Source organism: Eretmochelys imbricata, chromosome 27 (assembly GCF_965152235.1).
Source record: "Eretmochelys imbricata isolate rEreImb1 chromosome 27, rEreImb1.hap1, whole genome shotgun sequence".
Lineage (NCBI taxonomy): Eukaryota > Metazoa > Chordata > Testudines > Cheloniidae > Eretmochelys > Eretmochelys imbricata.
In genome coordinates this window covers 10,404,707-10,475,961 of record NC_135598.1, presented here as the reverse complement: position 1 = coordinate 10,475,961, position 71,255 = coordinate 10,404,707, and the positions used below count along the sequence as shown (strand labels likewise).

General features: G+C 39.3%; 5 protein-coding genes across 6 annotated transcripts; all 5 read right to left on the bottom strand.

Annotated features, from left to right (window-relative positions):
* Positions 1 to 15,403: 15,403 nt before the first annotated feature.
* HOXB5 (homeobox B5) lies at positions 15,404 to 17,028 on the bottom strand. Its single transcript, XM_077806349.1, has 2 exons — positions 16,429 to 17,028; positions 15,404 to 15,651 (listed from the first exon to the last, which is right to left on the bottom strand). Exons 1-2 carry the CDS (start codon positions 16,976 to 16,978, stop codon positions 15,404 to 15,406), a joined length of 798 nt encoding a protein of 265 aa, XP_077662475.1. The 5' UTR covers positions 16,979 to 17,028.
* A 2,782-nt stretch (positions 17,029 to 19,810) lies between these two features.
* On the bottom strand, positions 19,811 to 23,003 carry HOXB6 (homeobox B6). Its single transcript, XM_077806487.1, has 2 exons — positions 21,446 to 23,003; positions 19,811 to 20,110 (listed from the first exon to the last, which is right to left on the bottom strand). The coding sequence occupies exons 1-2, from the start codon at positions 21,855 to 21,857 to the stop codon at positions 19,851 to 19,853; spliced, it is 672 nt and encodes a 223-aa protein (XP_077662613.1). The 5' UTR covers positions 21,858 to 23,003; the 3' UTR covers positions 19,811 to 19,850.
* An 8,257-nt stretch (positions 23,004 to 31,260) lies between these two features.
* On the bottom strand, positions 31,261 to 34,946 carry HOXB7 (homeobox B7). Its single transcript, XM_077806350.1, has 2 exons — positions 34,547 to 34,946; positions 31,261 to 31,514 (listed from the first exon to the last, which is right to left on the bottom strand). Exons 1-2 carry the CDS (start codon positions 34,944 to 34,946, stop codon positions 31,261 to 31,263), a joined length of 654 nt encoding a protein of 217 aa, XP_077662476.1.
* Positions 34,947 to 37,286: 2,340 nt separating this feature from the next.
* On the bottom strand, positions 37,287 to 38,637 carry HOXB8 (homeobox B8). Of its 2 annotated transcripts, none has more exons than XM_077806344.1 (2): positions 38,217 to 38,637; positions 37,287 to 37,594 (listed from the first exon to the last, which is right to left on the bottom strand). In XM_077806344.1, the coding sequence occupies exons 1-2, from the start codon at positions 38,635 to 38,637 to the stop codon at positions 37,287 to 37,289; spliced, it is 729 nt and encodes a 242-aa protein (XP_077662470.1). The 2 variants fall into 2 exon arrangements, with proteins under 2 accessions (XP_077662470.1, XP_077662471.1); XM_077806345.1 differs by having other exon boundaries at positions 37,287 to 37,591.
* An 8,310-nt stretch (positions 38,638 to 46,947) lies between these two features.
* HOXB9 (homeobox B9) lies at positions 46,948 to 50,752 on the bottom strand. Its single transcript, XM_077806353.1, has 2 exons — positions 50,245 to 50,752; positions 46,948 to 47,183 (listed from the first exon to the last, which is right to left on the bottom strand). Exons 1-2 carry the CDS (start codon positions 50,750 to 50,752, stop codon positions 46,948 to 46,950), a joined length of 744 nt encoding a protein of 247 aa, XP_077662479.1.
* Between the last annotated feature and the right edge of the window lie 20,503 nt (positions 50,753 to 71,255).

Below are 71,255 nucleotides of genomic sequence, written 5' to 3'. Positions count from 1 at the left end.
ACAAAGTTAGGAATCCATGTGACACCGGCGGCCAATGGCGAGGTTCCCTGCGATTCCCGGATAAGGAAATATGCTCACACAGGGGCATTCTTACTCCTGTAGGATTTTTTTTTTTTAATCACCAATATTTACATATTTTCAGCCAGGGTGAAATGTCTTGCTCCTGCACAATGTTACTTACCCGAATTAGCATCTCAGGCTCTAAACCCCTAATGTCACCACTTAATCCCTCGGGATAACAAAACCCCACTCCCTCCAGTAGGTGTGTCTTGGGTTAGTTGTGTGTTACAGAAAAAAAAAAAAAAAAGATTATTTTCAGTAATATGGGGGAGGATGGGGAGGGAAGTCCGCTCCGGATCAAAATGAATGCCCTGGCAGATGATACATTGAGGTCCCTCTGGCTGGTGTTTAAATTTCGGTCTTAATGGCGGTGATATGAAGCGGGTTGAGTAGCGACTATGCGCTGCGATACTGGCAGAGATAAATAGGACTTGTTCTGGGTCGATAGAAAATCCATCAGCTAATTCGGGGTACCGGGGCTCCTAAATCACATTTAGCTTCGGGATCCGATTGACCATTTTCCAGCCATGGGTGGAAGAGAGCCCTTCCCCTGAACACGAAATAAAGGGCTTTATGGACAATTAAAGATAAAATTAACTAGCCTCGGTGCTGTTCCCTTCTCCCACATTGTAATAAACATGATTAAAAAAGCAACATTTGGACGGGTCTTTAAAATCGAAGCACCTAATAATCCCTTCATAAAAATCAGGAAACAGGGCAGCGTTTGGCTGGATTATTTATACCTAGTGTATTTTAAGCAATTATACAGATTAAAGCAACAGAGTTTTCCCTCCTGAGTTTCAGTGATGTAAGACTTCTGACACCCCTAGCAGCTCAGATTTTTATTACAACGAGGTGATAAAGTTTGCCACAGGAGTACTAGAGTTGGGAGTTTAGGTAAATCCCCCAATATTTCTTTTCAGTTATAAAACGATCTTCTGGCCAAAGCTTCTTTTCATCCTGTTATTTAGGTTTTTTTTTTTCTTCAGGGAGAATGACTGTAGTGTTTGTGTCAACTACATATTCCCCTAGATACGAATTTGTGACACAACTTCCTTTACACAAATTCGGATCTACAGGGTACATATAGAAGACAGATGCATCTTTCTTGGTCAGAAATCTTCTAACTTCACTTAACTGTAATCATTCTCTTCGATTTAATTTATTATTAGTATTATTGTTTTTAATACAATAGATTTGTCACTAAAAGAATTAATCTATGGATAAATATGGTTAAAATTTCCACTTTCCAAAGGAAACACAAATAATGAAATTCACCCATTCGAAATACAGAGCTAGTAATTGTTAGGCTACCAAAGTAATACAGTACGTTCCTCCCTATTCATGGATACACTGAACATTAGTTTAGCATTATGTCGTCCCCTCCCCCCAAAAAAATGAGTCCTGGACTATATCTAAAAACATAAGTAGAGTCCCAAATTATCATTCATTTCAAATGTAAATGTAATAGTTAATGTTCACTCCAAATGTGGTTGTTTCAATATCATCCACTGATCAACAGAGACAAACATTTCAAAATTTTTGTTGTTGTTGAGTTTCTGAAGGTCATCCAAAGTTTTTTTGTTATAAAAGTAAATTACGGGGGGGGGGGGGAAGAGAGAAACAGAGGAAAATAAATACAGAATGTGAAGGCAGATGGGACGATATTCTTTTTCTTTCTTTTTTTTTTATGACAGGCAATTCTTTTTATAACCCGAGAAAAAGATCAAAGGAGTTTCATTTCCGAAAGCAATAAAATATTCATACTGTCTAGCTAATGAACCTTGATTCGGAGCGAATGAGAATAACATCGTGTTGACACTTCGTTTAAAATTCCAGTAGCTCCAGAGATTAAAAGTATAACAGTCTCCTCCACCCCAACCCCACCCAAAAAAGATCAGAAGGGAGCAACACACGTTTCTGTTCGAATATTTCCGATTTAATCATATTTTAACAGCACCCAGTCACAGACGATGCCATAAAGATGCTACATTTCCCCCTTCATTGGCTGGAAATACTGTTTTCCCCCTCCCCTCAAATCGAAACGTATTTCAAATAGCACTGCTTTAAAAAAAAAAAAGAAAGAAAAAGACCTTGTAATGGCAGAGAATGAATGAACACCGCTTGCTTGGGACACATCAGGCGTTAAGATTTTCCGGCTGCTTAAAGGTAAGTCGACTGTATCGCTCGCAAGGTAATGCAATCGAGAGCCCTTCTCAACGAGAACTGGCAAAATCTACCCTTTGCAATCTCCCCAGCGTCTAACACTCACAAAAAGTTTCTTGCACACCAAGCAGATCTCGCGGGTTGCTTTATAATGCCTTTCACACCGGACAAGGAGGTCCCAAGCCTGCATAAATGCCTCAGACCCCTCAAGTGTACTGGGGAACAGACAGTGATTCTGAAATAGACCGCCTTCTAGAAAGTGTGCTCTAAGTACATAAGAATCCAAATGAAATCTGCTAGAACCAGGTAAAGACTGAAACGATAATAAACCAATTCTGCCAAACCAGTCCAGTCGGACTACACTTTTATATTTCGGTTCCATCTGCCCCCGTCCTTTTGTTAATTTCCCCAACAGCAGTAATATCCTCACCAACACCGGTACACCCTACACCTTAAACATACACAGCTAGGTAGGGCCTATTCTGGATTGATACCCGGCTCCCTTACCGCCCCCTCCCCAAAACATGCCGTTTTAATTTTCCTTTGCAATGACAGACAAAGGGGTTTTAGCAGCACCAGCACCCCTAGTGTTTGCCAGAAATCTTTTTTTTTTCCAGAAGTCTCACACAACAGATCCCGAATTAAAAAGCCAAGGATACTGCCCCGCACTCCCCCCAACACACACACACACGCCTGCAGTTTTTTTCACACTTTCTATTCCGCTCATAAAAACGTCTAACGTTTCGGAAGTTTAGAAAGATAGATCTAGCCAATGTTCTCTCTCCATTTCAAAGGGGGGAAGCCGCTTAGCCGCCATCCAAACCTACCTCTCTCCCTTTCGACGGTCGGCCTGCCGCCTCACTGTTTATTTATATTGTACAATAAAAGGAAAGCAGGAGGGAGGGAGGGCTGGAACCATTAAGACCATAAAAAAGGCTCAGAGAGAAGGAGCTTAAAAGGAGAGGATCGCTGAAGTGGTGAGACACCTGCCAAGGCAAAATCCCCCCTCAGTTGCATCCTTAATTCCCTGCCTAAACAGCCCCTTTTCTGCCCCACCCCATCAATAGCCTCCTACCTTGGGGGAAAAATGATAAAGAAGACATCTAGACTGGTACACGATCTCTCCTCCCCCCACCCCCACACCTCTTGTCCCCCTGATTGCACCCGAGGCTTTTCTTACCTTTCAGTTCTACAGGTTGAGTGTCTGACCTCTGAAAGCCACCCCTTTTCCTGCCCGTTCCCACTCTCTCTCTAGGTGCAACGCCAAAAAAAAAAAAAAAAAAAAAAGCAAAAAGAAAGCGCAACAACACGTACCTTTAAAAAAATAAAATAAAAGCCCCCCTCCTCCTCTTCCCCAGCTGAAAACAGTCTCCTATACCGTTTGTGGAAGCTCCCACAAAAGTTCGTAACGCTTTCCCGGGCACAAAAGAAACAAATAAAAGAACCCCCAACCCCGAGAGCCGAGTTCCTCTCTGCTATCTTCCCCCTGGACAGGGATTATTTCTCGATAAGAACCCCTCTTTCGCACCCCCCCCCCCCGCCTCCCCCAGCATTGTCTTTAAAGGCAAACAAAACCCTGCTACTGGCAGGGAGCAAACGATAGGCCCTTCTGAGTATTTTGGGTTTGGAAACCCGCAAGTTTTCGTATTAATCGCATACTTTGTCAGTCTTTGTTAAACAGCTAGGCGTGTCCCGAGTCTCTCGAACATTTTAATATTTGTTAGACGCTCTGACCTGAGTTTCACCCCACTCCGGGGGCCGCTCCCACTGGTCTATAATACGCTTGCATAGTTCTCTCGGTCATATTGAATTTTACCCAGGTCATTACTTTGGAGAAAAATGGCAGGGCAAAGAATTTTATTCAGACCTTTCCTCGATTGCTTGAAATTCCAAGAGAGCTGAGCGCACACCATTGTGTTTGTAAATTTCCCTTTGAAGATTTTTTTTTTTGAAGGAGTCCTAGTCATCCAGTAATTATGACTGCCGCCCCTGCTTTCTTTGCTATCGAAAGCATCAACGTTTTGGTGTCTCGTAGTAAGCAGGGACTTCCTCCACATAACGCGAAGCCATGAAGGTCTGAGATGATTCTATAGGATGGGACTTTTAATAAAAGGAAACTTGATCTAGATCACAGTTAAATATTAATAATAAAAAAATCGAGTGAGTGTAAGTTTAGACGGAAAACAGCTCACCCCTGTTTTTCCTCTATAGGCAAACGATTCACTGAAGGTTTAAATCGTCTGTTTTCTGATCATTTTATTTTAAACGCTTTACAGCAATTTACAAAGATCTGTACTTGAAAGAAAGAAGTGCAATATTTCCCCCTATCCTTTAAATACCCAAATAGAAATGATGGCTGTAGTATGCATTACTAGGGGGATAAAGGTTAATAATCTCTAGGATACCTGAGTCATATAGGCTACATACATTTTTTTAAAGCCGCCTGCAGGGAGTTTACAGTCCTGTCTATCTATCTATCTATCTATCTATCTATCTATCTATCTATCTATCTATCTATCTATCTATCTATCTATCTATCCACACACACTCTAAATGTAGCATCCTGCTTGTTCCAATGACAGAACAAGTAATTTGAAAAGTAAATTGGGATTAGAAGCACCTTTAATCTATTGTTTTTGTAGAAATCACCTTCTTTAATTTTATTTCGACGTCTTTTATGTTATATACAAATTCACACACTCAGACACGGTGCAACGGGGGAAAACAAGGTAGATAAACTAGAAATATCCTTGCAAATAATATGTTCCTTTCCTCTCCTTGTTTTTTTGGTTTGGTTTGGCTTGTTTGTTTGTTTTTTTTAAAAAACTTGTTACTTCAAATGAATCTTCCAGAGAACAGTAGAGATTTGCATTCCTAAAATGAAAGTTAAACGTTGTTATGATTATTAGGATTGCCTTGAAATTATACCTGCTTGTGTTAATATCCCGACAACAACTGGCAGTTGTTATCCATTACCTGTTGTATAAACCTGGAGTTGAAATGACTGTTCTAGAGAGATAAGTATAATAATTACAAGAGCGAAAAGATGGATGGCCCAAGTTAGCACTAAACGGTAGCTCTTATATAGTGATATTTTATAAATACCAAGCAAATTCGTGGTAATTAATTAAACCCCGCCTTATCACGCGAAACAAAACGCTTTACATTCTCTCGAATTTCACCCACTGTATGAACATACTCAAATCGGCAAAGCAAATGGGTTATCCAAGATGCCTTTCCCAGGATTCTAACATTCTCTCTCCCTCTATTTTTCCAAGAAAAATGATGCTTGTAATAAGTATTTAGTCACTGCAGATTTTTAAAAACGAGAACAAAAGCGAATTTGCGATTTTTTTTAAGAGTCGGCATAGCTTCAAATGTTTGCTTTAGACGCTATTATTGAAAAGTAGCTTTCTGCACCCCCAGTCTTGATAAAAATAATATTTGAAGTTTGGAGATGCGAAGTACAGCAGTGAATGTTGAAATAACTGTGAAATGCCAAGGGAAATATTTATTAAATCAGTTCATTAAACTGTTGCAACTGGCCAGAATGGATTCACATTTCTAGCAATAAATATAACACATTTAATTCAAATTCAGAAGGAAAGTCTAGGGAAGAGCAAAATGAGATCGTTAAACTGGACTAAAGGGCATAATGGATACTTTTCCAAAAAGCCTTAATGTGCATTTAATATTTTGTTAACTATCACCCTATTTATTGTGTATAGCAGGCGGCATTGTGGATTATATACAATTGAGGTGTAAATGCCAACACTTATTGTATATACTATCAATAATGTTGATTTTGTCCTTTAGATCTTTTGTAAACAGTATTTTCATTAGTATATATTTAAAGTGTTAGAACATTCAGTCTGGAGGTTAAAATGATGAAAATGACTGTAAAATGAACATTCTTAATGTATTTGTTTCTATATAATATATACGTGACGATAGAATAAAAGTTTATAAATATATACAAGAATATTCATTCTCAAGTCATATATATACATTTATATATACGCATAACAGCTCATATATATATAAAAGAGTTTTCATTCTAAAGTAATATATATATGTATGCATAACAGCTCATGTTAATATCCTATAGGGACTTCCATGTAATTGGATTTAATACCTGTATTTTGCCCTTGTATTCTTTTAATTAGATTCTATATGGTGTTTCAAAGGTTATCTTTTTAAACAAAGTATTTAGAAGTCACTGCACATTTCCTCACTGGAGACCCAACCAAATAAATCCACCTTATTTTCTACCGGCTTCCATTCCGAATTGTTAAACCCCACACCCTCTCTCTCTCTCTAGGTTGGCAGCTTGTTACCCTTCTCTCTCTTACCTCGCTATCATTTTCTCTCATCTCTGCCCATAAGAAAGGGATCCTTCCTCTCTCCACCCTACCCGCTTCGCCAAACCACTACCCTTTTTTTTTAAACACTGACATCCAGTCTATCAGGCTATACACAAGACTGAGTCACGCACAGCGTAAACTTTTGACCCTCAACTTTTTGACCCCTTGAGCTATAATGCTGTACTAACAAGCCCCCCAAAGACCATAGTCACCTTCTACGTCCTCAGAAAGTAAAGCTGTACAGATTTCCCTGTTTTTAAAACCCTCTTAACATTTCTGGGTTCCTTCTTTGTCAAGGGGGGACAAAATGTCCAGGCTTTGCAAACATTAGACGTGTTTCTCCACATCAAGTCACCAGGTTCATAGGCTGTCCGTTTTTTTTTTTTTCCCCTTTACACTTTTCTTTTATCTCTGTGTGTTTAGAAGAACAAGAGGAAAAAAAAGTCCCTTAAACCACAGCTGGATTCATCTCATTTTGAATTATTTCTGTTTTATTTGCCTAATGGGATGTCAAATAGGTGAGTTGTTGACTAGGTGAGTTGTTGACTGCAGTAATTAGCCTGTTCTAATTTTTTTTTTTTTCCCCGCGCTGGAGGACTGGGTGATTAGAGGAGCTTTTGGTTATCTGTGGGGGACTGGAGGTCTGAGAGATACGTTTGTGTGGGGAGGTGTTGGGGCGGGGAGGAGGGGGGCTGTGGCACAAAAAAGAACCGACAGAGACCAAAAGCCAAGCTTTAGCTACTATAGCGAGCAACTCAGAGAGACCCTGTCATGACTGTGAACTTGGTCTGAAGCGAGCTCTGCTGGTTGCTTGGGGACGTTACAGGCTCAAAGATTTCCCAAATTTTCTTCCCAAATCATTTCCCCTCCGATTTCTACTGTTTTAAATTAAAGATCTTTTTTAAAAAATAATTTGCCACTAAGCTAACTACATCTTCCCTTTTTTAAAAAAAATGCTGTGATTTGTTTTGACATGAAGGGCTAATATATGTATGTATCTCTATATATGTTAAATTGACATACACCAAAAGAGAGGGAGAGAGAAAAGAAAACTCCTACAGTCTTACTCTTTCAACGCTTCCTGTCAAAATAGTTTCTTTTTTAAGCTAGTTAGGCTAAGCGAACATGGAAAAACTGCACAGGGTAGACACCTCTCTAGCTAAGTTTTCTGTGCCCCCTTTAAACTGCCATTTATTTAACACGAGGGGAGAAAAGATGATAGAGGGTCAGTCAGATATTCGAGATAAATAATCAGAACTTTCCAGTATTCTTAAGGAAAGTTTTATTCTTAAATTAAATCCATGAGTTGACAGAGACCCCCCGACGAAGATACAAACGGAAAGAAATCAAGAAATCAACTTCAACAATTCTTGGGTTTCCTAATTGCGGAACGATCTTTTATCACGTGAATTTAAAATAATTATGTTACTTAGCTCCGTTCAGTTCTAACTAATAATAATAATTAATTTTATTTTTAAATGGGGGGAGGACACGAGAAATTTTTCTGCAATTGAAATTCTATTGTTGCATTTTCTGGAGAGTGCTTTCACGAAAGGGGGTTGGTTTCCTGTGAAACAGTGATGTGAAACCCTCAGATATAGGGTTATTTGTGCGTAGGTTGGGATGATTCGCAAGACTATTACAAACAAACAGATAATCTTTTTTTTCAAAAAAAGAATCAGTAAATTACAGCTACTCATCCCTCTCCCTTCCAGATTATCTTTGCCCAGATAGATAGAAAACAATATTATTCCAACCTTCTCTTTTTTTTAATAAAGAGAGGGAGAATTTGGGGTCGTGTGTTGCAAAATGACCCGTTGGCTTGCCAAAAAATGCATTTGTCACATTTGTTACTGTTGCTCTTGCTAGATGGGAGCAATATGACCATCTCCAATTTGATGGCTCTTTTCAAAACCTTTTTGGTATTAACAACCAATAAATTTGATTCGCGAGTTCTTCTCGGGCTTTTATTTTTCTTTCAGAAAAGCAGTTTAGGTTGTTCTTAAACCTGTGACCTGCAGACCCCAGTGTACGTGGGAGATATAACTATTGTATTTTGATAGGGTGTCTTAGCGCTCCTAGATGGAAGCTAGTCTGCTGACCTCAGAATGATCCCGGGTTCCTATGAATTATTGATGAGATATGAGCTCTGATTTCTCTTTTCAGTATGCAAACCCCATTATACTGTTAAAATGGCGATTTAATCGTTTAGAATAGCTTTGCTTTTTTCCAACTCATTTGTGCCCCCTTCCTTTTCATTTAATTCTCTTAATTAAACCCTTTAACAGATTTTAATCACTTTTTGTTGAATAAAATAAGACCTCATACACATCTGTAACTAGGTTACCTTGGGTAAGTTTTGTTTGGTTTCTAAGTTTGTTGGCTTTTTTAAACAAGGGGTGAAATAAAATGGTTTCATCCCTATTATTTTCGTTTTACATCCAAATAAAAAACGTCCACAGGAAAATGCTAAAAAGCCATACCGAACTTTTAGTTTAGAATTTGCTTGGTTGTTGTTGTTGTTTTAAAGCAATCAAGCCTCCTATGCCATGATACTCTAGGTAGTCTGGAAAGGACACAGTGATATTGAATTGCCTTTTGTCTGAACGGTTTCTATTGCTATATCTATCTGTACATCTAATGAGTGCTGTTTCTACCAGGGTCTTCTGCTTATTGCTTAACCAAAGACAGAAGGTTAGCAGGATATTTTAATATTGAATTTTCACTTTATTGTCTATTTTTTCTTTGACATGTCTCTTTTAAATAGCTGATTGATCTGCTGAGTGGATAGAGCAGATACTTTCTGAGATAAGGGTTGTCTGACTGTCTATGTTGTTTATACAGAGAATGTAGAAGCATAGAATTCTGAACATCCCCTCTATGTCCAAAAAGTCACTTTTGAGAGGGTATGCATAGGGGGACGGCTATGTTAATTAAAATAGATGTTCAACATTGCCCTCTCAGAAGAGGGACACTGGTACAGATATATTATCATGTACTGGATCCTCCACTAGTCTCCCATATATGAGGAACAGTTTTATTTCAAGAGCAGGAAACACTTTTACTTTGTTTACCCAATTAAGTTGAGATCCTTCATGAGTGGAAAGAAATTCTAAAGCTGCCCATCAAAAAAACAAAATGTAGGCCCACCTGCCCATTTTTAGGTTAGCATTTCCAGTGGATGTGGTAAATTACTGGGCTCCTTATAGGCCCAACTGGATTCACTGAATCAGTGGGTTTTGGGTCTGATCCTGTATGTTGTTGGTGAAACAGACAAATATTTATTTCCTGGCAAGCCTACTACCTCCATATATAGTTTTTTAAACCAGATTCTAGATAGATAGATAGATAGATAGATAGATAGATAGATAGATAGATAGATAGATAGATAGATAGAAAGAACCTCAAGGGAAGTTTAAAAAAATAAATGTGCTGTTTTATTTTCAAATCAGTTGTCATTTCCATGAGAAATACACACACACACACGGAGAGAGAGAGAGAGTATTAAAATATCTCATATTTATTCTATCTTTTACAGCTGCTGAAGAACTAATTGTTCCACTGTCTGATGCATACCATTAAAGGGAGGGAAAGGATGAAAAATGCAATGGAAACCCTCACCAATCTGAACGGTCAGAGCTCTGTTTTCCTGTTTCCTCTCCTTATACTTCCTCAGTTCACCAGCAAAGGGAGGTGGTTTTTTTAAGGACGCAGGGCCGCTGGGGGGGGGGGGGGGGGGAAGGGAGAGATTCTGAGCCTGTGAATCCTTCCTTGCTATAAAGTCGTAGCCGGTTGAACACATTAGCCACACAGGAAGCTGGGGAGACTAGAACTACACAAATAAACCCAGCCTGTAAGAGACAGAGAAAGCAATATAGGTAGAAAGCAGGAATTTTTAAATTGCAGAAGAAGGGGACATGATTTTAATATGACAGGAATATAATTTCTCAAACATGCTTAGGTGATGTAATAAGGCCCAGTCCCATACCTACTACAAACTTTTGTAAAAGGTTGAGATTCCTGAAATAAATGGGGTTACCTGCTACTGTAGCAAAGACTGACTGGGATAAAAATGGAAATCATACAAGCATTGTTTCCATTCTGCTTTAACCTGTGCTAAATAAACTTCTTAATATCAGTGTAATGATATGGAAGATTATGCAGAAAGAATAAACCGACCTGGGGCTCAGTCTGCATTTCTAAGTGAAGATGGACTTTCTATGTATCCTATCTCTCTTTGATTGTTCTTTCCATCCCATTAACACGTTGCATATTCCATGTAATTAAAAATGGTGGTAGTTTAAGTTGATATATTATATGCTTTGGGTCATTAGACCTGATTTTAAAGGAAAGTTTGACTGGGATAATATACAAATACTGAAACCCTAATGTGTAACCTTTTTGCCTTTTGAATCAGGATATGGGAATATGACATTAATCCAAATGTAGATAGATAGATAGATAGATAGATAGATAGATAGATAGATAGATAGATAGATAGATAGATAGATAGATAGAATAAAAATTTTGGAGATATATATATTCCCCTGCAGTTACATTGTCATTGTCAAATATATATTTCCTTGCAGTTACATTGTCATTCAGGTACTACGGTAGGTGAATGACAATACGCACCTAGCTGGCTGGTAACAATTGCATCAGTCAACATTATTTCTTAACATCAGTAGAAACCAGATGGCTAAAGAATGTTCAGGTCAGTAATTTGGTACCACCCCATCATACCTACACCCTATTTACCTTCAGTAAATATTTATCTTGCTGTGTAGGCAAGATTTCTGTAATTTGTGGTGTGTTGGTTGCAAACTTCACACTTTAGACCAATTCCATTCAAGTGTCTAGAAGCCAGCAAATGTCTTTATTATGAAGTGATAAAGAAGCATAGACTCGGTTAGATAATCAGATTAGGATGTTAAAATTAAAGTGACTCAACTACCTATCACTCTCCCACCCCCAATCACCCAAGTCTCCCTTGCCAGAATTTTGATTTTGTATCAGAATATTAGTCAGGAGTTCTAGGATAGTCAGTCAATTGGGTCAGATAGAATCTAGAAGTTGACATTGTGCCAATAAAGATAACATCAGACACATGGACCAGGACAGGAAAAACAGCCCAAGGAAGGAAAAACTATCCCAAACTGCGCAAAATGGTGGCGTTCTGTTGCTCTGTGTGAAAGAGACGGACATGTGTCCACCAAATGTTGCTCTACCATTAAAAAAAAAAAAAAAAAAAAAAAACCGGCTTAAGAGGGGAAATGGAACGTTTAGTGGCTGCTGCAGCATTCTGGGATCCAAGGGGAAAAAAATCCCTCTTCTCAGTATATTTTCTTTTAAGCTTTTTAAAGATACAGGAACAGAATTACAGATGTGAGCGGGCAAATATAGAATCTTTCCCCCCAGTGTAAATGTAAATCCCTAGAGTTCAAAAAAATAATTAAAAAAGCAGCCCTCAGCTCTCAGAGGATTTGTTTGTGCTGGTAAAAAAAAAAAAAATCATTCTGATTGGGGTGGGAAAACCCGTTAGTTAAAAATCTTTTCAGTCTAAATTTAGCGAGGCTCGATGCAATTGAACAGAGTGTTTCATGTTAAGATTCCTGAACGCGACTTTGTGACAGGCGTTTTGGGCTCTAGCCTTACAAACGTAAAGGAAAATAGACACCTCACCAGGACTTTGCCACCGCTAGCTGATGTCCCAGCCCTGGTAAATACTCAGTGCATCTCTTTTTCACCCTTCTCTGATAACTTGCTTATTTTCTCAAAGAAAAAGCTGTTTTAATGAGGGTGGTTTTTTTTAGAACTGTCCCTTCTTTATAAAAGCAGAAACAATACCTTAGGAATACATATACTTGACACATATAGGGTTTAAGTTAATCGAATCCACCCCCTTTATGCAAACAGCAGCATGCTTGATTTTTTGATTTGTATTATTTTTGTAGTCACTTAAAGGCATACTGAAGAAAGACATAAGGACAGTAATCCAGTGTCCACATATTGTACAAACAAACCAGGGAACTATTAGGATACTGTCTACAGAAAGAAAAAACGCCTAGAACGAATATTTTGGTCTATACCCAGGCCAAGAAAAAGGCTAAAAATGTTCCTTGCAACTCAGGGTGAAAAAAGAACTAAAATTCTTAAAGGGTGTGAATGAAACCAAGAATGTAAACGTACAACAGGAGCCTTGAAATGCCAAAGCTTGGCCCATATTTGCTAGTGACTGTGATCAGTATAAAACTCACCAACGCAACCTCCAATAACTGACTCTCTATTGACGTGGCTAAGAATAAAACAAAGTTTGTCTGAAGTACATATGCCCCTAGGCAAAGATTGGATGGCTTTTGCAATGCAATCGTAATTAATCTTTAAGGAATTCTATTTCCCCTCGTTCCACAAAGTTTACGTTGCTTGCATATGGGCCTCAGAGCTTTCCTGAGACCTAATGAAACGTCAAATCTAGGGAGTGTAAGAATTTGGACTTTTCAGAGTGAGAAATAAAGCTTTGGAGAGAGAGAGAGAAAGAGAGAGAGAGAGAGAGAGAGAGAGAGAGAGATCCTCCTCCTTCATCCCGCTCAATCTTTAGCAATATAACCCTTAAAATAGTTTAATCAGATAATATTTCAGAAGGACTTACTTTCAGGAGCCCAAACTATTGGTCCTCTGGACTGAACACTGGACCAGGAAAGTTATGATACCAGCAATTGCAAGGGTTTATCTCATCTGGAAAAGTGCTCACCCATTTCTGCCCCTTACAAGCCAAACCAAGCAGTTAAAGTGTCACTTAACATTCTAGAGAATGTGAAATATATTGTACATTGTCAACTCCCCAAAACCATAAAACTAACTTTATGGACCTCACGTGACTTTTGAGAGCCAGTGAGGGGTATCTGTCTGAGGTCTGGGCGATTTTTACGATCTAACTTCTAGATAAAACCCTATCCATTTGACATCTAAATGTCATACCTACTTTTGGTATAGTTTGCTATTGGTAAAAATATATAGAGAGAGAGCTATATATCAAGGGAAGGCGAGCAAATGGTTTTGGATCTGACAGTCCACCTCACATTCTTCTCAAAATCACTTAAGAAGTACCTAAACAGTGGGAGATTAAGTTTGGTAAGTTTATAAGATCCAACTTTACTTAATACGAGCAAAAATCTGAACTATATTATAAATATGTCAGTCGCATTTTGCCAACAGAGAGACTTTAACTGAAGTATCTTGTGCCTTGTAAGAAACCCTGGATAGCAAAACAGAAACATTTACCACCTTTGATTATGTTAAATTATTTGCAGCGAAAAGGAGGCTTTGTAGTGACTATCAGTAGTTACAGAACTGTTATTTACATGTTGAGCCAGAAAGTAGGATATAAAAACAGTATGCTCATGAGATTGAGGGTGAGGGGTGGAGGGGTGTTTATAGATTAGCGAGCGCATGAATAGATAGATAGATAGATAGATAGATAGATAGATAGATAGATAGATAGATAGATCTCTTTATTTTTCAAAAAGTAATATAGGCCCGTTCCTCAAATGCACATAAATATATTTTGCAAAACATTTATATCTTGTTATTGTAACTTAAGCTACTTTAAAACAGCCTGCGTTATTTGATATTTGGTATTTTTTTATTTTTATTTTTTGACGAAACAAAGTTTGGAAACTTGACAGGTTGCATTTCCTCTATAGAAAGCATTTGCTTTCCTCCTCAGCAATGAGATTCTATTATGTGAACTTTGCATTTTTTGGCTTCTGAGAGTTTCCAAAGTGCTATGCAGGAGAGCGAAGAGTGCGTAGTGTTTGTCAAATGCTCCTAACACAGCAATGCCAGTCGTGTTTAGAATGCACTGCGAACTCTCAGCGTTAAGACTCAAGCGTTGTGTAGAAAATACGAATGGGAGCCTTTGTGAATAGGAGAAATGTTTATTTGACTTGAATTAAAGCTACAAAACAAATACAAAAAGCTTATTGGCAAAATACTAACAGGCAGCTAGACATGACAGATGCCATTTTACACATAACACTGCATTCACTCTGCCCACTACCAACTGTCTATTAATCACATCAGAAATATTCCTAGTATTTACAGACATTGGAACACTTTATGGTTGGTCCAATTTTATACATTTTTTTTTAATAGTGAAGCTTACCCACGTCTAAGAACACGTCTCAGAATTAGCCTGGGACTAGAAAGCATGGCCTTACATTTGAACTAAACCACAGATTCGACAATTTTTAAGACAAAAAGATACAAGAGCTTTTTTGCTTTTTATTTTTTTCTTTACAGTTTTTTGATTCCCCCCCCCCCCTGCTATTTTAGCGCAGGAATCCCGACTTTAGCTTAGGCAGAGAATAAATTCCCCCCTCCCACCCAATAGCTGTAAACTCAGATACAAAAAAACAAAACCCAAACCCCAAACAAACCACCGTATCTGTTATCAATTTATAAATAAGTTATAACATTTAAAGGGCTCACATGAAACATGCTAGCTTTCCAGAAAGCATCAAGAGAGCACTGTCACAAACATTTATAAGAACATCAAGAGCGTGGAGGAGCATCTGGAATTTTTTTTAAAAAAAAATTATTAATAATAATAATTAAAAAATAAAATTAAAACACAGCAGGAACGCAGTCCTGGGATAACAGTACCATAGGAGTTGTTTAAAATATCAACAACATGCCGAAAAAAGGTGCCTTCCTGTACAGTACTCTGAAACTAAAATCTGCAGCTGTTTCTCCCTCCCCACCCCCCTTTCTTCGCCTTCTTCTTTCTTTCCTTGATATTCCTTTTCTATAATTTATGGCTGGAAGGCGCTGCCCGCGGAGGCTACACTCATGCTTTTCAGTTTATTATCTTTCTTCCACTTCATTCTTCTGTTTTGGAACCAGATTTTAATTTGCCTTTCGGAGAGGCACAGAGCATGGGCGATTTCTATTCTCCTCCTGCGGGTGAGATATCTATTGAAGTGAAATTCCTTTTCCAATTCTAGGGTCTGGTAGCGAGTATAGGCGGTTCTTGCCCTTTTACCGTCTGGTCCAGTCATGTCTGGATAATACGGACAACATTGGTGTTCGGTTTGATTTTTATTAAAAAAAAAAAAAGGCAAATTATTAACCTTCCCCGGACAATCACGAACGTTCACTTGGTAATTTCAAAATAACACCCCCTCCCCCACGTGTAAGATCCCCCTCCCTCCATCGCCCAGTTCCGGCATATACAATTCAGTATTCACAATTTAACCTCGCAGACTAAAACCCTAATAATTCCTCCTACGTTTGTGTGCTTGGATCTGTTAAATATTGTCCTTAAAAAGACAAGACAAAACAAACAAACAAACAAAAAAAACCCTGTTCCCGGTGCAATGGATCTACTCCTGGTTTTTATTTTGTAATGAGCAGATTGTCAAGAATACACACACCAAACGTAAAAATAAAGGGTTGGGAGCCCCATCTGTGCATAGAGAGCCTGTTTTAATGATCAGTTCTTTCCTTTCCTTTTCCTCACCCTCCCCCCCACTTTCCCTCCCCCATCCGCAAATACCCCCGCAGTTTTAAATTACCTTTTTTTCTCTCTCTATATATATATTAAATAACCTCACATTTAGCGGCAGGGGTTACAAATCACCCCCCCCCCCCAACAAGCATCAAAGGCAGTTTTCTGTTTTAAATCAACGATCAGATAAATAAATACAACGCGATAAATAGCTGGATTACTTAGCAGGCGCCTTCAAATAAAGCCAGGGGAAGAAAGGAAGGAAGAAAAAAAGAAGAAGGGAGGGGAAAGAAAAGGGGGGGAGGGAGAAAATAAAAAAAGCAGCTGTACCATGGCTAATGTGAAGCTTCCTCATCCACGGGAATATCTGTGGTGTCTGCCCTTCTGTGGCTGCTGTGGATGTAGCGACGGGCTCAGCCTGTGCCCTGGGAATAATGTTGCTGTTTATTTGGGTGCCCTCTTCGGTTCCCGAAGACGCGCTGGTCTCGTCTATTTCTGTGAAATTTGTGTTGGTGCTGGCAGAAGTAGCCTGGTCGGAGGGGGACGGGGCGGGTTTGCCTCCATGGTTGTCGCCGTTGGAGCAGGGCAGGGACTCGGGAGAGGACAAGGAACAGCTAGACGCTTGCCTAAACCTGCTCTCCTGAGCGGGCGAAGGGAAGCTGCGGGAGCTTTCTCCCCCAGCCCCAAAGTGGCTAGAGGAGGCTGAGCGGTTGATGCTAAGGTCCATCCCATTGTAGTTGTAGCCATAAGAGCTGGAATGCATGGTGCTTGAATCTCTGTACGAACCGTTCATAGAACTGCTGGTCCCATAATTTAGCAACTGATAGTCGGGGCCATTTGGATAGCGCCCTGAGAACGAGTTTACAAAGTAAGAGCTCATTTGGGTTATTTTGGAGGGCTTGATTTGTGGCTCGTGGTCGTTATAACCCTGTGCTTGACGATTTATGATGTATTAATGAATTATAGCAATGCACTGTACTTCGTTTTTGCTATGTATGCGGCCAAATATGGGGGGTGGGGGTGCGTTTGGTAATCACGTGCTTTTGTTGACCAGTCGTAAATTCTCACTGATGACCTCAAGAGGTAATTCATGCTCTATGGTTACAAATAATGACGATCTGAGAATCGTTAGGCCCAAGTCAATGCAAGGCTTCAAAAAAAAAGAAAAAAAAAAAAATCCGTGAGAGAGAGAGATGGCTCCATGTTGGCGGACTGCGCCACCTACTGGGGACACGGTGACTTAGCAGGCATGGAGGGTGGCTACCCACCCTTCATTAAAAAAAAAAAGTCATTTTTTGGCAATTTGCACTCTTCGTATATTAATACTTTTTTTAAAAAAATGCGCAAGTACCCCATTTTCATCCCGGGAATCTGTTTTCGTGGTGTGCTCTTTGCATGGGGGTTGTTATCTTCATTAAATGATCGCTACTCTGTTATAATAATGGCATTGGTGGGGTGGGGGGGGTGAAGGGGGACGATAAGTCACCTTTGGAACTGGAGGTTCTGTGTTTGCATATCTTGGGGAGGGGGGGGTGTGGAGAAAAACCGGAGCCTGCTGAAAGAAAACCATGTGTGCTTTATTTATTTAATTTATTTATTTTCATTGGCACAATGAAAGTTTGGCTTTCTTCACCTTCTCATCATATTATCAAATACACAGTAACACCTTGTAATTCTGGAGGGGGGGGATGTATGTGTGGAAAAAAGAGACGGGAAGGGAGATCAGCCGTTGAAACTGGTTGACAATGTTGCTTTTAAGATATTCTTGATCATGAATAGCCCCCCGCACACACACTCCCTTTAAATAGAACATTGTTCTACCCCCCTTCCTCCCCCATAGGCAAACCTGCAAGAAATATTAGGTAGCCCTGAAAACCTGAAATTTGACCAGGGTTTTGCTTTGTGCAAGGCTGCTATTTTTTCCCCAGGCAGTTTAGGAATTTCAAGTGCTTGTCTGCAACTCCTTGGAAATTATGCGCCATATTGAAAGTGACATATAATTATAATAATTACAGGCAATGAAAAGAGTGGCAATAATAGTAAATGTCCTACAGCTTTGGAGCTTCTGCATGAATTGATTTTAAAAGTGACTGGCATTAAAACAGCTTGTGACATGAGGGAATGCATCCATACATAGGTATTTTTGGGTGGGTGGGGGGAAGGGAGTAGTTCTTTTTAAAGGCATGTTTTCTCTCGTGAAGCTTCAGACATTTTATTAGCATTGAGCTGAGCAAGTTTTTGTTGTAAATCTGCTGATCCCAAGAAGAAAAGGACTTCCTTTGGTTCCTTTTTTTAATTAAAAAAAATCAAAGAAAAGTTTACTTCATTGCAACTACAAGACACCTCTTAGTTCTTTAGCGCAGAAGAGACATAACGCCCAGCTTCACAGCCTCCGAGTCCAATGACACTGTAAAGAGAGCCATCTGAAAGGTGTGTGTGGGTGTGTGTACATATACATGAAACAATCTAACTGTACTTAGCTTACCGGGGTTTGTTTGTTTTTTTCGTGCTTAAATAATTCCCATCGTCGTGGAGTGAAAAAAGTTTCAACTAAAAATAATTTAAAAACAAAACAAGTCTGAAACCTACCACATGTGCATGTCTACAATGCACATCTCCCTGATTTTGGAAAGTGAAATAAGGGACCAGATGTTTGAAAGATGCTAGACAAACGTTATGTATCTTTGGTAGATAGACGAGAGCATATTTTTGCCTCTTTCTTTGATTTATTATGTATATGGAGAGCTTTTCCTCATAACTCTTTTGACTGTAACAATAAACAAGAGCCATCTTAAAGCAGAATGTCAGCTCGGAGATATCGTTGGTGAAAGGTCCTGCATTTAAGATTAGGCAAAAAGGGGGAAAAGCAGATTTATCTCTCAACTGTAACTTCCGTATCCTGCATGGGTGCTTGTCCTTGCTGATTAGAAGAGAGTGTCACTCGCAGACAGCAGCAGCGCTTGCTTTGCTAACAACCCCTCAGCTCCACATGAATGGCATATTTTCATAGACAGGAATAATAATAACGATAATAATACCAAAGGGGTGTGGATGAGTCCGAATACTTTGCTTTTATTAGAGTATTCCATGGCCATACCTAAGACAAAGTACAATCACAACACGTACAAAAATTAATAAAATATATTTTTTCTTGTTGTTGCTTTTGCATCCTTTTAGGTAGCACTTGTTCCTTCAGTAGGTTTTCTCTTTAAAAAATGAAACTAATTACAAAGAGCCCAGGGTCTGATTAATTTACCAAAAGAAAAGCAACCGGGGAAGGGGGAATCTATAAGTCAATCGTGCATGAAACATTTTACAAAATTAAGACAATTAACACCAAAAATGACATATATTGCAGCACCTCCATTAAATACAAGAGTTAGCGGGTTACTAACAGTGACACCAAGGGTAGAAACACAGGTAAGAGTTCCAAATTATTATTATTATTTTATTTTATATTATATTTGGAGGAATAGAAAGGGGAAAAAAAACTCAACTAGAAGCCTGGTTTTTTGTTTTTTTGTTTTGTTTTTGTTTTTTTTTGTTTTTTTTTGACACGACAGATTAACGGAACACGAGTCCAACGGTGCAAATTTATGGTGGTGGCTCGCCACCTTCAAACCGTCTCGGTTATTTTACAAAGCGTGCACCACTTGGGGTGCATTTTCTCTTCCACTCCAACCCTTTCCCCCCCTCCACCCTCTATCTCCTCCAACTGTTGGGATATTCTCTCTTTCTCTTAAATAATACTTTCACTCCGTTGCTTTCTCCTCCTCCTCCTCCGCGCTCAGCTGCGTGGAGTTGAGCAGTTTATTTTCCTTTTTCCATTTCATCCTCCGGTTCTGGAACCAGATTTTGATCTGGCGCTCTGTCAGGCAAAGTGCGTGTGCGATTTCGATCCGGCGGCGCCTGGTCAAGTAGCGGTTAAAGTGGAACTCCTTCTCCAGTTCCAGGGTTTGGTAGCGGGTGTAGGTTTGACGGCCTCTCCTGCCACTTGGCCCGAAAGATGAACCTGTTAGGCAAGGAAAGGAGGGGGGGGAGAAAATACCCAAAGGTTTATTCTAGTTAAGAGGTGCGTAATAATGCCAGGGAGCCGGCCACTTAGCACTCTAATCAAGGGTGTGTGTTTAGGGGTGGTGTGGTCTTTTGCTTCCTTTGCCTTCCCCGCTAAATACTTTTACCAACCAAATATCATCTAGCCAAAGTGCCCAAGACTCCTTTCTTTGGCAAAGCCAGCCCTCTAGCAAACCTCCTGACTTGCTAGTTCGCCTTGGAAAGAGTTGCTAATTTGTCTTCGGTTTCTGCAATGCCTGCTGCTTCTTCCTGCTGCTTAGCTCAAAGGCAAAAAAGTTCCACGGGCACCTGGGCAGGAGGGTTAATGCAGAACTTGCCAGATAGTCCAGGACCGTGCTTTGAAGAGATTGCTAGATCTGTCTTATTCCATTATGTAAAATCTCAAGGTGCCCCCCCCCTCCTCCCCACACCTTTCAATTTTTCCTCCCTACCGGCAGCAGTAATAGATCTGGGCATTTAAGCAATAATGAAGTGTATCGATCTAGACAAACTCTGTGCATTAAAGGGGATACAACACTTCATGTCCCTGCACTAATGGACATCAATTTGGAACTTAAAAGGCAACAAATAATGAATGTAAACATGGAAGCACTATGACTTCTTTCTTTCTTTCTTTCTTTCTTTCTTTCTTTCTTTCTTTCTTTCTTTCTTTCTTTCTTTCTTTCTTTCTTTCTTTCTTTCTTTCGGATTGAAGAGATAGCACTTAAACCAGCTATACATCACAGAGAGAAAAAATCTCTCCAGGCAGACTTTTCATTATGGGTGAGTTTCATTAAAAATGTAGTTCTCGCCTTTCAAATATTTAAAGACTTTTACATTATTTAACTCCAGAAAGGGTGGGTGTGTGGGGGTGGGGGTGTGTGAAGTCATCCTGTCCTTTTTTTGTGAATAGATATCTCTCTGTATGTGTAGAAGACACAGAGATAGATAAATCATTGTAACTGAGTGACATACGAATTAGAGCGTGCAAAAAGAAAGAAGATACGTGCCTCTCTAAGTATGGCACAAACTTGTTGTTTTTTTTTTCTCTCTTCTTCTTAAAGGATCCGGCTAAAGAACTGGGATAGAGGAAAAAGACTGCCATAAAGTTTGGGGTTGTGTCAGAAACAACTTTGAGTCTCGTACTTTGCCTGACTCGTCCGGCTGGAAGCTGGATCTCAACTAAGCTTTTCCTGTTTCTTTTGCAAAGAAGAAAAGGGGGAAGGGGGGTGGGGGTGTGTGTGTGGGGGAAATAAATAAATAAAGAGAGATTTTAAAAAAAAGAGTAACTCACTATTGCAAGAGTTCATCCGCTGCATCCAGGGGTAGACGGGAGTGGAGCACTTCTGGTCGTCGCTTTCCCCGAAAACAGTTTTGTTCTGTGCGCAGTCTGTCTTCCGCTGATCTGGGGCAAACTGAACCTGGTCATCTAGGTTTGAGGTGGCACAGACAGGGTCCTTCTCTCTGTAAAAACCAGCTGACCCATAGTCACAGGCTGTGGTCCGGCTGTAAGCTCCGTTAGCTTGCTGGTAATAAGAAGAGGAGGGATAACCCTTATCTTGGACGCTAGTGGCTCCATAGGTAGCGGGGTAGTGTCTTAAAGGATCCGCATATCCTGAGGCATATAACGGGATTTGTCCCAGGAAGGGCTCCTGCCCAGCAGCCAGGCTCACCGGGAAGGTAGAGTTGACAAAATAAGAACTCATTGGGAGGAGGCAGCCGTCCTTTCCTGGCTTTATGATTTGTTGTGTTTTATAGTCCAAATGGTTTAGCTATTAGTAGTATATCGGAGATTGGGTTTTAGCTGAAGGGGGATGGCTGGGTGCCAGCGAGGGACACAAGGAAATAGAACCATCTGATCATGGACTGACCAATAGCAAGAGTCTGAGATTACAAAATAGCACCCATGAGGGGCTTGCATTGCACTGGGGACCCCCAGAACAAACCACCCAGCCCCTCTTTTTCCTCGCTTTTAAACAACAAAACTCACCCCCTTAACCAAATACGTACTATCTGAGAAAGATAAATCCCCAAACGTTTGGAGTCTTTAAAACAATAATTAAAAAATAGACCAAACACACACACACACACAGACAGAGCGATAGATATGGATATAAAGATATATACACACAGAGAAAAAAGTTAAATCCCTTTATTCTGAAAAGTTTAACCCCTGGTGCCTGTTATTGATTGCAGACCATTCGGGTAATATTGCTAGGATATTTTTTTTGACATAAAAAAAACTTTTAGGTGTTTTTTGGGGGGGAGGGGTATTATTGAGGGTGGGGTAAATAGGTCTCATTTGTTTAATTAGCCTGGGTTTAGGATGGGAAGTGTGTTTGTGGTGGCGGGGGTGGGGGGAGAGAAGAGAAGTCAATGTTGGTAACTTATTTCTCATGGTTATCTAATTATCATAGATTGACAGAGAAGAGGCTTCCTTTTAAAGTATCGTTCGCCTGCCTCATCAAATTCTATGCTTCGTATTTATTTTGTGAAAGAGCTACAAATCTATGAGATTGATGGGAATTGAAGTATTACCTTTATTCCGGACTAAATACTTACAGAGATATAGATATATGTACCGAATTGTGCCCTCTTGCGTTTTATTGTTAATACCAAATCTTTGTGCGACCCTTTGCAGTTAAAGGCAGCATTCGGTTACGGTCAAGAAGTGTCTTTATTGATTGTCACTGATCAAGATTTTTTTTTTTAAAGGCTGTTGTTTGGCGTGTCTATTGCCTATAAGGTGAGCGATGATCCTGCTTTCATATTTTATCACCCTTTCCATTTGTGTCTGGCCCCACTACGAGGTCCCTATTTTTTTTAAAAAAAAAGTTTAAACCTCTTTAGGAATAACCTCGAAATTCCGGGTTTTTTTTCTCAAACTGGGGCGAAAGACCAAATGAAATGAGTTTGGTCTGGGCTGGTGGCTCATGTTTCTGCTTTTATTCATTAGCTGTAGGTGTGTTTCTCAATGGCTAGTCACCTCCTCTTCAGATTTCTGTACGCGGAAGATCTGGTTGGATTTAAATATTTTGCTATGCATTTTAGCTGTGGGAAATTGTCATATCCTTCAGAAACTTCCTCAACAATAAAATTGAAAATTGATTGGTTTAAGGTGCATTTCTAAACTTCTATCTAATCTATCTATCTATCTATCCCCATACACACCCCACTATGTATCTACCTGTCTATCATATGCAGTGAATTTTATACACCACACAAGGTACACACCTGTATGTATGAATACACGTTTGTGTATGCTCCTGGTCTAGAATTACACATAATTACATGATCACTGCAGAACTTCCAATGCCTATTCTCCCTGATGGGGGTTAAGTATTTAGGAAACTGTTATCTTATTAGGAGCTAATTTATTTTAAACATGTTTACAGCTGTAAAGCTAAGCCTACTTCATGCCATCACTGCAATGGGCACTCGACTCAGCGTAATCTTTATAATTCAAGGAAATAACATGTAAAGGAAGTAGTTTTTCTCCCCTCCTTTCTGACTGATATCTATTATATTTGTTCTTACAGAGTTTTCCTTTGTGTATGGAGTGGACCCAAACCTACGCAGATCTGTTTTATTGGCATGGGAACATGAGATTAAAAGAGAAACTTGACTGTCTATTGGGGAGAAAAAAAAAACCTCCACTGAACACAATGAAGTTAGTTGCTTTGCAGGAGGCAAACGCTCAGGCATTTGATTAGAAAGTTACGCAAAATTTATGTAAGAGTAAAATCAGGAACATCTGGGATGATTTGCACAGCATGCGGAATCTGGGCTATGAAGTATGAATTCCTGATAATTAAATGAGTGAGTAAAATCGCTGAAAACGTTTTCTTTACTTCTTTTTAATTATGATAGTTGTGAAAATGTTCTTCCCTAAGCATGTTTAAAGACTGTTTCCCCCACACATGGTGATGTAGCGTTTCTATGAAACACAGCTCAATTTAGCATGCTTGTGGCTAAGGCTATCTTGTCCTACCTTTTGTCTGTAGTAATTTTTATTTTTATTGTGAAAGAAAAAAAATAAAATTCACTAATTGAAACTCGCCTCGCGCTAATTGCTTATTGTTGATTATTTAGAGGTGTTATTTAGGCTGGAATAATATGCCGCGCCCTGCTAAAGGAAGATAGCGCTTCACTTAATATTTATGGACTTTTAGTGGTAGAAATATAAAAGAAGAAAACTTGGTATAAAACCTGAATTAAGCTTTTGTTCCATTTTGGAAAAAAATATATAGATCTTAAAGTGTCCATCATCCATATACTCAGACCTGCAAGATGGCAAGTTTACCATCTGTAACATGCGGCAGAGTATTCAGAATGCATTCGATCACTAGCTAGAATTGTGTGTTTAGTGTCAAGTTGGTCTCTAATATCATCTGAATAGCTTTTTTCAAAAGGTATCTTAATTTTGTTTAGAAAGATGCTTGGGCTATACCCTGAGTTGCTTGCTAAACTTTTAAGATAAATCTATGCGAGGTTTCTTATGGAAAATATTTTGCCTAAGGATGTTTCTAAAGGCAACCAGGCATGGGGAGTGGAACATAGAGACCTTAACATATCGGTTGCTGATACAGCTTGCAGTGTGGTCACTGTGTCTTCCACTGTATTTTCTTTGCATATTTTCATTCAGAACTGGGCCTCGTTTACTTAAGAAGTCTTTGGTTTTATTAAAAAGAAAAGAAACCACTAGTCGGTGTAGTTGCAAGAGACAACATAAGGAGGAATAAAATGTTTCATTTAGCACTGAGAATCCATCTTTCCCTACTGATTGACATAACTCGACTGGCAGGGTATAAATAAAGATTAAAGGGATTTATTTACAGCATGTACATTCGCAGCTCTCTGGCTCAGAGAGTGCTGGCTGGGCTTTTTTCTCCATTTTTGCTCTTCTGCTAGCAAATGCCAACTCCACAAAGCAGAGAGAGAGGCAGATAAATGAGGGGATTCAAACAGCGCACAAATATTTTGAAATGCAAACAGAACAGAGAATTGCTTGTATAAAAGCTAAGCTAGTTAAGAACTTTGTGGAAAGTTAAGAGAAGCTGGTCCCAGTAAAAAACGGGTCGCTTTTTTTCCCTGTCGAGTTGGGATTCTCAAGCCTTCTGAAGTGACAACACAGCAGGACCTTCCCAATCAGGGGACTTATTGCAGCCATAAAGTCAAGCTAACACTAAGACAACACTTGAAAAGCCTTGTTACTGTATTTAGACATATAAAGCTATTAACAGAGGAGGAGATTGCTCTTGTAATATACAACCTCACTCAAATTCCTATTAGAAAAACGGCATAAGGATTTTTTTTCTACATTGTTGGCATATTTAAAACAATGACCCCTGAAGGTGTTTAAAAAATAATTCTCTCTCCATCCGCACATAACCATTTGAAACTTAATTTCCAGCAATTTAAGTTTAATTTACCTGACTTCCCGTGCAGTGCATAATAACCTCGTTAATGGGATCTTTGAAAAGAAGCAATAATAATCTACCATTGTTCCATTAAACAGTGCAGCTAATAATTAACAAAAAAAAAAAAAAAGTGAGAGGAGGGGTTGCGGGAAGGACCTTGGGGTAGTAAAAAATGTATCCATATTACCTTATTTCCGCTAAAGGAAACCCTGGGAGGGTTAAGGGGAAAGAAATCTTGCTAGGGAAACTAAAAATAGGGGAACAGAAACGGGTGGAAGAGAAATCAAAGCATGAAGCATGTAGGTTGCTTGGAGAATGCTACAGAGTGTGAGCAGTTACAGAATGGAACAAGTTAATCATGGCTGTTATTAGTCAAAAGGAGAAACTTTTTATTTATTTTAACATAGTCTCTGGGCATCTCACTTTCATATAGGGGAATGTCCCTAGTCTAGACATAAACAGTTGCCAGGAAACTGTGTGGTAGTAGGAGAAAACGAGGGAGAAAGAGAGAGAGAGCTTTTAAAATAACAGGCTTGCATTGTCCTTTCAAAGCCTACTGTATCTTAAAAGGGATTCCTCTTAGCCTCTCACCCTCTGCTCCCTGCCCCAACCATCACCTCAGTGTAGTGCACACCACTAGACCTACCTTTTACAGACCACTCCAAAATGATCATTCGAAACAATAAGCGAACAAACAAATAAATAGTTCATTGACTTTATAATTAACTCAAATCTCCTGCCTTCTTGTCTCCTCATCTAATTATGGCTCTCATTTCACAAGCTCACTTGCTGTGTGTGCTGTCAAGAAATAACCAGCTTTCTTTCCTCTTTTGGTTTTGTACTACATAATAGATAACGTATAGATAATGAACTTATATAACTTGAAATCCTCGGCAATGTAGCAGGCCTCAGAATAAAAATGGATCTGGTCTGAGGTTCCTGTACCAAATGGGAGGTCACATTTGTTCCATTTCCAGGAGATATACAAACGTGCAATGCATTTATAATCCACTACTCGAACAAAAATGTAGAAAATGGAATTTGTTAACCAGTTTCAAGGGATATTAATCACCGAGAAATATTTAAGCAAACCGAAGTTTTCTTGCATTGGACGGTAGATGGCAGCAGACCGCATAAAATGGGCTGGAAAGCAATTTATAACAGAAAAGACATAAAGAGAAATAGACCTTCCGTTTTTAAAAATAAACAGCTAGGTGATGTTTAAACTACAGGAATTCCTTAATTAGCAACTTATCTATGGTCTAGCGAAAACATTTAGATTTCATAGACAATCAGACATTAGAGGGTGCCCGGGGTAAAGTGATTAAAAAGACTTACTTGGAGTGACATTTATCTCTTGGGTTCTACAAGTGGTTTCTCACACAGCATTTAAAAACATCAGCAGACATAGATTCTGGAATTATGTTATTTAAATGAAATGAAATAATCATTTTTCCCCCTTTTATTTTTAAAGAACAGCAGTAACCACGGATTCTATAACATTTATGGACTTAAAAGGAAAAGCCCTTCAGCTGGCTTTTATTTTCCCCTGTTATGTATCAACACGTAACAGCTCCTTCAAAAATATCTTTTGAAAATTAATTTTTGTTTGCTATTTCCACCGTTGCTATCATTTACTCTTGCCCCTACAATATGCAGGAATAGTCAAGCCGGGTGATATAAGTCGCCTTGTCATCTATTTTTAATGGTTAACTCATTGGTGCCTTCCTTAATCAATATCCCTTGCCATGCATAAACCTCGGATACTGTGTTATTTGAAAAGCATCAGAAAACAGGAGCCATGTGTCTTTTTTTTTAAGTCCTGCAATAATGAAAAGGAACATTCAAAATGACGTGCCTCACCGAAGAAGTATTTTCTTAAAACCAAAGCAACCATTTCGTTCAGAGGAGAAGCTATTCAAATACAAGGATGTTTTCACACCGCACGGTAGCAAGCGGAGGAAAAGGAAGACAGAAATAAACAATAAACGATATTTAGGGATTTACAGCTCCACAGACGAGTTACATTTGCAGGAGCATTGCAGAACGCAATAAAACCCACCCATCCTCATTCCCTCCCAGCATCCTCGTTCATTTGGAACTTTCACTTTAAAAATAAACGTAATCATAACGTTGCAGCCCTGTAGTTGCTCTTATTCTTATTATGTTTTCTAGTTTCCAGAACCTTATTCTACAGGACTGTGGTGGACTGCCCTCTTTGAAGAAACCACCCACGTAATAATGACCCCGGAGAGCAAAACAAAACCCAACTGGCTTCAATGCAAACTTCGCCAAATTACTGGGCTCGCCTGAAGACAGGCAAAATGGCAAGATAATTCTGCTCGGGAGGGGTAAAAAATAAAACATATCCCAGGCAACAAACCAAGTAGGGTTTGGCTAGTTTTTTTTTTTTAAGGCAATATCTAAAAGACCCCGTCACCGAAGACCACAGCAGCCTTGTTTCCAAGTCAGATATCTAAGACAGTATATCCAGGTGATATTGCTGTCTTACTGTCTCTGTTAATCTTTCTTTCTTTCTTTCTTGGGGTGGGGGAGGAGAGAGGGAGTTTTATAATTGCATTTTCTCAAAGCAAAAAAAAAAAAAAAATCAAATGAAGAGAAACATATATTATTCCCTTACCTTTTGACGTCCATTTCTGTGGTATAAGTTTTTTTTTTTAAGCAAGTAGCGTTTGTTTATCTTTTAGCTGACAAATATTGTCCCAACCTGATAGCCGTCGATTGTCTCTCTGACTTGTGATAGCTTCTTGCATTGCTGTCATTTGCACAGAAAATGGAGTAACTTCCCTCCTTGAAAAATATCAGCCTCCACTCGGTACAGAATCTCCACTTCCCCTCCATTACTACTGAGACTCCAAAATCAGCAGGCAAATTAACACAGGAATTAAAATAAAAAAACCTTTTAAGTCTCTCTCGCTCTCTTTTGGGGGGTGAGAGTGCGTGTGTCTTGTGTTTACCCCCCTCCACCACCTCCTCCCCCTTTTAGCCCTTTCGAGTTTATACACGAAAGTAAAACAATGTAAAGAAGCAAGAGCCCTATAGAGGACACTGATCCGACCCAAGGTACAGCGGCCAAAAGAATGGTGCAATATAACCACATGGGAAATCATAAAAAGTTCATGTTCACGGTTAGCAGTCCACATGACCGGCTCTGGCCAATCCCAGAACCCAGCCACTCATAAAGTTCTATCACAAAGTTGTAAATTTTCATAAAACAACAAGGAATTTATTGCATTTCTTCATGACTGCTTTACCGGCAGTCTTTTTCTTAGACGCCATCTTTTATTTTTTAAACAAAAATATAAGAATATGCAAAGATCTTTTTTTTTTCTTTTTTTCCCTGGTGGGGGATTTAATGGAGGTGCCAGAATCAGACCTTACACAGAAGGCTAAAAAAAGATTTTTAAAGGACAGGCGATGTTCAAGCAGCGGGTTTTATTTTAACCTTATTTAACTGTGTAATTGTGAATCCTTCTGCTAAAACAGAAAATGAACCATTGCGGGCGTCGGAGAATTTGGAAATAGAGCAAGGCAAATATATTGAAAGAGAAATGCTGTCTGTATCTAGAACGTAATCTAACCCTATGTATTTATGTGTCACTACGTATTTAGGATCCAACACACCACGCACTCAGAACGTTAATTGGAAATCCTGACACTAGGTAATTTTCGTGTGTGGAAATCACGGGCGGGCTGTAAGATTTGCTACTACGCTGATAAGATGTGCTTCAATAGATTGAGCATAATAAAGATTTAAAAAAAAAATCCTTAATTCAGAGATGCCCATCGCTGTAGAGGTACATGTCCCAGGGACAATAGATCTGGCCCAATACAGCAAGACACCTTTCACGAGCAATAGGAATTTTCTGGAACCCAGTTTTCGCTCTGGAAAGAGTGTGTATGAAAACACATGACAATGGGGGGATTTGATAAGGGAACATTTAGTTTTCACCTTTTATTCTCTGATCAAGTGGGATTTCTGTGTAAACGCCATAATATATGATCCATATAGTAAGTGGCCTAACACCGTGATTTTTTTTTTAGTAATGTGTTACATTATTTTATCTAAAAGCTTTAATATTCTTATTTCGGCATCCCACTGTATTAATAAGTGGAAATCAAGTGTTGTGTATTGGGAGTAAAATGAAAGAAAGATATTTTATTAAATGTTTTCAGCTTCCGTGAGAAAGAAAGAAAGAAAGAAAGAAGCCATTTAGCAGCTACACCTAATTCCACGCGGTCTGCTATATTCGTATTCCTATTACACACACATTTCTAGAACTGCGTACATCTCCTACTTGAAGAATACGTTCGTTTATTGCGTACACTGGAAATGTTAAAAAGAGGGGGAGAGAGAGCGAGAGAGAGAGAGAGATGCTCGCAAGTGCTTAAAATTAGTTACCGTTGTTTTGCATTGTTGATTTTCCTGAGTTTAATTGGTTTCATTTATTTTATGTGTGTTTTGATGTTAAACATTATGCCGTGCTAATGAAATACTTACAATCCACGATAAAGCAGTCGAAAGGGGGGAACAACAAACCCCAAACCATAGCAAAATATCTTGTGTCCTAGGGAAAGGGTCAGATTAGTCACAGGAATGAATATATAATATAGAAATAGGGGTTTTTTTTAATTGTTTCTTGCTTCTCTGCTTTTACCTTTCCCGTCTTTTTTCCCAGTAGAATAATCTCTGAAGATATTTGGAGGAAGGGAAAAGAGTGAAATCTGCAAATCCATATTCTTGGCAATTGTTTTTTTATACCCGACTATGAGTTTTATTTCGCTAAATGTTTTAAAGTCTTAACATTTGTAGAAATGTCATTAAAATGTTAAATACGACTGTTATGCTGAAAATTATCTGGTCCGAATAAGATGACGTATCAGGGGAAATTAAAGGGGATATTTTCTTTATATCCAGAAATAAACAACTGAATTCTAATAATGCAAACACATAAGAAAAGTGCAATGAACTGAACACAGTTTTAGACTATTGGTGGGTGTTTTTATTATTATTATTTTGAAGAATAATAATCACAAACCAGGAAAAAGAAACTCGCTGCTATTAAATAATCGTCTACCTTGATATACACCGCTTTACTCAGCACAATATTAATTCATTTTTTCTAATGACTTGAACAAGGAAGTGGTCCAGTAAAAATATACACAGACAAAAACAGCATCGCAACCAGAAAAGAACCACAGAGGTTACAACAGAACAAGCGATCATCATAATTCATATTATGTACAGAGTACTATATACGCTATGTATAATTTCCCTTCATACTTTCAGATCACATTTTCTAATTAAAGGTGCTAACACGGCCACATTACTTCATACCAAAAAAGTACACAAGGAAATACAAACAGGGAGATTTACAAATACTTGTACTGTATGAAGACTCACATAGAAAAATGTGTCTATCTGACTCTAAAGCCACATTTAATAGGTAGATATTATTATCCATTCTATTGTACAAAAAAAAAAAAGAGACTAACATAGGTAGTATTTTTTTTTCAGTATCAGGAAACAGAATGCACCATTCTTAGGCTTGTTTTTATTTTGATTTCATTTATTTTATATATATATATATAGTCCTTTATGTTTAGGTTTCACGTTTCCTGGATTAGCTTTCTGGACTAAAGTCCCCTTCACCCAAACCCATCCCTTTCATTCTTCTTCATCATCTTCAGCGTCTGGTTTTTCCTGGCTATTTGAACTGGTGCATGCAGTTTTATTTTCTTTTTTCCACTTCATGCGTCTGTTCTGGAACCAGATTTTGATCTGCCTCTCTGTCAGGCACAAAGCATGAGCGATTTCGATGCGTCTTCTTCTGGTCAAATAGCGGTTATAGTGGAATTCTTTCTCCAGCTCCAGGGTTTGGTACCTGGTGTAGGTCTGACGTCCTCTTTTCCTGTCAGTCCCTGTGAAACAATAAATTAGAATCAAATGAACTCTGGGTAGCTGTTGGGTTGCCTTTTTTGTTTGTTTGTTTGTTTGGTTGTTTTTTTCTTTAAACATATTCCAGATATTGTCCATAATAGCCTAGCTATGTAATACACCAACGGCAGATCCCCAGTTGTTTCCTCAAAAGAGCGCTGACAACTTAGAATCCGATCCTTGTATTTTTGGAAGAATATAACATTCTAATAGAACACACACACACCCATCGCATATTTAATTATTTTTCTTATCTGGGGAGCGGGGGGAAGTGTTACCTATTTTCAGATTGTGTTTGTGTGGGAGAGAACTTCAACAAGTTTGCTACCACTTTCATATTAAAGCACTTGTTTTTATTTTTTAACCTAAGAAATTTCCCATTAACCAGGGAATAAATACATTAATAAATACTTTCCATAGCTAGATAGAAGCCTCTGCTAAATATACCATTTCAATTATTTGTCCTCTGTTAAAGCTGTCATCATTTAGCCCTGTTTGTAAGCTGCGCAATGGTCTTAATTATTTAATGGAATATTTTCTATATTACATTGCTCTGGTCTACTGGCAAGGGGCAGGCAGTGGTTGACATGGATAATGTTACTTCCCCAGATGAAAGTGGGGTATTTTTTTAAAAATCTGTCAGAAAGATGGGGCTGCATAACCAGAGGTTTTTGAAGAGGATATTTTTATCTACATGGGAACAGGCTGAAACAAAGACTCGGCAGTCAGCCGGCATTACCCGCAACTATTTAGTTGTCTGTGAAAGGGGACTGGAATGAAACCAGAGCACATTTTCGTGCCATTTGCTGGAATTCAATTGGAAATAATTATGCAGCATCATGATGTTTGTGGTTTCTATTCAGTTGATACCCAGGATGGCCAATACAAGCCCTCGACATCCATCCAAAACATTCCAGTGGACTTTTTTTTTGGGGGGGGTAAGGAAGAAAAGACTTATTAAAGAAAGGAAAAGGAAAACGGCCAGGCGAGCTGTAAAAGGGGCAAGGAAGTAAAATGTGCAATTCTGTGGAATGTGGGTTGTAAAATCTGTTGCGGGAAGAGCCATAAACTGTTGCTGAATGGGGAATTGCTATACTATCTTCCCATCGCGGATGAAATTCCACAAACGCAATTACACGGTGGGCAAAGGTGGTGGTGGGGGGGGATCTCTAGGAGCAGGTAGTGTTTTAGTTTTAGGCACTGCAAACCACAAAATATGCCTCTTGGAGGGCTTGTCTTCGCAGGAATCCAGCATATTCGCACGACTTCAAAATCCTCCCTAGCCTTGTTGTTATCCTGTGGCACATTTTAGAAAGAAGGAGTGGGGAATCCTTAAATCGAAAGGCAGAGATGAAGTGTTCACAACCAGAAATATTTGGTCTTTGATATATCAGCTGTAAAAGTGAATGAATTATGGAGCAGGTAATGGAAAATACTGACCACAAATAAGTATAGGGTAAACTCTTGCTTGCTCAAGCGCCTGCATTGGGCTTCCTTCAACTGGCACATACATTGGGCAGGAGTTTGTTCTCCCCTGAAGTTTCCTACCAAGACACGTTCAGACTATCTGGCTTAAAGTTAACTCATCAGTCAGGAGGCTATCAAGTTGCAATCTGGCAAATCATAGGAAAGTCAGAGCTTTTAGTAGCACCGAAATGAGCTCACATGTTCCACACTGCTTTCAATGGGGCAGCAATCCTTTTTTAAAAACCTGCGTTTAGAGTGAAAACGAGATATTAATATTTCAGTTTGCTAGGTAGTGGTCTGAGAAAGACCAGATAAGAATTAGAAATGATTTCGTCCAACAAAAAGAGAGAGAGAGAGAGAGAGAGACAGGCCAGCGTTTTCACGCCTTATAACCAGTGCATTTCTTAATTATTGAAATGAATTCAGTTTATTGGGAAACCAAGGGTATGTCAGAACACTATCTCTTGTAATGAATAAGGATATTTATTAAATGTTAATTGACACTAATATGCTGAGAGGACGCATGTTTGTGAATGAAATATACGTATGCCAGCCGGGATGGGTGCATTAGACAGATTTGTATTTTAAATACATATGCTAAGTAGGCAGCTTCACTTCATGAGATCATGTCCCTCTCCCCTTATCTTGTGGTGAGGAAACAGAATCCACAGTTCCACGGCCAGCGTTTGTTCATCACTCTGACAGCATCATGTGGGTCTAACAACTTTTGGGATCTGGTGCAGGCGCGTTGTCTAATAAGTCCAATGCAGGTCCATTACCGCTGATCAGCACCTTATCCAGAGCTTCTCCAATAGGCCATGAAAAAGCATAAACACGCCGACCCTGATTAATCAGTGATTCTAGCCGCTGCGTTATTTACACGAGACCCACATCTATTTATTTATTTATTTGCTCCCCTTCCGCAATTTCATAATTTTGAAAGCAGGGATTGAATTGCAAACCGGAATTATGTGTTGCCGTTTCTATTAGACTAATGGTCACATTCAGGGCTTAATTGCGCTGTCTGGGACGTTATGCTAAGGGTCTGGTAATTAGCGCTCTAGCAATCTTAAACAAGCCAACAAAATTAATTAATTAATTAATTTTATTTAAAAAAAAAAAAAAAAAAAAACCCTGCGAGCCGCCTGTACGGAGTTTCTTTAGGAACAAGCAAACAAAACATTTTTAAAAAATAGAGCTAAGTATGGGGACAATTAGCTAATGGTTATGATTTTGCAGCCCTACCTTTCCTCGCTAAGACAAACTGCCTTTTGCATCGCATACACGCAGCACCAGCCGCTCTAATAAATATTTAAAGCTAAAAGGATGGCTTTATGGGGATGGGGTGGGGGGTGTCTCTCTCTCCCTCTCGAAGGCAGAGAGAGAGCGAAAGAGCGTTTCCTTTTCGGCGAAACGTCATAAAAGGAGTTGGGGACAATTCCCCCCCTCCCCTCCCCTCATTTCCCCCCCCTCTTCCCGCACGCCATAAAATAATTTACATTCCCCCCCCCCCCAAAGGCGACTTTCTTTAAGGAGGCTTTTGACTTACCTGTACTCCTCATCCAGGGATAGATCCGGAAGTTGCTCTCGCTTTGCAAGTCTGAGTCCCTCTGATCCGTTTTGCTGCAAGTCTGCTTGGAGGCGTCTCCCGGGCACATCATCGAGAGGTTTTGCTCAAACGGAGAACAGTGCATGTTGAAAGAACTGGTTTCCAGGCCGTAGCTGGTGGAATACATGCTAGAGGTTTGGGGGTGCATGCTACTCCCATTGGCGTAGAGCCCAGGCATGCTGGTAGCAAACGAGGCGCTGGAACCGGATCCATACCCCGTTCGCTGGGTATTGGAGGCAAAAGCGCACGAAGTTTGCTCAGGAAAGACGCCGGATGGGAAAACTGAACTTGCGGCTTGATATTTAGAAAATAAAGCATTCGCATAATACAATGAACTCATAATTTGGCCGGGTGATTTGTAGGCCGGGACGTTTTAGTGTCGGTTTTACGAGGTACCGTGATATATTACGGAATTAGAGTCCAGATTTACACCAAAAAGGACCCCCTTTTTCCTCCCTGACCATGTGACTCCGGGGCACGTGATTTTGCCCGCTCCAATCAGCAGCCAGCTTCCCCACTGGCTCCTGGTAATGTGGAAAAAAAAAAAAAGAACTAGAGTATGGCTGGATTTATAAAATATGATAAATAATGGATGTGATATAAACCCTCCAAGATCTATGCGAGAATGGGGCGGAATTGTGCTGGAGTCGATAAGCAACCTGTAATCAGTTTTCAACTGAGACGAAGGGGGGGGGGGAGGGAGGCTAGAAACACTTTGGTTATAAAACAGCATCTTTCTCTCTCTCTTTTTGCTGGGAGAAATAAATGAACGGGGCTCTCTTTATTCCTTTATTGATTCTGTCTAAAATTCCTTCCTTCGCCCCATAAGATTTCCACTGTCTTTGTCGTAGTTTTTCAGAAGCCTGTACACCCTTCCCCCCACCCCCTTATCTGTAGCCCTGAAAAGACAAATGCCTCATTGATACCTAATACTTTAGGGTTTTTGTAAAAAAAAATAAAAAGAGCTATTCGGCCGTATATTTAATTCATTCTCGTGCCACGGGCGTTGAGCTGCGCATTGAGCTGGCATTTGCTTTCCTTGTTGCGAAAAATAAAGACTATACAGATCCCTTGTTTAGCTTGTCAGCGGTTCTAGGGCAGCCAATTACAACTATAAGTAAAGCGTTACCAGCTGGCTGCTTAGCTTTCTGCTGGGGAAGCAGGGAGATCTTCCAAAAAGTAACCTGTCTCTCTCTCTCTCTCCCCCTTCTCGTTTTTAAATCAAAGCCTTACTGAGAAATGAGAGGATAATGATTGATCTGCATCTCAGATTTTCGCTGTTCCGCCTTTCCAAGGTTCTGTTGAAAGGGAAAATAACCCTCACGCACACACACTTCAGTAGTTCCATGCTGGAAGATATCAGGCAAAGCAGGAAGGGTTAGCATGTCAGCCACTCAATTGCATAACTGACAATTCTGCAAACAGATTAGGGGATGGGGGGGGAGTGATTCATTTCTGAGTGATTGGGATTCATCTTGGGGAAACTGGGAGTAAGCAATGAAAGAAATATTTACCTTGAGGAAGGATTTCCACACAGCCACCTAATCTGTCAACATATATGAACTGTTAAAAAACAACAGCAAAACAATCCATCCCCCCGCCCCACACACTTCCAAAGAAGAAAAACCCTGCGAGCCAATTCAGCCTCTGCCTCCTCCAGCCTTAATAGCAACCTAAACTCTTCAGTCTCGCTACAGGGTAAGCACTCCTTTGACTGCAAGGTCTGCAATTCTGACACAATTGACTTTTATTTCCTTTCTATCAAAGTAGTCCTGGAGGAAATGAAGCAGAGTAAAAGAATGATGTCACGGGATTCTCGCTTGTAAACTTTATTGTAACTTTCTTCCGCCGCTTCCAGGTTTAGACAATAGAACAAAGTGATGAAAGAACAACAAAATATATCATTAGTTCCCCCATAAAGTAATTCACGTATACAGTATACATTCTTTTTCACAGTAAACCTAAGGATCACTTTACAACTTGCTCCACTGTGCGCATGCTAACTAAAGGAGAGAGGAGGAGAAGAAGAAGAAGAAGAAGAAGAAGAAGAAAAGCCTTTTGGAAGAGACACAAAATTGTAAAAAAAAACAACAAAAAAACAAAAAACAAACAAACCCCCAAACCAAACCCCAAGAACAGAAGCAAGGAAAGTGACGAAATAATAATCATAAAAGAGAGGGAGAGACAGAGTAGGAGAGATAACTACAGCATAAATAGGCAGTTTCATGTTGTCGGGATGTCTGTTTCAATAGCTACCTCCAGTACATACAGTTAACCACAACAAAAAGGAGGAGGGTTCAAAAGTGCACAATATAATTTCACATAAACTCCTATAGCATTGAAAGCAGAGTTAACCAACCCCCCAGCAAAGAAGAGAGCGAGAGAGAGAGAGAAAATTCACAGTCATGTTTTACATAAGCTATTGCGATACACTACCACTAGTTAATAACTGGCGAAAGGCTAGAAAGACCTCCGGATCTCTTTTGCATACTGTTCATTGTACCAAAGGACAATCAGGGAAAGTGGGTGCTTACAGCTATATTGTTTTACAGCAATAAAAGGGTTTCCCCCTCTTTTCTATGCATTGTTTCCCCTCCCCCCCCCTTACATTAACTGCCATTAATGTAAGAGTCAGGATCCCATCAGACCCTTAGTGCTTGCCTCTCAGTTCTTAAAAATCTTATTTCTTGTCCCCCTTCTGTCCGTCCCCTTCCTCATCCACCTCCTGGGCTCTTTCCATTTTCTGTTTTTCCAGTTCTTCCTGCTCGCATTTGCTGCTGGGAAACTTGTCTTTGTTGTTTTCCTTTTTCCATTTCATCCTTCTGTTCTGGAACCAGATTTTGACCTGCCTTTCTGTCAGTCCCAGGGCGTGCGACACCTCGATCCTCCGTTTGCGGGTCAGGTAGGGATTAAAGAGAAATTCCTTCTCCAGCTCCAGGGTTTGGTAACGGCTGTAGGTCTGCCTCCCCCGTCTGCGTCCAGCGGCTGCTGGGGGGTGGCAAAGGTTGGGGGAGAAGAGAAGGAGGTTGAAAGATACATAAACCAGGCTCCGGAATAGAAAGCGAAGGGGGGGGGGGGAGGAAAGGAGAGAGGAGACGCAGAAGCAAAGGCAGGAAACAAACACAGAGACAGACCCTACTCTTCTATAATATTACAAAGGTGTGTGTGGGGGGGATAACTCTCAAGGAAAGCGTGTGGGGGTGGAAAAATCACACAACCCACTCTCCCAGAGCGGGGCTAGCAAAAATGGGTTCACTTGCAAAAAAAAAAAAAAAAAAAATCTCTCCCCACTCCTTTGTAGTCAAAGCACAGTGTATAGCTAGACCCCGGGCGAAAACCAAAACCAGAACAAAACAAAACACAAAAACACCCTCAAATGAAGGCGCTTTCAGGCTATAAAAGTGCAATAAACTTTAGGGGAAGCGCCCCACATTGAAAGCCCAGCTCTCCACAAGGAGAAGAAAAAGGTCTCCTTCAGGGTAATTAAACTATAAAGCAATTTACAAGTGCAAAAGTTTACCCCCATAAAGCAGTAAAAAGTCACTGTGGAAAGGGGATACTTTATGGGCTCAGGAAATGCCTCCTCTCTGCCCTTTCTATTTCGCCTCACCTTGCGGTCGCATCCAAGGGAAAAGCTGTGTCGGAGAAGGACTCTGCTCTGAATTCTCCGCCTCTTCCCCCAGGCCGCTGGAAGCTAGCTTGCAATCCGTGTACTGCACCAAGTCCGATTCCTGGGCACTGAACAGGCTCTGTCTTTGCAATGGGTCGTATCCATAGAAGTTGCTTGGGTCCCCATGGCACGCTACAGCGCAGGGATTCTGTTGGTAAGGGGAGCTGGAGAGAGAGGATGCTCCGTGGTAGAACTCCTGAATTTGGGTCGGATGCTGGAAGGTACCACCCGTGCTGGGTCCATACACAACTGTGGGTCTACCTCCAAGATCCTGAGCAAAGCCACAGTCATAGTAGTTGGGGCGCAGAGAGTCCCCGGTTTTGTATTTGGAGAACAGTGAATTGACAAAATAAGAGCTCATTTTAATTTTTTTTTTTTAAAAAAAAACCACGGGAATCTATTAGCGCAGAAAGAGCTAAGATGCTAAGCAACAACAGTTTGTGATTTCCAGGAATATAAAAGGAGGATATAATCAAAACTCTAAGCCTGCATGATATTGAATTCCTGCTCCCCCCCCCCTAAAAAAATCGCCACTTATAGAGTTCTCGCTTTACATTTCCAAGAAGAGATGCCAGTTCATAAACAGTTTTCAGTGATTTACTTCGGCGCAAATGAGTTGTTTCATATTTTGCAGTGTCTTTTCATGATCATTTGCATCTATTACCAAAACCTCATCCTATTGGCTTCTCCTTACTCCACACGGACTCTGCACTGCATGATTGTGAAAAGAAGAGTGTGAGGGAATAAAGAAGGAAAAGCCAGAGAGGGAGGGAGAGAGAGAGAGCGAGAGAGAGAGAGGGAGAGAGGTGGGGTGAATATACGGATTAAATATGTTTAACTACCTACATTAATGAGATATCTCTCGCCTCACAACAAATCAAATACCTAGACCACCCAAAAGATTGATTTTTGGGGAGTGCTGGAAAATCAAAGAGAGGCGCGCTCAGTCGTTAATTTCAAAATTTTAACGAGGCAGTTTTAGCCTTTTTAAATGTCAGGGTCGCTTTGGAAAACTGTAAAAGAACAGGATTTAATTGCTACCAGTTTTAAAAGGTCCTATAAATGTAATTGGTATTTTAATACAAGTTATCAAATCATACAGCTTCTTATCCTAAACATATTTTAAAACAAACGAGGTAGTCATATTTAACATTTTAATGATCAATTTCCTTATTATTGATAAAGGTTTAACTATCCCATGAAGGGAATTGCGTTTGTAATAGCCCCCCCAAAAGGCTGTAAACTGTTTAACCAACTATAAAACGCCATAAAGCCAGGGATGTTGTTGTTGTTTATACCGCACTACATAAAAGCTGGTAGGGTTTTATGAGTTCCTTCCTCTACTGCTATAAAACAGAGGTTTCGATTGGAACCTTTCTCATTATTGCAAGATGTTGGGGTGTCAATATTGAATTAAAATGATGACAGTTTTTTCATATACAACATTGACTTTTTGTGGCTCCTTGCTACCCCCCCCCCCCCATCCCATCTCCCCCTCCCTCCCACCGGAGTGGATTTGTTAAAGATGTCGCTGGGCATGATGGCAACCTAAAGAATTGTTTCGCTTATCACATCCAAACCAGAACCTTTATGGACATTAACTGATGCTGGTTCCCCCATCTCCACTCCCCTCCAACTTCAACTTTTAATTTTTTTTAACATGGTGCTTACGGAAGCTGGGAAGAAGAGGGGGTGGGATGGGGGGGGAATGAGGTAGCAAGATTTTGTATTTTATTGACATTTGGTAACAGCCGAGCAAAGTTACCCCTAACATGCCAACACTGCAGTTTTCCACAATATAAACACACAGGGGGTAGATTTTGAAATTCATTTATGGCAGTCAGCAAATATTTCTGTAACATATTTCAGATAATAACTACACAAAACCCTCCCAACTTAAACGCTTCTCAGTGTCCCTAACACCCTCTCTCCTTACACCCCCTATATACTTCCAGCTATATTTTTCAATCTTTCAACCTTCAATGGGACGTAAAGAGACACTTCTGTATCTTTCTTTCCCCCTGCCTACACATAAATTGCTTTCCGTTCCATCCAACTACCTTATACTTACACACAAAAGGTGAATAAAACATTATTTCGTGCCCAACCTCAAACTGGGGGACAATTTTCAATCATCTGCTTCCAAAACGCTAATAAGAAAAAGTTAAAAATGTTCCTGCTAGAGAGTCACTCTTTCTATTGTTTTGCTTAAAAACCTACATTAAAGACGGACAGCAGAAACATTTTACGAAAGAAAGAAAGAAAGAAAGAAAGAAAGAAAGAAAGAAAGAAAGAAAGAAAGAAAGAAAGAAAGAAAGAAAGAAAGAAAGAAAGAAAGAAAGTTAGGATCAGAGAATAAAAGTTTTAAACCATCCTTAGTATTTCTTTTCCTCTATTTTTCATAGGGATCATTTCATCCTATTCCAAAATCCTTTTGAAGTAATTATTGATGTTGGAGTGTTTGCAGAAGCAAAATTAAGATTTTCTTCTCCCCTAAAAGATAAGTTAAGATTTTATTTTTCTAGACAATTTTACTATAGATTGAGTACAGAATGTTTTTATCGTAGATAGATAGATAGATAGATAGATAGATACAGAAATGGTTCACCTGAGTAAACAGCAAAACATCTCAGGGTTTTGTGTGTGTGTGTGTTTTTAGAAAAATTAGGATGATTACTTTCAGCAACAAACAAACAAATAAAAACCAAATAAAAAGACAAAAGTATTTTCAGAAAGGAACTTACGTTCTTGTGTGTCTGTATAGATTTATATAAAATAAAACATATTATAAACTCAGATGTTGGTATAGAGAGAGACAGAGAAGGAGACAATTCAGTTGTTCTTGGAAGTTAGCATTTCTATCAAGTGCAGTAGAATTTTATGGTCATCATGTGGTACTAACTCATCAATGCATCAGAAATCAATGGCTGACCTTAAATCATTCATATACTGTGCTAGTGATTCCTGATGAAAGGAAAATGTTTCTATTATAAGAAAAAGAAAAAGAAAGAGAGAGAGAAGATAATTTATAAATACCCAGTAGAGGAAAGATTTATTAAGAAATAACATAGAAAAAAAGCATACTACGGAAACCATAACTTTTCATTATTTTGCATTTTATTGAGTGTATAAAATGGACTTCTATTAATTTTACAGGTATTTCTGTTTAAATATGTATTTGGGTTTTTAGCATATTTAAATACAATTTAGAGCTATTTAAATTTTAGATTTGTAAACAACATATTAAATTCTGCATGGGAAACTATTGCTTTCAGTGGTGTATCCTTTTAATTTTGATATATTCCGTTCCAGAAAAATTATATACTGAAAATTCATACATTTGTTGTATCTGTGAAGAGAAGCATTTATCCAGAGAATGTTTTGATACAAAAGTTTAAAAGAAATCTTATATTAAAATTGTATTATTGTATTGCCTTGTTTTGCTTCTTCCTTACCTATATGTGTGTGACTATATTTTAACAATTATTGATTCATAATTTGGAGGGGGGAAAGATCAGAATGAAAATGAATTTACAGATACAAAACTTTATATCGTTGTTGTTGCTAGACCAGTGGAATCTTTCTAAGTATTTCAGCACGGTAAATTTACTATTTTTGATTAACTTTATACTGTGGTTAGGCTCCTTTCTTATATTTTCTTAAATACCTATGGACGCCAGTTGAGCAAGCAATCAGCAATGTAATGGAACCGCTGGGCAAAAATACAAGCATACACAGTGCTTCAAGAGCCGTAAAACATGTGTTATTGAGACATTATTTGGTGTCTATGAGTGTAAACAATTTTAAATAAACAAATGAGAAAGGACTGTACAAGCATTTTTAAAAGCAAAAAACACGCTCCCCCCTCCCCGCGAAATCTTTGATTAATTCTTTTTAATTTCTGAACATGTAAATCTTAGATTTTAGCATAATTAAAATGTTGGCGTCTAACAAACCGAACTAACGGCGTAGAAGACAAAATAGCAGTTTTTCAGATGGACGTTTAAAACAGATGCGTGTTTCATCCCAAATCCTGCTAGCATCCAGATTCCCAGATTTACCTTCTTTTGAATCTCATATAATATACACACGCAGGAAAAAATAGATGTGGCCTGTAAAATCGGCAAAGTAGCTATAATTAACCCTATATTTTATCTCTCAGGATTATTCATACTCTTCTGCAATACCCAGTTTGTTGTTTCTAATGAAATCAAGGTGTTATTAAACAGCCTTAATGCTGAGGAACGGGCTCGTCTGCGATTTTTAACATGGAGCAACATCGCCATCTAGCGACCATCCGAATTAAAAATCCCCCTAGCCACACAAACAGATGAATCCAATAAAAACAGAGTAGGGGAAAGGTGGAGGGATGGAGGCGCGGGGGGGTGGGGGGAGAGAGAAAACTTATTTGTTGAGGGAGGGGTGAAGCATGGACATAGGGAAACCGTTCTTGACATTTTGCGGATAGGTGGTTATAAAAAAGTAAAAGCAAGCCCCAGAGTTTTCTGCAAACTATTCCTACCATCCAGTCTTTTTAGTAGCAATAAAGCAGGGAAAACGGGTTGCTTCTGAAAACCACTATTGTTTCCAATTCCGAGACTAAACAATTGGGCATTCTCCTCTGGAGGGGGAAGGCTAGGGCTGTAAACAGATAAAGAGCTTCCCAAGCCCAGACGTCTCGCCAGAACTTCTGTGTATGTGTGTGTGTGTGTATGTGTGTTGTTGTTGTTGTGAGTTTATGGCTCGGGATTCTGGCAGCCTGGAATTGCTAAGAAAGAAAGAACAAAGGGAAGCATCCAGAGTGCTGGATTTTCACGGCATCTGCAAGAAAAGAATAAAGAAGAATAAATTAACATACTCCCTTCCCCCCACCTCCACCCCTTAAAAAAATCCCTTAAACAAAAACTTTGTATGTGATTGAGGCTGAAAGAAGAGTATTTACGTGTTGGGTTTCCCCACATCCTCAAGTCATTGTAGTAATTTAGGAGCTCCTGAAAGTTTTCTTGCACTGTTTGCTTTACAGCCGTTTAGTTCTTTAACCTTCAGAAATTTATACCCTGTAAAGTTTTATAGCGGTCATATTCTTTTATTGCAGCACACTGCACGTATTTTTTTTATGACAAGTTACTTCCCTTCCTCTCTTTCTCCAGTAAGCTCCAAAAATCTTTTAACTTATTTTGTTTTCTTTGGGCTACCCCATAGAAAGAGGATTTTCCCCCCCATCTTTTTAAAGTAAAATGTTGCCTTTTAGAGCACTCTTTCTTTATGTTAACAAAATTAGGGGAAAGAGAATCTTGACTGTATTTGTCATTGTTTCCTGCTGATCTGAAATTTAGGGTCTAATTTTTTTTTGTTTGTTTTACTTTCCAGGCACTTATGTTTCTGCATGAGACATAAAGTGTAAAACGACTTCTAAATCAGGAGTTACTTATCAAGCCCTGGGGAAAAGGAATCCTATGTTATATATTCTGGTCATTCCTACCATAGGTGGGAATATTTTATTTCGTTTGCAAAGAATTTTTTAAAATTCCCCACTCACCTTATGGCCATTGTAGCCTATCTAGATTTAAAATAACGGTGCATCTAACCCAAGAAGGAAGGTCTCAGAAATACTTTGCAAAATTGATTTAGACACGGAGTAGGTTAGAGTAGAAGCCAGGAAACACTTACTACACTGGAAATGAATAAATTTCATTTCTTCTATGGACACTTTTCCCCCACCTACACTGGCAAAAAATTGATCTTTATAATATACTTAACGAGCCACTATAGAACTCAGGAAAACACACTGAAAATATTTCTAAAATTTTAGATGAAGCAGTATAACACAATGAGAAATAGGTATTGTTGTTCTAAAATCGATTTTTATTCTGGAGCATTAAACATCTGTGGAAAATACATTTGGGCTTGTGCAACAGAAAACAGGGTTTCCAACAATTTGTTCTTTAAAAAAACAAAATCCTCTACTAAAACGAAGTAACATTTTTTACCATATTTAAAAAGCGTATTTCATTGTTGCCTTAAAGATATCCGCTCATCACCACAATGCTAAGGAAAGTGAAAAGAGATGTTATATCCTAGACTCCAGTAGATTGAACAAGTGAATTAAGTTATGGGTATTAATTGATCGTTTGTTTGTTTCTAAATAGTAAGTGTTTAGATAAGCCTGTCTTGGATCAGTATGGAACCATATGCCAGATTTAGGCAGTATATTCAGTTCGTTAAAACTAGACTTTAGATTCATTTGTCCTTCTTTAAATGAAGAGAGAGAGAGAGAGAGAGAGAGAGAGAGAGAGAAAACAAAATATAATATACAGAACCTCAAACTTTAACAGGCCCAATCCTTGCTTTTCAGTTCAGATGATTTTGAAAGTAAACCCAATGATCCTTTCCCCTTTTTTTTCAGCTCAAAATGGGGGGAAATCCTGGGTTTTTTTAATTTCTTTTGAGAAGGAAAATTTCCATACAATGTGAAGTTTAGGTTAGATTTAACACACTGACGCTCTTCAGCAGTTAAAGTTGGAAAGTTTTACATGAGAAAGTCGAGGCTTAACAAGCATCTGAAGATTGGCCTTCAACATTTTCAGATCTGGTTTCTAGTCGACTGAAACCTTTCTTTTAAAAATGGGAGAAAACTAAACTTGTGTAAATTGCAGTGTACAGAACAGCGCCGCTATTGCCTCTGATCTTCAGATAATCTGAAAAGCAGGCGCAGGCTCCGAAGATGAAAATATCCCTCTCGAATCTCTAGTAGTATAAAAATCTTTTCCTAAAAGTACAAGCAGTTTTCTTGTCTATGAAATTAGAATTGTATTGTTCTGCTCACACATCACCAGAAATATATTTCTTTTTTCTCCTTTTACATTTTTTTTTGTCATTAAAACTTGCCACCATACACTGTGTTATTCCTAGAAAGACTTTTGGTAGCTTGGTATACAAATGTGCACACGAAAAAAAAAAGGTAGGTTTATTTTGATCTTCGTCATCATTCTTTGAAAAGTAACAATTGAAGATCTCAACGTATACTCAAAAAGCCACATTGGAAACAAAACAAGCGTCAACGTCCACAGAAACACAATCACAGACACATTTTACAATACCCACCATATAGTCAACTTGTACTAAAGTTACTCCCCCACCTCCCTATCTCCCTCCCGCTCCTCTCCCACCCTTATTTCCCCCCTTCCCACCCCCCACCCCCCCAAAAGTTAAATCTTACAGAGCGATAAAGGAATCACAGTCGTGGTTGGACGGGTATAGAGAAACCTCCAAGAGATCTTTCAGATGAGAATTCAATTCCTTCCAGCATGAAATGAGACCTCTTTTGTAAACAATTAGGATACATATTTGTTACGTTAAATGCACACACACACACACACACAAAAGCCAACCACAAGACAATCACAATTCTTTTATGTCACTCAACCAGTAACAGTGTTCTTTTTCGTGTGGAAATGCAACAGCACGTATTAGAATGTAATGTAAACAAGGTATCAGTGTAAAACGTGACTAACTCCTTTCTAACAGATCAGAAGGAAATATTCAAGTATAAACTTCTTATCTGAAATATCAGGGGAAAGAAATGTACAACCAACAGCCGTGGCACTTTACCTCTGAAACAATCTAATTCTTTAGGAAAATTCATTTCACAATAAATTATAAATACTCTAACACTAAGAACACAAGTTTACCTTCTCTTATAGATCTACTTAGGTAGGGTTTTTTGTTGTTGTTGTTGTTTTCTGTTTGTTTTTAACTAGAAAAATGTCATTTTTCCCTCTAAAAGTTAGAAATAAGTTGGAAGGGGGGGTCTTTTTTGTCTTTTTTTTGTTTGTTTTTCTTTTTTCTTTTTGTTTGTTTGTGGGGGGTTGTTTTTTGTTTGGGTTTTTTGTTTTTGTTTTTTTCTAAACAATTAACACTTTTGTTCTGATAGACTTTTCAAATGATCCCGTATAAAACTACCAGGTTGGGAAGATTATTTCTAAGATTATACTAAATTCTCTGGTCAAAGTCACTCAACCACCACGGAGCGATTAAAACAATTTAAAAACTAAAACAGAGGCGCAGTGGGATATTTGACTGTCATTAATCTGAATACACCGGTATAAAGTTGGTGAATTGAAAATGGTGTGTTGTATGCAATTAAACTCGAATTTTAAGAAAGTGTCTGCCTTCTAGTAAATGGTCTGGTTTCTTTGCCACTTCAATTTATGTATGTGGGGATCGGTTAAGAGACACAATCATGTAACGTGGTTACAGAAAGACAATGGGATGTGTCGTGGGCATAGACTATGTTTATTTATGACAAGGTAGTGGTGGTTGTTGGAATTTTTGTTTGTTTGTCTTTCATTTAGAAAATAAAGGCATCATATCCTGACGGCAACACAGGCTAGGGACCTGGCATGTCTACACTGTATGGGGGAAAAAAAACCACAACAAGGAACAGAAACAAAACTCAGCACGTGTCCTAAATCAGGATTTTCACCTTCACATTAGTAGCTTTCTAACTGGCAACAATACGAAAAAAATTATAAACTTCCGGCTTGCGAAGGTGGAACCAAATCCGCCCCCCCCCCATGTTTTATGTGTCTTCATTAGTATAGTTCGGAAGCTATCACCCATAAATATAGAGGAAGCTGGGAGACAGAGCATGGTATTTGCCTCCTGTATCTTATTCTTTGCCCTGTTCCTTGTTCATTTTCTTCATTTTCATCCTTCGGTTCTGAAACCAGATTTTGACTTGTCTTTCACTCAGGTTGAGGAGTCTGGCCACTTCGTGTCTACGGTCCCTGGTGAGGTACATATTGAACAAAAACTCCTTCTCTAGCTCCAGGGTCTGGTATTTGGTGTAAGGGCATCTTTTTTTTCTGGAGGAGCGGGCATGGAGCCAGTTGGCCGCTGGGTTGGCTGAAAGACAAGCAGTAAGGTCAATAGTCTGTATCCTGTTCTTTTCTCAGAATGGTCTTAATCAATAATACCACCAAATTTATATAGATGAATAAATGCCCACTGAGTTATGAGGTACCAGGAAAAGGCTACTTGAAAAGCATATACGTTGACAAAAGTATATCCACCCACCTGGGAGTATGGTTGATGTATAGGATCCCGATCCTGCAAACAATTACGCACGTGCTCAGCTTGACCACCTGCAGTGGCCCCATTGTTTTCCAAGGTAGCACGATTAAGCACGCCCTAAAGTGTCTGCAGGATCGGGACCTATATGTGTATAGATGCATGTATGTGTACATGTGCCTAAATCCACACACACACGCGTGTATGTAGATGGACAGAGAGTAATTTAGGCATCTATAGGCATATTTTGCAGATATGTGTGTATACATAGGACTATATCCATTCCTATCTGCATTGTACTTAAGAAAATACATAGATTACTTCTGAATAAGGCATCAGTAAATCATGCCTATTTTTGCTAAGTGCCAAGCAATAATCCTAATAAACCTCCCTTCGGTGGGCTCTGGTCAATGTTATCCAGAAACACAATTGCATTTGCAGTTGTATTATAAATGTAAGTAATGCAATAAAAAAGAGCAAAGTTACATACACACCATCCCCCTCCCCGCTTAACGTGGCATTGGAAAGAAGAACATTTTATAAACACTTTCCAATAATTTCATCGAATCAAGGTGGAGACAAAAAGATTTTGGAACAAAGATCAGAAATAAAGTCTGATGAGTACAGTGTCCCAGATCATTTGCATTAACAGCACACTAGCTTTAGGTGCCAAAGGTATGCTGGTGAATTTGTCACCAAGAAGGTGTGCTGAAATATTTTTTTGGGGAGAAATGCTTTCCACACTTTTACTAATTACATGTAAACATTGAACTGACTTGGGGGAATAAAATGAAAAGATTATGACCCAGATCACAGTCTTCTGTTTTACTTCCCTTGCCTCTTCTGAAATTATAGATAAAGTCATAAACCTGAACATAAATTAAATGGGAGCATTATATTTAAAAAAAAACACGCACAGACCAACACAATGTTTCCTCTACGTAAAAGGAAATGTATTGAATATTTTAAAAATAATCCTGTTAATCTCCCACTGTAAGTACTGCATCTTACAAATTTGCACGGCTATTTCCTTAGTGGAATTGACTTGATCTAATATGCAGAATTAAATATTAAAGAGGAAGAAAGCTGTTAATAATTGATACCGTTAGTCCTGCTACCTATCTTTTAATGGCAACGGAGAGGCTCTTCTTCATAAAAGATCTTCTTGGAAAAAAACATGACATTTTATACAGGAAGAATAGGTTGATCTAGTGACTCTACACAATGCTTTAACCCAGCAAAGCCAATGAGAAATGATTTTTGGGGCAGGTCGTTCTTTTAAAATCCAACAAATAAATGAAAATCTTGTGGTGGCACGAGCTTCCTTATTATGTAATATTAAAAATAAAATGAAACAGCCAGTGAGAGTGGTGGGAATGCTCTCTGAAAATCAGCTCCCTCTTCCAGTCCTGTTACAGATTTTTTGCTGGCATTCTATCAACATCCGCCAAAATCAAACTGTTATTTAAAACACAATTTGCGTCTTAACCACATACTGTAGAAACCACAAAGTAGCCTATTAGCGTGGATACCTGCACCTTCACAACGCTGTCCTGGACAAGATTCGTATTTATTCCGTTTCAGGGACATTGAGCACCGAGCCTGGCTCTGTTAATTCTCCCAAATCATTCACCTCACTCGCAGTTTGTTCTGGATCTCTGCCCAGTACAATAGACTAGGACTTTCTTTTTGTGCACGGGGTAAGTTAAATGATGGACATAACGCCACCACTGCACACCGGGAAAATGTATATTTTTATTTGGAATCACGTAGTTGCAATTGCAATATCCGTTACACGTTGCAAAAATAAATAAAATAAAGATAATTTAAGAGGGGGGAGAAATCAATGTGTAATTACACATTCTAAACATGCTGGAGAGTTATTCCTTCGGCGAATATTGCTCCTGGATACACTATGAATTGGGCTGTCAAGTTCGTTTTAAAAACGTGTGCATTCCATGCAAAATATTTATAACGGGACTGAATCTTGACTGGTTTCACCCTCCTCTTTCTAGACTGAGAAGAGCCCTGTTTTACCTTTCAGGTACAATAAAGAAGCACGAGCTAGCGAGAAGCTGACACGCGTGATATTTTGCTCGAATGTCCTTGTTTTGTGTCTAAAGCTGTGTGGGTGTCCATCTAAAAGTGCAGCTTTATACATATATGTATGTATTATAAATGCAAGCGTTTGCTCCACGTTGCAGAAAACAATTCACGAAAGAAACACAGGATTTGGTTTAACAGGTCACCAATCTGCTTCAGTACAAATAAAGACTTAAGTTCAGACCCCCTTTCCTGTTTGGAAGCGTGGCTCTGAAGTATCCATACCCTACATTTCATAAACAAGCAAAAAAGAGGCAACTTGACAGATGAAACAACGAGGCAGACCGTCAGCTTTGGATCTCTCAAGGTAAATAAGAGCAGCTAGCATGAAATAGACATTGTTGCTGTTTACTTCTCCACGTGAACTCTTCCACCTTTTTCTTTTCTCACCCCCTCCCCCGGTTTTATTCCATTTTTCATCCTCCATTCCCTTTCCTCCCAATATTTACGGTTTTTCCCCTCCCCACAAACATCACCCTTTGCTAGGAAAAGCGACAGTTTTGGAGCTTTGAATGAGTCTGGAAAGAATGCATGCCAGCAAAAAGGAAGGCTTGATCAAGCTTTTTGCATTTGCCCTGGACTCTACACTGCGTAAGGAGTTTTAATCAAAGCAATGCCATTCTCTTCCCCACCACCACCTCTTTCCACCACCACCACCTCCTGTCCTTTAGGTTGGCACCAGTAATCTGAGAGATTTTCTTTCAGACATGATTTTAACTTTGCTTTGCATTGTCCCGTTTTATTGCACCGCCTCAGCTTTTATACTGTTTACTTCCTCACTTTTATAACTTACTTTGATCTGGCCTGTCTTTGTCCTCGCTTCCTTCACAAACTTTATTGTCCTCGAAGCTGGGCCTTTGATTGGAAACGATCGCCTCCCTTCCAGCAGAAGTTTCTAAATTGTACTCCTGTGCTCCTTGTTTATGGACTTCCCCGGGGTGCCCCAGCAGAGGCTCTGATTTAACTGATCCCTGCCCGGGTATGTTCTCTGTTCTGGGCACTGGATCCAGCCAGCTTCGTAGATACCTGCTATCAGAAGGGACGCTTTGATGTTGAATATATGGATGATAGACCGAAGGAAGGGTACCAGAAGAATGTGGATTCAGAGGAGTCCAGGAGGCGCTGAAAACTGGAGGTTTTGGCTGGAAACTACAAGAGGGGAATTCTAGATGATCATTATGTCCAGCTTGCCTGGAACTTGTATATTGCCCAGTTGAAAATTTAGCTGAAGGCGAGTCTTCACTGTCATGACTTATAATAGAGTCGACATAATAATTGCTAAGAGTCCCAGAAATGGACATTCTCAGACATCATACAAAGCACGGTTCAATGAAGGGAAAAAATATAGAGAGAGAGAGATAGGACAGATCTAGATTTGTACTCTACCCCCTTCTCCAACTTCCTAGCCAACAAAGTACAGTTGGGCTGCTGTGTTGTGAGCTCCTAGCAAAATGATTGGTCAAACTTTTTTCGAGCGCCTGATAAAGCGTCCGTGGAGGCGTAAATCAATCGAAGGCGAGGGGGCTGAGCAGCGCTGTCATTCGCCCTTGCATTCCATATCAAGGATGGATTGTTTTATGTTTATGCAATGTTGCAAAGCGTCAGTAGTTTAGAAAGCCACGAAACATACAGTGAGGGGCTAATACGCCTTCATAGATTTGCTTCTGAAACATAAGGGGCGGGGGGCGGGAGAGAGACACAACACGCGGATCTCTCCAGCTTTAATAACCATCGTCTGGCGGGGAATAGAAACGAAAGCAAATCTTTGCCATTCAGTTGCCCAAGTGCAATTGTAACAAGCCGGAGAATGTGGTACAATTCGGCCAAAAAGTTAGTTATTAGAGAGAAACGTTGATGCATTGTTAAACGAGGGAAGGCGCTGTGGTTATAAAGCGTTCACCCTTCTGGAATGGGTCAAAAATTGGATTCTTAACACAGGAAAATAACCGGAGTAGATTTGAAATTTCAGATGTCATTGTAATGTATCTGACATCATAATTTTGCCGGGCGGACCATAATACCTCCATTGTCTATAGATGGGTTTGTCTAAAACGGAAAAAGTAAGAATGCATGTCTCGGTACTTCACCAGTGTAACCCCAGGATTGCGTTGCTAGGGCTGAAATAGTCGCATATACCGCTTGAAACTAGAAGCCTTCCTTTAACTTTACAAGGCTAGTAAAATACAGTGTGGCACGGATCCTGCTTTGTTACAGAATGCGTTACACTTGTGACGGTTAAATAGTTTAATAACACTTACATTAGCTTTCTTTGATTTTTATAGCCTTGAATTTATTGCCTGTGGAAAAGAAAAGGGGGTGGGGAGGCTTTCACATTGTAGACTGCAGCTTATGGCTCGCCACCCTACCCCACTCCCACATTCACATATATGCATGTATGAAAAAAAACCCACTTGTATGTAAACATGATTTTTTAAAACGGGGTGGATTTCTTTTTGCTAATAGCTCAGGAAACGAGTAACAGGCTTTTAACGAGATACAGCTACTAACTACTCTGGACCGTAGAGGAAACAGCGTCCGTCCAGCCAAATTATGGCAGATGCATTCTTTCCAAGAGGGTTACACTAAGATTTTAAATGCTGGTTAAATTCTGCTGTGACTATGTGCAAAATTATCCCCGGTCTTCAGCTGAGCTATATACAGTCTGGACGGATTTGCCTCCTTGCATCTCTCTAGAGTTCTTCTCCTAACACAGAATTCTTTTTAAAGTTAATCGAATATAACTTGCTCAAAATATTACCCATTAAGAATATTTTCTAAATGTACTCTGATGTATATTTGATATGTCTTTAGGAGTTGACTAATAATCAGATATTGGGTGTAAAGGAACCATCTTCCAGTTAAGAGAAAGCAAACCAAATCTTTCTCCTCTCTCTCTCTCTTACTATATAGATAGAGATATAGCTAGAGATATAACACATAATGTGTGTGAAATATCTCTAAGACAGAGGCATTTTACTAGTGGACAATGTTAAAGGCACTTAAAAGCCAATCCCCAAGCCTTCTGCATTTTCCCTTAATTCCCACAAAATGTGTCTTATGTAAGCAAGTGAGCTACAGAATGTGTAGAATGACATATGTCTAAATCTCCTGGATGTGTCTTCTTCTAGATGAGTTCTTATTAGTAAATAGGCTCTTCTCTAAAATAAATCGGGGTGGTGGGTGTGTAAGAATTGTAAATATTCAATCCTGTATTTAGTATTTTTAATCACATCTATACATACATCTGGCAATAACAACAAAAGTGCTGTTTCTTTCACGGTTTGCAGACCCTTCTATGATATGTTCATATCCACTGGTCTGGGGTCTTGAAATAGTGCCGGGAATACATTTGCACAGGTGACGAGTCCAACTGGTTCAGATTCTACCCTCACTTACATCAGGGTAAATCCAAAGTAACTCCATTTCCAATTGGATATAAATCGATGGAAGAACAGAATTCTGACCCACTAAGTTCCATGGGGCTCCTCATAATCATAGTTACTCTCTTGGGTAAGTGTGCGGGACCGGGCTCCTTAAGGAACAATCTCCAGTGTGTACCAGTAACAAAAAGGGTTTGTGTAAAATGCCTTGGGTAATCCTTGCGTTTTCTAACTTTTTTTAAAACTTCCCTAAGAGTCGGAAAGGCTCCGAAATGAAAATACCCCGATGTTATTAAAAGTGAAATACGAGCTTGCTGAGTACTTTGTCATCTTTCTCAGCTGTATTGCCTTACAGGAATGATTTTCAAAACTCAATCTCTCTCATAACGGATTCGGAGGAACTCTCCAAATGTTATGATAGCTTGAAAAGGAGTGGACAGATTTAAGTGCATTGTGGCCCTCAAACTTGGTTGGCTGGTGGGAGTGTGTTTATGATATAAATGATGGATAAACAGCCACGGCGGTGGTGGTGGTGATGGTGAATAAGTGTGTGTGGAACTATTGAACATTAATTGAAGCCAAACACCTGTTCTGGGGTTGCAAGATAAATAGGGCATGTCTTACCTGTAATAAATATATTCTTGGAAGAATCCTGGTGCACCTCCTATAAATAATTATGAAGCATGTCAGCTGCTGAGTATATAATTTTCTGTAGTATATAAATTAAAACCAAAAAGATTCCAAGAGCGTAACGCTGAAACAGAATCCAAAGGTCTTGGGATCCCTAGTGAATGGAAACCACACAAGGAGACCTGCAGAATGAATCTATTTTGGCTACTTTGGAGGTTTCTGTTTGTCCGATGGTTTATTTTTAATTTGCATCACCCATATTTCATCTTCTTGTATCCTTTGGGGGGGGGGGGCGAAGGAGGGTTGGAGGATGGTCTGCGTTCTTCTTCACAGCTATATTTTAATACCAAATCTATCTGTTGTGAAGATGCACTTTTATGTGTGTACTTTGGTGTACATTGTAGAGAATTGGATGATAATAATAACGACACACACCAGAAACTGCATGAAAAGTTCAGTGCTTTGCAAACAACTTGGACCAGGAAAAGCAAAAGAGAAATTGACTATATTAGAGATTCTCAATGTAATTTGCACGGGTGCAACTTTGATATATTTGGACAGATGACGTACAAGTTCTGCTTGATTTATGTACTTGATGGATTCATTTTGGAGCTGTGCATTTATGAACTGGATACAGGAAGCGGAACTGGGAATAGTTATTTCCCAGAAATCTAGAATAGCCGCTTTTTTTAGTTTTGTTTTCAGCATCCCTGCCAAACTTTCCAAGTCCTTTTGGCTGTGAGGAAAAATGCTAAATATTTTGTGCTTGGACTGGAAAGCCAAAGCTTTTTTGAACCCAGCTGCTATTTATAAATAATATTTATTGTTTACGGGAGGGGAAAGAAATAATTTCTAAATAGCTCTTCCCATTGAAATACACATCTGCCAAATTTCACCCTGAACAATCAGCTACTTGGGCTGATAGTTCTCTGCTGAAAACAGCCAAATATAAAGTGTGTTTTAAATACGAAGATTATAACTCGGTGTAACAGTCACATTTTACTGATTTATAGGATCTGGCACAAGAAAAAAAAAGACGATCCATTTCTTACCAAAACCATAGTTACCCCCCACCCTTTTTTTAAAGAAAAAAATCTGTTGTTGCCAGTTATTAGAAATGGCACCTTTTCCCATGAGATTTTTCTTCCTTATCTTCCACTTAAAGAAGATGGAACCGTTCTGCGGACACAAAAGCTTTGATCCGGTATTCCTTTCTAGAGCAAAAAACCCATTGACCTCAATAGTTTTATCTTAAGACAGAATTGGGTAAGGATTGTAGGAGTTCTGAGCCAAGAGGCCAATATGGCGTCTGTGCACAATGTGTATCATATCCTTTCATTTAAGAGAATTTCACTGTGTCATGCAGTTTTTCTTTTCAGTACATAAGGGCAAGATGGAGTGAATAAAAGTTGGGAATGAACTTCATAGCTACCGAGCGATTGAAGGGCCAGATTCCAAGATAACCCCAAATCCCAAATATCCTAGCGTTCATTCGGCAGCTGGGAAGAACATTCAGCGTTAAAGCATAACAACCAAGCTAATAACTGATTAAAAGGGAATAAAAAGAGAAAGGAAGCAGACTTCAAAACTCAGCATAAAACAGCAGCACAAAACAGAATGTTTACATTTACACGAGTCTAAAACGTTATGAAAGGAAATTCAGTCAGGGGTACTTGCAAAACTCATGAGGAGGGAGAATAATAAATAAATAAATAAATAAATAAATAAATAAAAATAATCAAAAAGGTCCTGAAGAGTAAAACCTTTCTTTCAAAAAGTGAAATAAGTTTCTGTAGCCTAAAAGCAGAAGCATCTACCTTTACCACTTCCTGTGTTGCCTCTGAGTATGAATACCGCCGTCTGTTCAAAATCCGCAAGTGGTGAGTGGCGGGGGGTGGGAGGGGGGAGGAAATCCTGGTCTGAAGAGAAGCAAAACAACTTACACATGTGGACAAGAAACGAAACTTTACTCTGGCTAAAAACACTATCCGAAACGAGGGTTGTAATCTTAGCAGTTAATAACGCATTTAGACCCCTGGTACAATAAAACCTTGTGTGCCTTTTAAAGGACAAGCTGTGGGAAAGAAAATTAAAATAAAAGTGGGATTGTTGCTTTGAACCAGTATTGTGGCTTTCGCCCTTTGAAAGAATATGATAAGTTGTTTGAAATAAGTGGGGGTCTGAGTCTCCTCTGGCTGCATGTGGATTTTCACACATGGAACTCCACTGACTTCCGGAGAGTGGCTGCTGGGTTATTGGAATCCGAATCGGGTCTTGGGATAGAATTGGGACCCAAACATATTATTGGAGGGGGAAGAGGGAAATGGAATTAACAAGCCATGGTAGTGAGAGAAGGCCGGTGGCTTCCACCCAGGGACAGAAGGAAAAGAAAAGCACACTAGAATTAGGTCGTTAAATAATTCCTTCAATAAAATCTATGGCATGAGACCTTGCCAAAGAGAGAGAGAGAGAGAGAGAGAGAGAGAGAGAGAGAGAGAGAGAGATGGGGGGTATTCTTTCAAATAGCTATTTTTACAGCACTTTGCCAACAGCTTAGACTCATACTGAATGGGGTTGAGAGAATTTTAGGTAGACTGGAGCGCTGCGAAAGAATAAGATGTTGGGGTTAATTTGGTGCATTTAACAGGAGTTGTTCATTGTCATTCGTGTGTGTGGCGGGGGTGGGGGCGTGCAGAGCAGGAGCTGATGTTATTTTGCAAACGAATCCGTTATTATACGGAGCTTTCTGTAGCAATCCCAGCATCGCTGCTTCTCCAGGTGAAGTCGCTCTTATCCTTCTGATTTGGAATGAAAAGAAAACAAACCGCTTCAGATATAAGCCAGGCAAATCAGATGCATCATGGCAAATAGTTTTTAATTCACAGATAGGATGTTTCCCCTTTTTCCTTCCCACCGCCCTTTGGAAAATAGACCCAGTTCTGTTTTCAACCGTTGGGGTTCGGGGGGGGGGGGATTCTGATCTCAGTTACAGCACTGTTACTCCATTAGCTTCAATGAACCCTGCTGCTGTCTTTACATTGGGGCAAGTGAGATCAAAATCTGGAGGCCATGCCTTTACAAGACAGGTTAGTGTTCGCCTTATGGGGATACTATTACCTAATCGTTGATTATTAACTTTGCAAGATTGTTCATTTCCGGAGCGATGTTCTGGTGATAACATAAATATCACTTTGTTTCTATTATAAAGACTCACAGAACTTATTACAAGTATGGAATGCAAATAGTTTTATGCTGACTTCCTCCCGCCCCCCCCCCCCCGGTTTTTTTTTTTTTTTTTTCTGAATGGCTGCTAGTTTAATAGGGAAGATGGGCACATTGCCTACAACAATCACCAGTTGCAGGGATAAAGCATGCCCCTGGTTAAAGGCTATAAAACAGTTTTTTACCATTCCGACCCTAGAATAAACTGAATTCACAGCAATCCTTCGGCTACAGAAGAAATAGCAGATAATATTCTAAACTTGGATATCCCCTCCATCTTTAGTAATTCGAAACTCAAAGTGTGAGGCAAGCACACTTAAAAAAAAAAATCTCGCCCCAGACGATATAATATTTACTTTTATGCTCATTTCAGAAACTGGTATACAGAAAGGTATTTCCATTCTTTGATATCATTACACAGTATAAATATAGTTTTTAGGAGCCTACTAACGTGGAATATTTTAGGTTACCGAGAAATAACTTTGATCATCAATATTTCTACCACAGTGGGAGGCTTATATTTAAACACTTTTGCATGCATTATCCTTGGTTAGCTTCATTTGAAATTCATATCTTTTAAGTTAAACGATAAACGGTTGTTTTACTACTAAACCGAAAACAAATTATCTACAGCCTCACACGGAGGCGCGTGTGTACCCACCTGTAAAAATATTTTTAATTTATCAGTATAGAAAAACACCAATGTGCACGTGGAGTACATAAGTAGCATCTGTTCTTAGTCCATATTATGTTAAACTCACTTTGTAGCTACCGTGTCTATTTCGAATGTAGGTAGAGAAGAAACAGGAGATCTCAAGAGACAACCGATTGCACAGTACCATTCAAACTATGTCTGATAAATAACTGAAATAGAAAGGTTTCAGAGTAGCAGCCGTGTCAGTCTGCATCAATAAAAAGAAAAGGAGGACTTGTGGCACCTTAGAGACTAACCAATTTATTTGAGCATAAGCTTTCGTGAGCATCCGATGAAGTGAGCTGTAGCTCACGAAAGCTTATGCTCAAATAAATGAAATAGATGCATCTTTGTATGCATCTTTGCAATAGGGTTTATAATGAACATAACTTAATAATTCGGGGCAACTGAAGAAACCTGGAGGGAGTTTTAGTGTGTTCCCTGAATTAATATTTTATAATTTAAGCATAGATGTGGATTTCTTATTCCAAAAAATAATAAAAAAAACCCTCCATTCCCTTTATATACATAAAGGAATTATAGAATATATTTTTAAGAAGTCTCCTGTTGGGAACGGATCCTGATCCCACTGAATTTAGCAGGAGCAGGATGGAGCCCTTCATCAGTTGTTAAATTGTTTTGTGCGTCATTATACATTCTCGCAAAACGGCACTGAAACAGAATTTTGAAGGAAAAAAAAACCAAACCCCTGCCTGCATAATCCCTGATTTTTATTCTTATTTTTTGCAAAGCTAACAGGGACTGTTGCCAACTTGCTTAGCCCTTAGGTACTAAAAAATTCGTTAATATGGTTTGAGCTGACAAATAAATAAATAAAGGAATAAATAAATAAATAAACGTACCTATCATTTTCCTCTGATCCAACTGCCTGAATAAACAAAATCGAGGAGAATAACTGGAGTAAATCAGGTAGTTTTATGTTCTTGTGTTTAAAAATAAAACCCCAACAACATGAAACTACCTAATTCACAGAGCAGTTCTAGTTCTTTCCTGGGTCAAAGGCTAAAATTACCAAGAAAGGCGCCCGGGCGGCCATTTTGTTTGACATCACTTACAATCTGAACTTTTATAATAGAAAACAGTTGCTAGGAAACAAAAGCAACAAAAGGGTCTTTTCAAAGACAAAAAACCCCTACGATTTCACGAAATATCCATTCAGATTATTTCCTATGTACAGTGTCTAGAACGGATCTCTCCTGCAGGAGTTTACAAATAGTTTACAAATAGACTAGAGGAACCAGTAAAATGCTATTGAGTTTGAGAAACAAAAGATTATCTCAGCTATAAATAGAGCACAAAAATTTTAATAAAAGCAAATGAAAGCATCTTTTCCCGTGTGAAAATATTTTTTGAAAAATCTGATTTTTGTTAAAAAAAAAACAACCGCCAAATATTTGGACAACTTCCTGCTGACAATAACAATAGCATAAAACCAGTGAATTCTGGAAATCAAAAATCATAATTCATTTTCTCTCTCCCACACCCCAAAAAGTAAGTATAACTTAATCCAATTTTTCAAAAAGTTTGAATCAATGGGAACAATAGGAAGAGCATCGCCACATCTCTTCTATAGCTATAACCTAGCAACCTTAAGGAACTTATCCTTTTTTGCATTGAATATATAAATGATATGTTTACAGTGATTATATAAAATAATTACCAATTTTATAAAGGGGGAGAATTAGACCTAGCAAGCTGAGGAGAGGGTGAGGAAAGATGGTTGGATAACAGCCCCAAAAGGAGTTTTTGCTGAGGTTCAAGGTTCTGTGAGATTTCCTTAATTCTTAGAAGACTTTTAGAACTTTTCAAGAACATGAAAGGATTTAAATTTAGATTCCTTTAAAATATATAACACTGAGATTTTCTACTTCAGTTTTCCCGCTGCCATCGTTTTTTAAGTGTCATAAAATATAAATTAAATGTCTTACCTCGTGCGTTGTATTCTTCTATAAGTGGGTTAAATAAATAAATCAACTCACTCGAAAGACAATAAAGTAAAGATAGCCATGTTTCTAAAGTACAAGTTTCCTAGCGTTTAAAAGTTCATTAGAAGAAAAACCAAACCAAACCAAACCCACCACAACAACTAGTCCGAGTTCAAGAGATGCAGGGAGGAGCCTGAAACTTGACTATAACTTAGCTTCATTTCATTTGCAAAGCCTTTAAAGACTGGACGGGGTGGTATATAAATCTATTGTACCGGAAATACAATAAAACTTAGCCATGTTGTTGAACTTCAAACAGTTTACATCACATCAGGCGGTGAACAGAAAGAAAACACAGATTTAAAAGAAAACACCACAACACCACCATCCAACCATACATTATAAAAAGAGAAATAATTTACGATCAGAATATCAAGCAGCCTAGATTTTTATTTTTGTGCAATATTAGACCTTTTTTTTGAAAATTACAAGGCATAAAAAAAATATTAGTAAGCCTCTCTGGCATCGACTGGGATTTAAAACAAAGATACACTTTTTATTTCAAATGTATCGTTTCGTTTTTGATCACAGTCATGACTCACAGTGCACCAGAGAGGGGCAGGTTCAAGTTTAAATCAAACTCTGGAAAAAAGTCAAAAGGCTATACTGCTATCAAACTTTATTTGTGTTTCATTGACAAATAATCCACGCCCCACACATCTCAAAACGTCTTATATTGAATTCTATCTGCTACAGAGACTTTTTTAAAAAAATTGAAACCACTAGATCAAACATTTTTCATTTATCTTCTTCAAAGCTTCCAGCGTTGGAGTGACATTGGTACTGAGAGCTCTTCCACTTATACAAAACAACAAACTGTAAGAATATGTTTATCACTGAGCTTTCACTGCTCAAATTTGGAAATTAAATACACCACCCCCCATCAAATTACAGACTGAAACATAAATAAAACGACCTAGATAAGTGTGAAGTACAAAACTGCATGTGCCATATAATTTCACGACCAGGTTTAAAATAAATAATGGAAAGCTTAATAATAATCATAATAAAACTACATAAACTATATATTGGGTTTAATCCTTGAGCTGGAATAACATTTTAAAGTAATGGGATTCCCCCACCCCCACCCCCTTTCTGGCTGTTGCGAAAGTTCTTCAAAAGGTTTTAAATTTAGGCGTCACAGACCAGCTCCTGCTCTCATATCGTTAATGGATATCTTAGCTATAGGACAACTTCCACTCGTCAAGAGATACCTGCTAAAATAATTAATAGGCAAGGGAAAATGAAAGTGTATGCGTATATATCAATATATGTATATCTGTGTCTGTATCTATTTTTTTAATATATATATATTATATATATTATATTTATATATATATATATATATATGTGATTTTGACGCTCAAGTTCTCATTATGTTTTATTTAGACCTGCACCACGCTATGGTTTTATTAAAATATTGTTACAACAGCTGTTTGTCAGGGTTCCCATCCATCAGAACTAGCCTCTGGGAGTATTTGTCATCAGTTCTGTAAGAGTGGGGGAATATTTTCAGCCAGAATGTGTTACATATGGAAGGTGCTTATCGCATTTAAATGGATAAGATTAAAAAGTTCTCTTAAAAACCCTTACTGTCTAGCATTGTAGGAGCGCCATTCGAAAGAAATGTCAGTGGGGCTATTACTTTAGAGTGAATTCTTTTTAACTATGCTTCAGCCTGAAGGATATATCACAAACAAAAAACACTACGTCGGAATATTTCTTAACCACATGGTTTAAGAGATAATAAAATATATATTTGAAACCCCTTAACATTGTTACAGCAGCGGTAACAAAGACAAAAAAATAAATATTTCCCCTCCCTTTCTTCCCCACAAATTGATTTGCGTTGGTTTTATTTAGTCACTTGTCACAATGAGAACTGAGCTGTTAAATTCTGGTCGCACCCAATTATCTTTGGTCATTTTTTTTCAGTTTCATCCTGCGGTTGTGGAACCAGATTTTGACTTGTCTAATCTGTGAAGCTGGCACTTCGTCTGACCTCTAGGCGGCGCTCTCTGGTCAAATACATAAAGAAGAATTTCTTTCCCAGCTCCAGCGTCTGGTATTTAGTATAAGGGCTTCTTTTTTCCTTTCCACCCTTTGCAGTCAGCCAGCTGCCAGTTATAGCTGCAGCTTTTGAATCCTCTGCCAAGTATAAGACAAACATTTGTAACTGTGTTTTGATGCAAATGAAAAAGAAAAGAAAGAAAGAAAGAAAGAAAGAAAGAAAGAAAGAAAGAAAGAATAATTTTCTATTCATTAAAAGAGTCAGAAAACGCAACTAATTTGTCCACTTTAAAAAAAACTAGTTCTCTGTAAACCAACTTCAGAGGAAGGTACCTGAATTTAGACTGTCAGTAACAATCTTTTAGCTCCTTTTTCACTGAACCCAGGTATCTGTTGTGAATCCCAGATAAAAGAAATTGAATTATGCTTTTAAAAAAAGTTTCTGTAAGGCATGGAATAACCAAGATTTTCCAGTCCCAAGCAGCTTTATATGAGATAGCAACCCAGGAATGAAATTAAAACCAGACGCCTTTATATTACACAACTGCGTAGTTTTACAGTTTTCTTATTACCAGCGGAACCCACTTTATTATATTAGTAGTTCACTGATGTTCAGGCGTACATAAATTAAGCAAATGCATCACATTTTGCGAGGACCAGTCTTACAATGCAGACTCAAAGACTAAAGCCGCAGCATCACACATGGCGATTAGCAAATTAATACAAGGCGCGCAGTGAAATAACCCTGATCAGAGATAATGAAACGACACAGCCTTCGTCTCCGAAATTTGGACGCGAAAGCGATTGGCTGGAAATGTCCACAGGACATGTAAGACTCCAAGGACCAGTGAAAATCATATCCAGTATAAGATGTCATATCCCACCTTAATGTGTGCATGTACTAGAATAAAAGAGTGGTGGAAAAAATTAAGGGGGAAAAAGATATAATATAATATATAAGATATAATATAATCATCCTTGCAAAACTGAAAGAGACACCATCAATTTGTAATTTATGCTCAATTTTTTTTTTTAAAGCTAAAGGTAGCTTCAGGTATTAGACCTGCTCCTGAATCCCCCTGCCAGTTGTCTGTGGTTTTACAATTACATGTTAACAATTTATGATTGTATTGAATACTATTTGACCTCTTGTTGTGGTAAAGTTTCCCACAAAACAAAGGAGGAATTGACTGTGAAAAGTGAACCTGACTTGACACAAGTTGCTGCTGTCAAATGGGCACAATTTAAAAAAAAAATTCTCAATCTAATCTCTTTCAGTCATTTTCGGAGACAGGTGCAACGATAGAAAGTCAACATGATTCAGAGAAAAGCGATTTTTTAAAAAAATCGACGGTGTCCATTTAAGTGAGTCAGAGAACTCAACAGGAAGCCATTCGACACATCATTTTGGTCCGTCCAGCATACACCTGAACATATTGAAAAACAGCTGTCAGAGAATGTGTTTCCAGGGCCTAAAATCATTTCTAGACTGAGTCATTTTCTGGATAGAAAACCCTAGAATCCGACCCACACCTTATATGTCATTACAGCATGATCACATCCCCCCAGTATGTGAAGAATTAAGCAAATCGAACTGTAGGAGCAAATTCTGTTTTCCATGATATAGATCCTTGTACTTAAGAGCAGAATCAGGTCTCCCAACAGCGGAGAGGAATTTTTCAGACACTAAGAAATATATATTAAAAAACCCCTACGGACCTGGTTCCCTCACAGTTAAAAGTTTTCTCAAAATACTTCTCTTATTCTCATATTTAAACACACATAATCTAGTTTTTAATGCAGTTGGGGTTAAACTGATTGTCATGGTGAACGCCAATCCTTAAATTCAGCACGTAACTTTAGTCACATGAACAATCCCTTAGACAACTCACGTGAGTAAAGGCTTTCATGTGCTTGGCAGGATCGAGCTCTCAGTGTGAAAAAAAAAACCCAAACTTTATTTTTAAATCTTTATTGGTCTCTGCAGACGCTGCAAAGTTACTGACTCAGTCAGTTGAAATGTTCTTTAATTAGTAGTAGAGTATTTTGGCAGAGTGGCTAAGCCTTAAAAAGTAATTTAGCAGCAGGTACAGCATAATATAGGAAACATTAGGTTGATTGCCATTAAATAATGGAATACCAAAATGTTTTTTTAAAAAAACTTATTTTATGATCCAATGAGCAGTCAATCTGTATATGCACATTTAACTTTACCAAATTAAATGTTTAGTCTAGTTGCTTCACATATAACCTCAAGGGATCATAGTGTAAACCCTTTTCTTCCAGGCATTAACCTACCAAAAAAACTTCGAAAGATTACAACATAACCTGTTTTCAGGGTTGTTGGGGTTTTTTGTGTGTGTGTGGGGGGGTAGTTTGTTTTTTGTTTTGCTTCGAGTACTTTCATCCAGTTACCTTGATTCCAGGGATACTTTTGAAAGAGGTTTAAATCTTTCTAATAATTCTCTGTTGCCAAGAATTAGAACTGCTGATTGACAAAGGCAGTCCAGGAAATATACAAAACTATGCTCTTATTTCAATAAAATATTCAAATTGCTAACCTCAGGTTAGTTTCAGAGGGGAATACAGTTAAGAATTAATGGATTCATTTGTTTAAATAAGCCCGTTGCACTAACAGGTCGTTTTCACGGTTTTCAACACTGTTAGTAGAGAACTAGAGAAAGTAGGGAACTGCCAGGAAATTGAACTTAAAGTTACAATAATTGTGAAGCAAAATGTATATCTATCTATCTAAGCTCTATGGAGAAACAGCACTATAGACGTGGAGAGGAACATAAACCGGACGAGTTCTCCCGAGGTGGGTGGACTTGGCAGTCCTGTTGAAATGACCGCATAATTTCAAGTCTAAGGGACAGCCCTTCTTGTCCACTCAAAGGATAGCAATTGCATAACCAATATAAATAGCGCCCTTAAAAATGTATCCGGAAGCAAAGAAATTAGGATGGCTTCGTGAAAATGAAAAGGGTAACTTGGCTAAAGCGAGGTAGTCCATTAAAAGTGCAATCTCACAATTTGGTGCTTTTATTATGAAGATCCTGGTTGCAGTTTAAGAAATCCCCACCCTCACGTATACCCCCCAGCAGAAAAGTCCTCTTTGCCATTTCAATGCTTGTGGTGAGTCCACAATTTTGCATAGCCTTGGTGATTTCATTTTAATTCGATTTCTAGGGTCGAAAGCGATAGCTGTTTTTTTAAAGCCATGTTTGATTATGGACTGGAACGATGACCTCCCTCTCCCGCAAATACACACCAGCTAAAGGAGACACATATGGGGGGGGGGATTTTGCCTCAGATCCAGACATTTAGGGAAAAACAAGGCAAGGCAAGGCTGGCTTTAGGTAAATATTTCAGAGGGTTGGAATTAAATTATAATTCAAAAAACAGGTCTAATGGGCAGTTCATGTAGCTAAACTGCCCTGGAGTTTCCTACACAGGTGTCTGCAAGTCTGATGAGAAGAATGCAACATTCTTTGGAATCTACACATGGGAAATTATCAGGGCTCAGCAGGTTATGAAAAGAAACCCTCCAAATTAGTTCCCCGGTCGCCTACCCACCTTTATTCCAAACGTACTGTGTCCATAACTGACTTACCTGTCTGTCTGTGACTTTGGATCTCTTAGCTAGAAGAATATCAGGGCAAAAATGCGTTTTCGTTTACGGTACAGCCTAGACATCGCGAAAAAAAAAATCTTTCCAAGCGCTGGGTTATTTTCTGTTATTTTTAAATCTTTCCTATGGGGCCACTCAGGAATGAGGGCTGTAATTGAGTCGGCCATGAATGCTTGGGTGCTGTAAATTAATTTTTAACTAAAGGGTCATTGTGTTAGTGAAGGGAGGGGGGGAAGCCCACCTTCCCCCCACCCTGCCCCCCCCCCCCCCGCTCCTTGGCAGTCTGGCTAAAATCACCTTGTTTCGACTGCAAACCTGCTTTTGGCCTTCTTTTTTTTTGCTTTCTGTACCCACCTTGTATTTCTTGCGCCGTTGGGTCGTCTTTAGGCCTGTCTAAAAGTGAAGCCTCCTGGAGGAAAAAACGCTGCTCTTCCGTTTTCCCCGTCCCGGATGATCCATAGCCGGGTTTCAGTCTAATGGAAGCTTCATAGTCCCCCTTTACAGTATCCGAGCAAGATGACGAAGGGCTGCTTTCTCGCCGGTGCCCGGTAGCAGCAGGGGGGGTGAAGTGGTCAGGCAACGAAAGCACCTGGGAACCTGCTGGCTTGGTGGCTACCTGGGGCTGGGAAGAGGTGCCGATGCTTTGGCTAGGTCCAGTCCCGGGGCTGGTGGTGGCCCCAGTTTCGGACTCAAGCCTGGAGAAAGTGGACCCCTCTGGCTGCGGGGCTGGATAGTTCTCGTCATCAAATCCCAAACTGAACGGCTCGTCTTTGCCTCTGGGTGCACCCCCACGGGGATCTCTGTGCTGGGGAGCACCGCGCCCTGCTGGGTCCCCCCAACCTGGGTGGAAGGGAGGCGGAAGGTACCGCAGCGGTCCTGGCTGGTGACGACTCATCTCACCCCAAAAGGAGGTAAGGGAAATGTCCCCCCCCCCATCCCCCAGTTTGCAATGGGAAGAAGGGGAGGGGGCGGGGGGAGAGATGGGGGCCGAGAAGCAGCTGTCACGGATTGTTTTGGGCCCTAGCACCGATGGGAGGGTCGTCTGCACATGGAGCAGCACCGGGATCTGTGGGGCTGGGGCTGTGACAAAATATACTTTGGGGGGAAGGGAAAAAAAGGGTCTCTAGCAGTTGACTTATCTGTTGGAAAGGGCGTCTGAGAGCAACTTCCGGCGAGCGAACCAATCCGAGGTGGACGTGACCGCTAGGGCCATCCCATGGTGTCAATTTTAATGGGAAACTTTGCTGGGTTTTTTTTTCAGGGGACTGGGTGTTTCCCCTCCCCAAAAAGAAAACATCTGTAGCTAAAGTTGAGCTTCTCCTTGTCTCTCCCTCCAAGCGCTGACTCTAATACAATTATTATTAACCTCCCCAATAATATTTGGGGATGTTCCTGGGTATTTTTTAGGAAAGACTTATTGCATGAAACCTTTGATGGACAAGGGAGAAGGGATCTGAGCTGTGAAGAGGGCGGGAATGTATATCTGATCATGGAAGGCACACCTCTTCCCTCTACACAGAACTAAATTTTAACAACAAGAAGTTGATTTCCCAATTACACTTTTTTAACCCTGCCTTTGGAAGTTAGGGTTAAAGGAACTGAATGGAGAAGGTAACCTAACCAATCCATTGGCTGTATCCACACATACAAAGAGAGAAATATGCATACACCTATGGTATAGCTATTAAAATATATATACAACTGGGACATACATTAAGTATATACACATATGGCAGACACAACCGTACATAGCACGTTAAAGACAAGACGACCTGGCCTCCTTTCCAAATTTATCTTATATTTTTTCAATTTTCATACTGATGGGGACTATATAAATGAACCAATAAGTAAATAATTGCATTAAAAAAACTAATCCCCCTTCTGAAAGTTGAAAAGACGGGTGACTCGTCCTGCATTTCATTATGTTGCCTTTTTTTCGGATCATCTGGATGGTTTTCCACCGTTATTAGTCATGAGCAGCTGGAATTGAGCATGTCAGCAAAAAAAGAATTCGAATACTTTTGAGGCAGGCCATTATGTATTTACGATCGCTGGACTGTGAAATGAAACAAGTGTTACTTTCCAGGATTACATATTTGTGGTGGCGCTAGGTAGAGTTTCGTCCATAATGGACTCACACAGAGAAATGGTCTAACTTGGTATGCGCATATTTGTTCCGATTAGTTTTTCCAATAGGCTAACTTTCTAAATTAACTCTTCCCCCTCCCCCCGAAATTCAAGGTCTTGGCCGATTGTTCAAGACATAGCGGAATAAGAACATTGCCTTGATAAGCAAAGTTCAATGCTCTAGCAACGGGAAACGCGGCGGGCCTGATTCTGACCTCCAATCTGTGTAAATCAGCAGTTACCCCGATGAACTCAATGGAGTAATGGGGTGTAAACCCACGAACACTGGATCAGAACCAGTGAGAAAGGCATTTATTGCATAAACTGTTTTAGATTGTACCTTTCTTTAAAAGAAAGAAAGAAAGAAAGAAAGAAAGAAAGAAAGAAAGAAAGAAAGAAAGAAAGAAAGAAAGAAAGAAAGAAAGAAAGAAAGAAAGAAAGAAAGAAAGAAAGGAAATCTTGCCTTGGAAGAAAGAAGGAAGCCAAGTTCTGCACACCCCACAGCAGTATGTATTATACATGTGAATCATAGAATCATGTGCATTTTTTGTAATGGATTATTTGCAGGTTTCGACGAGTGGTCGCACAGGACATTTAAAAAACATTCTGAATGAATCCTATCTCTGTCGTTGAGGGGGGAAAATGATGTTATATGTGACAAAATCCTCCCCCTGCTCTCATTGAAAACCCTTTAAATTTCGGGGGGTTGAATGGACACTTTCCAAACTCCGCAGTTTGGATCAGAGAGTTATAAATTGCAGGATGGGGGCAATCTTTGGAAACTGCCTATCCAATTTCGCCTTGAAATACAGCCGCCCTCTAAGGAATAAGCAGGCAGGGAAGATATTTTTCGCCACAGATTGATTGAAGCTAATCTTGCGATAACATGTGATGTCTTACTTTCTCTCGCGCGCACACACATAGTGTTATTTTATCTGAGTCTTTTAAAAAGTAAGAGATTAGTAAATCACAGTGGATAATTCACTCAAAGACAGACAATCTTGACAGCTGTTTGCGAGCTCCAAAAACTGGTTTAACAAAACTTCCCAGAGAAGCAAAGCGTCGGTTATAAAATAGCCGTGCCTGGGCTTAGACTCCTCTAACCTTTTTTCGCCTCTCAGGTGTCATTTTTAAAAGGTTTCAAACTGTTCCAGACTGTGTATGAGATATTTTGTTCATATCAACACTGAATACGGAATTCATACATTTGACATGGAATGCGGAGAGGCATTCTTGGGTGAGACATTCCTACTTGGAGACTAGACCTCTGGCAACCGGAAGAATTTAAAATAGTCTTAAATTAAGACTCAAATAAATAATAAATAAATTGCTCAAATAAATTGGTTAGTCTCTAAGGTGCCACAAGTCCTCCTTTTCTTTTTGCGAATACAGACTAACACGGCTGCTACTCTGAAACCTGTCCTTGAATTAAGGATAATTAGTAACTGAATCTGATAAATGTATTTAAATCTTGGCTGCGAAATATACACTCCCTGTCGAAGTTTCCCCTCCCCCCCTACAGTGTTTACTTTCTAGGTGTTCCTGTGTCAAAAAAATATCTCCCCCTTTGCTGTCTACATGGGATTTTGCAAACATATACAAAACGTTGTTTCTAATGGTCGGACCTTTCCACACAGCCGTCCCCATTATCAGAACACTTGGGTGCTGGACTCTGGCTCAGTGAGAGTTTTGCCTCCAGGGTCGGGCCTTTGCTGCTAACAAAGTTTTGAGTTACTTTGCAGGCTCACTTTCTGGTTCAAAGTATCATCTCAATCTGGTTTAAGGGTAGCAACATGATAAAGAGAATTAGAGTACCCCTCACGTGCACTCAAGCCACCAGATCTGTTTATAGGTGATGGATAAGTGTTGCAAGTTTTTCATAGCGTATTCAACTGGATGTGTTTTCTGAATGACCCGTAGAAGTCTGTTACTGTTGCAGACATTTTTAGCAGTTAATTTTTCTGGAGGCGTGGGGAGGAGGGAGAGGGAGAAGGTAACTGGATAAGATCCAAAAAAGGGGATAGTATGGGGAAATCTATACCATAGCATTGCTATTGGCCTTATTAGAAGAAGAAGAAGAGAATCATCTCACTTTATAATTTAATTATCCCGTTCAAGTTCACCAAAAAAACCTATAATTTGAAAGAAGTGGGGCCGGATCGATGTTAATAAAGGGGCATCCATTTCAGGAGTAGAAGGCAAGAGGAAGGTAATTTTATTTTAAAAGCAGTCTTCCCCTCCCCTTTTAAGCTAAGCATTTGACCACGAAAAACGAAATCTTGGCAAATCTACTGCCCATGTAACATTCAGTGAAGCAGACTGCAGAGTCTAGTCACACGATGGTCATCGCTAAATGTACCTACAATACACAGTGGGCCCAATTCCGATTGCACCCGGGCAGTTAATCACCCACCAATTCCAGAGTCTTTAATTTTAGTTCAAGAATCTCCCTCCCTCTCCCCCCCCCCCCCTTTGGCTTCATACTTCTGAAAATCGACAGATATTCATGTGATCCGTATTATATTATCTCTCATGCTAGGCTTGCTACTTGATCAAGCACAGGCGATTATATCGTATACGATATGTTGAAACGATTTGTTTTGCGTTGTTTAGGTAACATTTTAAATATCCTCCTTATTTTCTTTGGTGTTTTTAAAGTGAACCCGACAAGTGGATTCTCCCCCCCCGCCCCCACGCCCCACCCCTTTCCAAAGGTCTGCTGAGCTGCTGTAAAGCCATGGAGAAAGCACAACGTTTTGAAAATGGTGCCACATGAAGTCAAGTCACATGGTGATCAGAAAAGAGATGCTTACAATATTGCTTCTGACAAAGGCTTCATTTCCAGCCTAAAATGTTAAGTCCTTAGACCGCTTCCATTGGCAAACTATGATGGTAACTAAAGTATTAAAATATCTTGCCTATACTGGAAATACCTTATTTATTCTTACGATCTATCTATCTACCGATCTATCTATCCCCCCCCCATGCACCCCTTCTATCTATCTATCTATCTATCTAATCTATCTATCTATCTATCATAGCCACTGCTTTCACTAAAGGGGTGTCATCTTTAAACCTAAAGGCCTGTTTAAAAAACAAAACAAAAACCAAACCCACAAATCTTTCTTGCAAAAAGTCACCTTACCTGAGTTTTACACCGAAAACTACAAGGTAACAATTATTTTATGACCCAAGTTACAGGACACAGTTTCATATCACTCCTTCATTTAACTTTGTCTCTCTTTGTGTGTTTGATTTCCCGCTCAGACGCCTAGGGATTTAGCATGAATTTAAACACTCAAACCTTGCAACGGGAGTTGACTCACGACTTGGTCTGAACCCGCCGGATGGTCAGAACGTCTGGCGTCGAATCCTGCTCTCAGCTGGGTGGATTTTCAGCCTTTCACATGCCACTTCAATCACCCTCAAGGCAGGGAAAAGGAAGAGGAAAATAATAACCAAAGGAACACCTCAACCAGCAACAGTTTCAACACCTCCAGCAGGAAAGTAATCCGATATATTTTTTTCCTCCTGGCTCAGACGCCATGACTTCTGCAAAAGGTGTCTTTGATCCTTCCCTTTAAGGCCCATGCCATAAAAAAAGAAGTCATAGCTAAAGTCCACTTTAAAGTGAAGAGATTTGAGCCCTCTTTTGCTCGCCCCCGCCCCCTTCTTCGTCTGAGGACCTTCCCTAAGAGTTTTTATGATTCCTCCCTGTGCAGTGTCAAAGCTTCGCCGCACCTAAAGTGGAATGGGCCCTTGTTACTACAGAGCTGCGTACAGAGCAGACAGGCGGCTAAACTTGGCCATATCTAGCTTCTCAATCTCTTCCGCTCTCTAGTTCAGGAAGGCGTGTGGATTTCCTCTATTCTGCCATTAAAAATAAAATAAAATATAAAATAAAAAGGTGGATCCGAAAATCAATAGGCACAAAGAATCTCCAGACTGGCTGGTTGCCTACCTCAGTGGCAGGCGGCCAATCCACTACATCACCCTGAAACTATTTAGCAAGCATCCCGCTGAAATGGGGTCTTTTAAAAGACTCTCCCTCCACCCCCTCTTCCCAAACGCCACTGGCTCTCATATATTATTTGGGCTAATGTG

Coding starts and splice junctions, on each gene's coding strand:
- HOXB7 (XM_077806350.1), bottom strand. CDS start 34,946: ATGAGTTCATTGTATTATGCGAATGCTTTATTTTCTAAATATCAAGCC. Junction 31,515..34,546: donor TCCCTGGATGAGGAGTACAG/GTAAGTCAAAAG, acceptor ATTGTTTCACAG/GGACTGACAGGAAAAGAGGA.
- HOXB8 (XM_077806344.1), bottom strand. CDS start 38,637: ATGAGCTCTTATTTTGTCAATTCACTGTTCTCCAAATACAAAACCGGG. Junction 37,595..38,216: donor CCCTTGGATGCGACCGCAAG/GTGAGGCGAAAT, acceptor GCCACCCCCCAG/CAGCCGCTGGACGCAGACGG.
- HOXB5 (XM_077806349.1), bottom strand. CDS start 16,978: ATGAGCTCTTACTTTGTAAACTCGTTCTCAGGGCGCTATCCAAATGGC. Junction 15,652..16,428: donor GAAGCTTCACATTAGCCATG/GTACAGCTGCTT, acceptor CGTATTATCCAG/ACATGACTGGACCAGACGGT.
- HOXB9 (XM_077806353.1), bottom strand. CDS start 50,752: ATGTCCATTTCTGGGACTCTTAGCAATTATTATGTCGACTCTATTATA. Junction 47,184..50,244: donor CAAAGACAGGCCAGATCAAA/GTAAGTTATAAA, acceptor CTTGTCTTTCAG/CCAACCCAGCGGCCAACTGG.
- HOXB6 (XM_077806487.1), bottom strand. CDS start 21,857: ATGAGTTCTTATTTTGTCAACTCTACCTTCCCGGTGAGCCTGGCTGCT. Junction 20,111..21,445: donor GCGGATGAACTCTTGCAATA/GTGAGTTACTCT, acceptor CTTGCCTAACAG/GTTCATCTTTCGGGCCAAGT.